At 37.4% G+C, this 72,089-nt stretch overlaps 3 protein-coding genes across 3 annotated transcripts; 1 reads left to right on the plus strand and 2 right to left on the minus strand.

The window, feature by feature from the left end:
• Positions 1–1,025: 1,025 nt before the first annotated feature.
• Positions 1,026–25,365, plus strand: LOC138874110 (uncharacterized). Its single transcript, XM_070152613.1, has 2 exons — positions 1,026–1,368; positions 25,253–25,365. The coding sequence occupies exons 1-2, from the start codon at positions 1,026–1,028 to the stop codon at positions 25,363–25,365; spliced, it is 456 nt and encodes a 151-aa protein (XP_070008714.1).
• A 4,265-nt stretch (positions 25,366–29,630) lies between these two features.
• On the minus strand, positions 29,631–33,670 carry LOC104210782 (putative homeobox-leucine zipper protein ATHB-51). The gene is made up of 3 exons (XM_009759747.1): positions 33,248–33,670; positions 31,895–32,235; positions 29,631–30,141 (listed from the first exon to the last, which is right to left on the minus strand). The coding sequence occupies exons 1-3, from the start codon at positions 33,345–33,347 to the stop codon at positions 29,902–29,904; spliced, it is 681 nt and encodes a 226-aa protein (XP_009758049.1). The 5' UTR covers positions 33,348–33,670; the 3' UTR covers positions 29,631–29,901.
• A 23,464-nt stretch (positions 33,671–57,134) lies between these two features.
• LOC104210783 (F-box protein PP2-A15-like) lies at positions 57,135–61,907 on the minus strand. Its single transcript, XM_009759748.2, has 3 exons — positions 61,279–61,907; positions 59,419–59,537; positions 57,135–57,911 (listed from the first exon to the last, which is right to left on the minus strand). Exons 1-3 carry the CDS (start codon positions 61,585–61,587, stop codon positions 57,443–57,445), a joined length of 897 nt encoding a protein of 298 aa, XP_009758050.1. The 5' UTR covers positions 61,588–61,907; the 3' UTR covers positions 57,135–57,442.
• Positions 61,908–72,089: the final 10,182 nt, after the last annotated feature.

A 72,089-nucleotide genomic window follows, 5' to 3' on the forward strand; every position in this document is an offset into this window, starting at 1 on the left:
AATATTTCATCATTATATCACCCAATATTGCTAGTGTCTAATGTTTATTATCTGCTATGTTCTTTAAAAAGAGAATGACGTGATTCAGAGTACTATATGATGGGCAAGATATTAATTTTCAGTGTGTATTCACGCACTGGTTAATGAATCTTTTTTCGAAAAATAAAATTTATATATTTAGAAATAACATTGACTGTACTTTAAATCACATTGGTTAAATTTTATAATTTAATTATACCTCCATTGAGACCAGAGGCGGACATATGCTATACCGAGCTAGAGAGGTCACCGTCCGTAAAGTTGGACAAAAATTCCATATATACATATATACATATATATATATATATATATATATATATATATATATATATATATATATATATATATATATGTTGGAGTCGATGAAGATGACAGACACAATTGAGGCCATTCGGTTTTGGACGTGAGGGTTTGAGCCTTGAGGTGGTATTTTGGGCCTTGGGCCTAATTGGGACGTGAGGGTTTGAGATTGGGCCTTCTTCAGATTTGAAACCTGATAGTCACCCTTCTTCAGATTGGGCCTTCTTCAGCTATTGTAAGAACATAGTGTACAACACATGTCAACTTTGTATTTTTAATTATTTTCCCCATACTCCCCATACCTTTGTATTTTAATTATTTGCTCCATCCTTGTATTTCTTTTATGTGCAACTTTCCTAGCTAATAGGACATTGCCACTTGGCAATATAGTATGGTGCCCTAAAACATTCCTTCTGTATATAAAGTTGGGCTTGTACACTTAATAAAACACAATAATTTGAATATACAAAAGCAGAAATCTTCAATTCATTCTCTCATTTTTTCATGGTATCAGAGCAGGTTTAATTCTGCTATCTTTTTCTGCTTTCTCAGTCATAAATCAGTTTTTTCTTCTTCTCTTAAGCTTATCTGCTATGAGTATTTCACCGGAGTCAGCTGATACTCTAGCCTCTGCTTCTGCTGCCACCACTAATGTTCTTGCACCTACAGTTACTATTGCTTCATGAATGATTGACTCTACTCATTCGTACTACCTTTATCCTTCTGACTATCCAGGGATGAACCTTGTGTCCTCAGCTTTTGATGGAAAGGGATATGGAGGTTGGAGAAGGGCAGTTATCATTGCCTTGTCTGCAAAGAACAAGCTGAGATTTATCAATGGTACTCTCATTATCCCTAAGGCTGATTCTGCAATCCAGCAGACCTGGGATAGATGTAATGATATGGTACTTTCATGGCTTCTCAACTCCTTGTCCAAAGAGATAGCTGAGAGTGTGCTCTATTCACAGAGTGTAAGGATTTATGAAGTGACCTGGAAGACAGATTTGGACAGGCAAATGGAGCAAAGCTGTTCCAATTGTCACACCTCCTTTTTCCGTACCCGCGAGGGGACAAGGGAGAGTTTTTTCCAATTAAAGGACAATCGAAAGGGGATTTATTTATTTATTTCAGAGTCGCCACTTGGGAGATTTAGGGTGTCCCAAGTCACCAATTTTAATCCCGAATCGAGGAAAAGAATGACTCCATATTACAGTCTGCGTACCAGAAATCCGGATAAGGAATTTTGTTAACCCGGGAGAAGGTGTTAGGCATTCCCGAGTTCCGTGGTTCTAGCACGGTCGCTCAACTGTTATATTCGGCTTGATTATCTGATTTTATACAAGTGTGAACTTGCGTGCAAAATTTAACTTTTAACCGCTTTTATCATTTACTGTTTTTATCAAGAATTGCAACGTTGTGAAAATGTATCTCGAACCGCGTTACAATCAATGCACCCGTGGTCGTCGACACACTTTGACTCCGTTGAGATTTGGATTTGGGTCACATCAAATGTGCACCCGAGTTTAAGGAAATTAAATTATTAAAGGCGCGCCTAAAGCGACTAGCGTATTTATTTTGGGTAAGACCGTGGAATTTTACTAAACGGTCCATCCCGAAGTCCAAATAATTTTTTAAAGCAAATATTTACTGAAGGCCCCGCAATTTGTATTTTATTTGGCGAGGCTCATCTCATTCTTATTATTATTATTATTTTTTTTTAAAATGAAATTGCAACGTCATGGACACGCATCTCGAACCACGTCACAATCAATGTACCCGTAATTAGAAACACATTTCGAATCCGTCGAGATTTGGATTTGGGTCACATAAATGTGCACCCGAGTTTAAGACGGTAAGGTTTATTAAAGCGTGTCCTAAAGAGACTACGTGTTGTATTTTAGGAGGGTTGTGAGATTTGCTAAACAACCCGTCCTGGAAACTAAATGTTTCAATAATATACATTTAACAAGGGCCCCGCATATGCGCATTTTGTTTATTTTCATCGAGGCTCATCTCGTTCTTATTTTAAAAGGATATCCTATAGCAACTGCGTTTCTTGTCGTGTTTGTCTCTATCAATTGAAAATAGTAGATAATCCTAATTAATTACATGCTTGCAAGTTGTTTGTAATGGGATTCGGAAATGCTTAACAAATCGGGACCGAAGCTGCGTGCACAGTCGGCCAAACAAATAATCATGGGCCCAAATCCAGCCCACGCGCGGTTGGCCAGACATGGGCCACTGCTCGTTCGATGCGGGCCTGCCTGGTCTGTCTTCGACCTGGGCTCGACCTTCATGAGGTTGAGGCCCTGAATTTGTGTTCTTTATCTTGAAACATGATTTTAAGAGTCATATATGGCAATTTATTGGAAAGGAAAGAACTTAATTTACAGTGTACAAGTTTCATGCTTGGACTACATTACAGCATATATGGCAAAGTAAACTAAATCTGAGATGCAACCTAATTCATTGAGACCACTTTTATCTAACAGCATACATATATAATTATCATTCGATACCCTATATTGACCTCAACTAGGCTTGTTAGCTAACTTCAGTATCCCAAAATATGAGCTATTAGACATTACATGACGTTCAACACAACAGTACATGTATATAAACAACATCTGCAGATCTTCTCTTTTATACTCATTGCTCAAACTTTCGAGTTACATTGGTAGTGTAATTGTGTACCTGGTATGGAGGACAAAGAAGGAAGGAATGATCAGCTAGGCAGTATGCAGTAAACACAGCAACAACAGATACTCAGCAACAACACAGCAACAACCAACTAAACCAAATGTTTTCCATAGCCACAGACAACCAACAATGATCTCCCAGAATACAAGGACTAGCAAGTAGTCGAGTGCCAAGCCAGTAATCTCAGGAAAGAGTAAAGAAATAGCAGCAGTAACTGAGGGTTCAAATGCAGTAAAACCACCAGTTTAATCAACCACAAACAACTCAGTCAATGCAAGCAACAGAACTTGGCCAAGACAGATTGACCAAAATGCATTCTTATACCACTTTCAGGCAGTGTTTGGTTACAATGTCTTATTCGAGCCTCTCTTATGTTTTCAATCTTTTCTTTTAACTCACCACTCTTTCTTAAGACTTAAAGATTCCAGCCTTAAGACTAAAAATTCCAACCTTTTGTTTTCTCTTTTTCTGAAGACTAAAAGTCCAGCCCTTTTTCAGTTCTCAAATGGCCTATTTATAAGCCAAAGTGACCAAGTGCAGCTAAGCTGCCCCCATGCTGCAACTTGCAGCCTGCCCCTACCCTGTTAAACCCATGCTTGAGCATCTCTTGATGCCAGCCCCCCTTGTTCCCCACGCCTGGTTTATTCTTTAATCAAGGATTATGGGCTTATTTTAGTATTCCTTTTAAACCCATACTCTTGTGTCTTGTTCCCCCATTGGCATTAGTTTAATCCTAATTTAGTACCCCATTTGTCAGCTCACTTAAACTAATTACTTCTGTTCTTTTTAACACCCCAGAATACCCCTGTCAACCTTGATTATTACTGCCCCTGCCTATTGCAGCATCAGGGCATTTTTTGAACTGATGAAAGTTCGAACTCAAGACTGCCTGGGCTGAACCTTTTCAGTCAGTTTTATAGTGCAAACAAACCATTTCAAACAATGCTGGGGCATACAGTCAGTGACAAAGCTCAATTAGTCATGCGACATTATTAGCTCATTCGATTTATTAGTTATAGAAAGCTAATCGACGATATTTATCGAGTCGACTATACTAATTATAACAGGTAATAATCAATCGCTCACATAAACAATATGTTTAGGGACCTAAAGGGCATCAGACAATTTTTGTTCAATTACTGGGGCCTATATGAGTTAACTTATCTGACGATTAAACTAATCGACGATCATGTTTATCACAGAGTACATTCAGAATACACACATAGAAAATCAACCGACCAAAGAAAAAGGTCTTTAAAGAGATGAAAGAAATCCGAATGAAAAATAACAAAAATAACAAACAAACCCAACGAAACATGCTGACCACTTAATTAAAACTAACACAAAAGAAAGGAAAACGTACCGAAAAATGTTTAAATCACACAGACCCAAATCTGATTCATCTTCGAACTTTTGAGGCCGAACAAACTTTAATCAGGGTGTTCTCACATGAGAACACCTTGATTAAGGTCTATTAGACCTCAAACCCATGTCCAAACCGGCCGGATTCCCCAGGTGCGTGTGTTCTAAAGTCTGGATTTCTAGATCTGATTTTTAGGGAGTTGTGGGTAGATTCGGACCAAACCAAGCTTGGTTTGGTCACGAGGAAGGTCAGGGGAGTGTCTGGTATGAAGATGGGGTGGTTTGGCATAGATCCGGGTTCGACTCAAATCTTCAAATGAAGATTCGAGACGAACGAAAGTGATTCGAGGCTCGTGGTTAGTGGATTCGTGTTCAGGACAATGAGGTGGTCCTAGGGTGTTCAGGAGGCGGTCATCGGCGTTCATGCCGCCGGCTTTAATGGCGAGGGATACTGGGGCGGCTGCTAGGGTTCGAGGATGAGAAGGGGTTGTGTTTGGGACGAGGGTGTACAGTGGGGAAGGCGGGGTTTGGTTTGGGGGGCGTGGGGTGTAATGGAGAGCTTATATATGTATTGAGGATTTAGATCCTGGCCGTTGGATCAATGGGGATCTATGGCCAGGATCCATCCACTTAGGAAAGACGGTGTCGTTTGGGCGTGATGGTGGGTGAGACCGGGTAAAGGGCATGGATCGGGCCATGTTGACGGGTTTAGAGGAGGGCCTGGATCCGTTGGATCAATGGGGTTGGACGGCTTAGATCATCTTGCCTGAAACGAAGTCGTTGAGGCGAGTTGAACAGCCTGATCTGGACCGTTCGTTTGAATCAGATCAACGGCTTTGGTAGGGATGCCGATACGGCGTCGTTTGAGTCCGTGTTTGGACAGGCTTGTTTTGGACTGGATCAGAGTGCTGGTTTGGGCCTGTTTTATTTCATTTCTTTTGGGCCCAGACCGGTTTTCCCTCACTCTTTTACTTTTCTTTTTTTCTCTTTTTTTTCTTTTAATAATAATAAATAAAATAGTGAAATTAAAATCAACAACACTGTAACATTTCCACATAGTTATCACAAAAATGTTTAAGTAAGTTAAATCACAACCTAGAACGAACGACGCACATATATTCATATTTTTGAATTTTCTTTTAACGACACATATATTTTATATATATATATATATATTTTTTTTGTATTTTCGTTTGATAATGACTAGATGCAAAATGGACAGACCCACAAACACATGTCACGGACAGATCGAAAAATTGTACAGCGAAACCATTTGTCACTATTTTTATTTTCTTTTGGAGCGATTGTCCGTAAAGCAAAAATCACGTGCTTACAGCTGCCCCTCTTTGCCCGAAGACACGAAGGGTTTTCGCGCAAAGATAAAGCGAGCGATTTTTGCCCGTCCGAATACTCCGTGTGAAGCATTTTTTTTGAAATTTGAAAAAGATTTGACCGAACCTTTGCTTCAGAGGTTTCCTACATATCCTGGGCTGAACAGGAATCAGGTCAATGTAGTTCAGGAAATCTTTGGTAGCTGGGACTACCGTGTGACTGTAGTGTTTGCTGTTGTTGTGCGCTGTTGTATGCTGCTGTAGGATACTGCGGCTCAACCGATCTCCCTATTACATTATTCTAAAAGGAAAATAAGAAGCTAAGCTAAACTGAGGATTCTGAAATCTCATCCATCTTCAACTTGTTCTTGTTGCCTTGCTTTCTCGTCGGCTAACGCTTTCCTCAGATACCTTTATCTTGTGACTTTGGAGATGATGCTGGTCCACTGCCTTTCTGAATGCCAGTTTTCGTCACTTTGTTTGATTTGCTGGGGACATGGCTTTCTTCTTTAAACCTTCCAATGGTTTCTTCAGTGGTACGGCTTTTCATCAGAATTGTTATACTGGGCATGCTACAACGTTCCCAAACTGCTTCTTTTGAGACGCGTTCCTTTTTCCTTTTGAATTGTGCGCTTGCCTCTGCAGTTGTCTGCTTCTGGGTGCTGGGATTTTATTGTTTCCCGTTCGGGGCTCTCTGTTGTACCCTTCCGTTTTCAGGTGGGGTGACTGATTCCCAAAATCTAGAGCTAACGGGTATTCCCGCATTATACTGGTGGGCGACCTAGAACTTAAATGTATTCCCGCATTATACTGGTGGGCGACCTAGAACTTAAAAGTATTCCCGCATTATACTGGTGGGCGACCTAGAACTTAAAAGTATTCCCGCATTATACTGGTGGGCGACCTAGAACTTAAATGTATTCCCGCATTATACTGGTGGGCGACCTAGAACTTAAAGGTATTCCCGCATTATACTGGTGGCCGACCTAGACCTTAACTGTATTCCCGCATTATACTGGTGGGCGACCTAGAACTTAAAAGTATTCCCGCATTATACTGGTGGGCTACCTAGAACTTAAAAGTATTCCCGCATTATACTGGTGGGCGACCTAGAACTTAAATGTATTCCCGCATTATACTGGTGGGCGACCTAGAACTTAAAATGTATTCCCGCATTATACTGGTGGGCGACCTAGAACTTAAATGTATTCCCGCATTATACTGGTGGGCGACCTAGAACTTAAAAGTATTCCCGCATTATACTGGTGGGCGACCTAGAACTTAAATGTATTCCCGCATTATACTGGTGGGCGACCTAGAACTTAAATGTATTCCCGCATTATACTGGTGGGCGACCTAGAACTTAAATGTATTCCCGCATTATACTGGTGGGCGACCTAGAACTTAAAATGTATTCCCGCATTATACTGGTGGGCGACCTAGAACTTAAATGTATTCCCGCATTATACTGGTGGGCGACCTAGAACTTAAATGTATTCCCGCATTATACTGGTGGGCGACCTAGAACTTAAATGTATTCCCGCATTATACTGGTGGGTGACCTAGAACTTAAAATGTATTCCCGCATTATACTGGTGGGCGACCTAGAACTTAAATGTATTCCCGCATTATACTGGTGGGCGACCTAGAACTTAAATGTATTCCCGCATTATACTGGTGGGCGACCTAGAACTTAAAAGTATTCCCGCATTATACTGGTGGGCGACCTAGAACTTAAATGTATTCCCGCATTATACTGGTGGGCGACCTAGAACTTAAATGTATTCCCGCATTATACTGGTGGGCGACCTAGAACTTAAAATGTATTCCCGCATTATACTGGTGGGCGACCTAGAACTTAAATGTATTCCCGCATTATACTGGTGGGCGACCTAGAACTTAAAATGTATTCCCGCATTATACTGGTGGGCGACCTAGAACTTAAATGTATTCCCGCATTATACTGGTGGGCGACCTAGAACTTAAAATGTATTCCCGCATTATACTGGTGGGCGACCTAGAACTTAAATGTATTCCCGCATTATACTGGTGGGCGACCTAGAACTTAAAATGTATTCCCGCATTATACTGGTGGGCGACCTAGAACTTAAATGTATTCCCGCATTATACTGGTGGGCGACCTAGAACTTAAAAGTATTCCCGCATTATACTGGTGGGCGACCTAGAACTTAAAAGTATTCCCGCATTATACTGGTGGGCGACCTAGAACTTAAATGTATTCCCGCATTATACTGGTGGGCGACCTAGAACTTAAAAGTATTGAAATTGCTTCCCCGTTTTTCGAGAAAATTTTCGACAATCGGCAGAAAATTTTCTGCCCCGGTTTTTGGTGACTTCCATGGCGTTGCATCTTGCTGCCATCATCAATTCTTTGCTCTCCTGCAACAGACAAAAGGATTTAGTCAGTTTTAATCGTGGTGGTAGAGGGTGCCTTTCTGGCGAGCCATTTTTCTCTCTTCCCCCTTTCTTGCTCTTTGTCCCCATAATTGGTTGGCGGGCAAGGTTGCCTGTTGGGGGTCTCTAGCCTGCTGGGGATTGGTTTTCAATTTACCCCCTTTTCTGCTTTCTCTTTAAACACATGATGTGGGAGTCTGCTTCTAACCCCCGAAACCAATCCCTTTACTTCTTCCAAAATTTCCGGGCACAATCCCTGCATTGCCTGGGACCGGCCTTTAAGACTGTTTGTATTATCCTGTATTGGATGAATTCCTCTTCGGTTTCTGGTAGTAAGCTTTGAAAAATCCTTTCAAGACACATTTTTAGGAAAAGAAATAAAAGATATGGAAAGGAGCAAATCTTTCTGAACCAATATTTTTGTGGGAGGAGACAATCAAAAGAACTTATCTGGAGGACCCAACTGGTCCCTGTGATCATGGCGTGCACCATAGATTCCCGACCCAGTCTATTTGTACCAATTGATTTGCCCGATGGTTTGACTTGCTGGGGATGATAAAAGAGTGTTCATTTCGTTTCGAATGTGGTAGTTTTGCTGATCTGTCTCGTCGCCTCATAGTGCCCTTCGAGGGGTTTTCACTGATGAGACTCTCTCTTTTCTCTCATCTCCCGGCGCCTTATGGTGCCTGTGAGGGTTTTCACCAATAAGACTCTCTCATTTCATATCCCTCATCTTACATCGCCTCTCGGTGCCTGCGAAGGTTTTCACCGATGAGACTCTCTCATTTTATTTCTTTCGAGGAATCGGGGCGTTGTAGATACGACCCTCTCTTCTGGAGACTCCTTTGGCTATCAATTCATTCCCAGTCTTACGATCCTCTTCTTTGCTGGGGATTGGTGTATTATTCTCGGTCTTATTTACCTGACTCGACATCTTTTGAACATTGATCGGGAGGTCTTTTGGACGTTGAATGTTGGTTCTGGTGTGGAGTTAAAGAAAGGCTATGAAAAATGAAAATAATTCGATGGGTGATGTGCTACAACTTTTGGAATCAAACCTTTGTTGGAATTTTTAAAACATAACTTCTGCCCCAGGTTTCTTGCTTGGGGAATTTATTTTTTATACTTATGTTGCGCTATGTGCGTTACGCACGCTTTACGCACACTATGTACATTATGCATCGTATATCCACTATGATGCATACTATGACCGAGCCGTGAGGCGCCTACGTATCCTCTTTGAGGAATCAGGTCAAACGTAGTTCCCACGGTTTTGTATTCCTTTATGATTTCATCTTCTTTTTTTCTCTTTTTTTTTCATTTATCTTTCTCTTTTCTTTCTCTCTTTTTCCATGTCTTTTCCATTAGTGATTCCAAAAGAGGGGTATGAAAGGATTACTTAGGCTCAAAGGGGGAAGCAAAGGTTAAAAGTGTTTGGATAGAAGAAAGAATTGCCTCCGTCATCTCATTATTCAACAAATGCCAAATACAAACAAACAAACCGAATAATTGCCATAATTAAAGAAATTACGCATAATATCTCTTGACTGCATCTGAATTGATAGCCATGTCGACACGTCTACCCTTCGACATCTGTCAAACACAAAGCACCGTTGGACAATACTCTGGTCACGATATAAGGCCCTTGCCAATTTGGGGCGAATTTGCCTTTTGCCTCGACCTGATGTGGGAGGATCTTCTTTAACACCTGCTGCCCTACCTCAAACTTCCTGGGGCGCACCTTCTTGTTATATGCTCTTGCCATTCTCTTCTGATACAGTTGACCATGGCACACTGCTGCCAATCTTTTCTCATCTATCAGGCTCAACTGTTCCAATCGAGCTTTTACCCATTCATCATCATCAATCCCGGCTTCAGTGACAATTCGGAGGGACGGAATTTCGACCTCCGCTGGTATCACGGCCTCAGTTCCGTATACCAACAAATAAGGAGTTGTGCCTATGGAGGTCCGGACGGTAGTGCGGTACCCCAATAAAGCAAAGGGTAATTTCTCGTGCCATTGTCTGGACCCTTCCACCATTTTTCGCAGTATCTTCTTGATATTCTTATTGGCTGCTTCGACTGCTCCATTCGCCTTGGGACGATATGGGGTGGAATTGCGGTGTGTAATCTTGAATTGTTGGCATACCTCTTTCATCAGGCTGCTATTAAGATTCGCACCGTTATCCGTGATGATCACTTTTGGGATCCCAAATCTGCAGATGATATGGGAGTGAACAAAGTCCGCCACTGCCTTCTTGGTTACCGATTTGAAGGTTTTAGCCTCAACCCATTTGGTGAAGTAATCAATGGTCACTAGAATGAACCTGTGACCGTTGGACGCTGCTGGCTCGATGGGCCCAATGACATCCATGCCCCATGCCACAAACGGCCAAGGTGCTGACATCGTATGTAACTCTGTTGGCGGAGAATGAATCAAATCTCCATGTATCTGGCACTGATGGCATTTCCTCACAAAAGTGATACAGTCGCGTTCCATGGTGAGCCAATAACACCCTGTTCGAAGGATCTTTCTTGCCAATACATATCCGCTCATGTGCGGTCCGCAAACTCCCGCATGTACCTCTTCCATAACCGTCATTGCTTGACTGGCATCTATGCATCTCAACAATCCCAAATCCGGGGTTCTTTTGTACAATACTCCTCCACTGAGGAAGAAACCATTCGACAAACGCCGAAGGGCTCTTTTTTGGTCTCCAGAGGCATGTTCTGGATATATCCCCATTCTGAGGTATTCCTTGATATCATGAAACCAGGGTTCGCCATCTGCTTCTTCTTCTATGGCATTGCAGTAGGCGTGCTGATCACGGACCTGGATGTGTAGAGGATCCACATACATTTTGTCAGGGTGGTGCAGCATTGATGCTAAGGTGGCCAAGGCATCCGCAACCTCATTGTGAACTCTCGGGATGTGTTTGAATTTTACCGATCGAAATTGCTTGCTCAGATCATGCAAGCATTGTCGGTATGGTATGAGCTTTAGATCTCGTGTTTCCCATTCACCCTGGATTTGATGTACCAAGAGGTCCGAGTCTCCCAAGACCAAGACGTCCCGGACATCCATGTCAGCGGCCAAGCGCAGACCCAGAATGCAAGCCTCATATTCGGCCATATTGTTGGTGCAATAGAAGCGTAGTTGAGCCGTGACAGGATAATGCCGTCCTGTTTCAGAAATGAGTACTGCTCCTATTCCAACCCCTTTTGCGTTTGCAGCTCCATCGAAGAAAAGCTTCCAACCCGGTTCCTTAGGTAATTCCAACTCATTTGTATGCATCACCTCTTCGTCAGGAAAATACGTTCTTAAGGGCTCGTATTTTTCATCAACGGGATTCTCTGCCAAATGGTCTGCCAGTGCCTGGGCTTTCATGGCTGTCCTCGTCACATAGACGATATCAAACTCGGTGAGCAGAATTTGCCATTTTGCCAACCTTCCCGTGGGCATAGGTTTCTGAAATATATATTTCAAAGGGTCCAAACGGGATATGAGATACGTAGTATATGAAGACAGGTAGTGCTTCAATTTCTGAGCTACCCAAGTTAGGGCGCAGCATGTTTTCTCGAGTTGAGTGTACTTGACCTCATGCACTGTAAATTTCTTACTGAGATAGTAGATGGCCTGCTCCTTCCTTCCTGTGTCATCATGTTGTCCCAGTACACAACCAAATGAATTTTCCAAGACCGTCAGGTAAAGGATTAGGGGTTTCCCGGGCTTAGGCGGGACCAATACGGGTGGATTAGACAGATACCCTTTGATTTGGTCGAAGGCCTCCTGACACTCTGCTGTCCAACCTACCGCAGCATCCTTTTTCAGCAGCCGAAATATGGGTTCACAAGTTGCTGTGAGTTGAGCGATGAACCTGCTGATGTAATTGAGTCTACCCAGCAAACTCATTACCTCTGTTTTGTTCCTTGGCGGTGGCAAATCTCGAATGGATTCAATTTTGGATGGGTCTAACTCAATCCCCCGTCGACTGACGATGAATCCTAGCAACTTCCCTGATGGAACCCGAATGCGCATTTGGATGGGTTAAGCTTGATATCATACCTCCGGAGTCTTTGGAAAAATCTCCTTAGGTCTGCTACATGGTCCTCCTGACGCCAAGATTTGATGATCACATCATCGACGTACACCTCTATTTCTTTGTGTATCATGTCATGAAACACAGCAGTCATTGCTCGCATGTACGTTGCCCCGGCGTTCTTTAACCCGAACGGCATTACCCGATAGCAGTAGGTTCCCCATGGCGTAATAAACGCTGTCTTCTCAGCATCCTCCTCGTCCATTAGGATCTGATGATAACCCGCATAACAATCCACAAAGGATCCGATCTCGCGCCCAGCGCAATTGTCGATCAGGATATGAATGTTGGGTAGCGGAAAATTGTCCTTGGGACTTGCTTTGTTGAGGTTGCGGTAATCAACGCACACCCTAATTTTTCCATCCTTTTTTGGGACTGGTACCACATTGGCCAACCACTCGGGATATCGAGTGACCCGAATGACCTTCGATTGCAACTGCTTGATCACTTCTTCTTTGATTTTTACACTCATTTCTGTTTTAAATTTCCTTAGTTTTTGCTTGACCGGAGGGTATGCCGGGTCAGTGGGTAGTTTGTGAACCACTAAATTGGTGCTCAATCCAGGCATATCATCATATGACCATGCAAAAACATCTTTGAATTCCCTGAGAGTTTCGATCAATTCTGCTTTGACATTCGGCTCAATGTGGATGCTAATTTTGGTCTCTTGGATGTTATCAGCGTCTCCTAGGTTCACAGCCTCAGTGTCATTTAGGTTAGGCTTGGGTTTCTCTTCAAATTGGCACAGTTCTCGGTTTATTTCTTCGAAGGCTTCCCCTTCGTCACATTCAGATTCATCGTCACAAACGACCTTTTGCATCATTGAGTCAGTTTCAGATTGATTTATTAGACTAGGTCGAAGATCCATTGTGCATGCCATGTCATTAGGACCAGTAAAAAGAGAACTGTTCAGAAAGAAAAAGAACAAAACAAGAAATTAAAATGGGACAAAAGAAAAGAACTTTATTAAATTTGCAGGATAAAAAGGGTTCACACTTTTACAAAACGAAAGTAAAATTGGGATTACACCCTTGAATAATCCGATCAAACAAACAAACAAACAAAACATTAATCAAAGCCTACTACCAAGACTCCCCTCGGACAGGAAGAGGAGTAACCGTCCAATTGTTGGTCTTGGCCTCAGGCCCCACAAATTGTATCTCTGCTCTGCTGGAACCCTCTCCAGCTTCCACCATACTGACATCCGCGAATAGTCTCTCAAAACTCTGATTCAGGTCTTCACTTATGCCGATCAAAGGTCCTCGAATCTTTGGGATCGCTGACCCCTTGGCACTAGCTTTAACAAAAGACCTTGAGAGGCGTGGCACTGGTTTAGGCAGAAACCAGACTCTCTTCTTCATTTTTCGTGCTTGCTTCCTGTCTGCTGCGGTTGGTTTGAACCCCAACCCGAAAGTTTCCAGATTCTTAGGAAGGGAGACAGGTTGGACTATCCCTTGAAGTTCAACTCCCAGGCCTTTTCCCGGCACAAACCCATTACCCAGCATTTCTGATATCATCATGACTGTTGCGGCAGCTACCCTAGGGTGCGGGATGATTTCTCCTTCAGAAATTTTGTTGGCCGACCCTGTATCGAGAATCTGGTAGACCCAGGGACCCTTGTCATCAGTGGTCTCTATGAAAGGCACAATGGTTCCGCCCATGGTGCATGTTGTATCCTCGCCGTGCAACACGACCTCTTGTCTTTCCCACTCGAACTTCACTGTCTGATGTAGGGTGGAAGGCACCGCTTTAGCTGCGTGAATCCAGGGTCGTCCTAACAGCAAGTTGTAAGATACCGTGGCGTCCAATACCTGGAATTCCATGGTAAACAGGACCGGGCCAATGGTTAGTTCAAGTACAACATCCCCCACAGTGGCTGTTCCGTTTCCGTCAAACCCTCGGACACAGATGCTATTCTCCCGGATTCTTCCACGGTCAATCTTTAACTGGTCCAGGGTGGATAATGGACAAATATTGGCGCTTGAGCCGTTATCCACCAATACTCGAGTTACTACCGAGTCTTCACATTTGACAGCTAGGTATAGAGCTTTGTTATGCTCCGTACCTTCCACCGGCAGGTCATCATCTGAGAATGTTACCCTGTTCACCTCGAAAATCTTGCTGGCAATGGTTTCCAGGTGGTTTACAGAAATCTCACTGGGTACATGGGCCTCGTTCAATATCTTTAACAGGGCCCGGCGATGTTCCTCGGAATGGAGGAGTAATGACAATAGTGAGATCTGGGCAGGTGTTTTTCTCAGCTGCTCAACCACAGAATAGTCTTGCACTTTCATCTTCCTCAGGAAGTCTTCAGCCTCTTCTTCTGACACTGGCTTCTTGGTTGCCACTGGGTTGGTTTTCCTTAACTCCACCGGAGCAAAACATCGACCTGATCGAGTCAGCCCTTGCGCTTCACAACTGACTTCTTCCACCTGTTTTCCTTGGTACGTCACCACTGCTTTTTCATATTTCCAGGGCACAGCCCTGCTGTCAAGCATTGGCAGTTGGACCACCGGCTTTATGGTCACCCGTTCTCCACATACCCCTTTCAACATGACTGCCGGTGTGGGCAGGATCCCTGGTATTACCAACTTGCTTGGCTCGGGTTTGCTTGCTATGACGGACGGGCTCTTCCCCCATATTACTACCGGCTTGACGCCTTCTCCCTGCGACTGTACATTTGTTCCTCCACTGGTTAAGACTTCTTTTGGGGCAGCTTGGATCATCATCACTGTTTGTGAGGGTTTTCTTAATTCTCCTCCCTCACACACCAACTCAATCATGTGAGTTTCGTGGTGCGCTGGCAGTGGGTTTTGGTTGATGTTAGGAGCCTCCGGTGTCTGGACCTCGATCTTATTGGTGTCAATAAGATCCTGTATGGCATGCCTTAACTTCCAGCACTTCTCGGTATCGTGCCCGAGCATCCCTGAACAGTATTCACAACTGATTGAACGATCCAAATTCTGAGGCGGGGGATTTGGTTCCCGAGTATGGACAGGACTAACCAAACCCAATTGCCGCAGCTTGTGGAACACAGCGGTGTAGGTTTCTCCCAGTTCGGTGAAGGTTCTTTGCTTCCGCAACCTGTCATTTCTGGCATCTGGATTTCCCCGGAAACCTGCCCCTGAAGGATTTCTATATGCCCTTGGTGGAGGGTAAGTGTTTTGTGGTGGTGCATATATGTTCTGGGGAGCCGGTGCGCGCCATTGTGGGCGAACCGGAGGCTGAGTGTATACCTGGGCTTGGTGTACGGAACAATGTGGTTCTCGAGGTGGATAGAAATTTTGTGGTGGGTTGTATGGGTAGTTTGACCTGTGAGGCCTGGGTTGGTTGTAGTGCGGCCTGCCAGCCCTGGACCAACTGCCTGCCTCGATCGTGGCAACCTCTTCTTTCTTTCTTCTTAGCGCACCTCCCGTGCCGCTTTGAATAGCCTGGGTTGTGGCCTTAAGTGCCGAATAGTTTAAGATCTTGTCCGACCTCAAACCTTCTTCTATCATGACCCCTATTTTGACCACCTCGTTGAAAGATTTTCCAACCGTTGTCACCAAGTGACCAAAGTAGGTTGGATCCAATGTCTGCAAAAAGTAGTCTACCATCTCTCCCTCTCTCATGGGAGGATCGACCCTAGCTGCTTGTTCTCTCCAGCGGAACCCGAACTCGCGAAAACTTTCCCCGGGTTTCTTCCCAGTTCTCAATAACGTGAGACGGTCAGGGACTATCTCCAGGTTGTACTGGAAATGACCTGTAAAAGCCTGCGCCAGATCATCCCACGTGTACCACCTGCTGAAATCTTGCCTGGTATACCATTCCAGTGCAGATCCACTCAGACTTTGGCCGAAATAAGCTATCAAAAGCTCATCCTTGCCTCCTGCCCCTCTCATTTTGCTACAGAATCCCCGCAAATGTGCCATGGGATCACCGTGCCCTTCATATAAATCAAACTTGGGCATCTTGAACCCAGCCGGGAGTTGGACATCTGGGAAAGGGCACAGATCTTTGTATGCCACGCTGACTTGATTGCCCAGCCCGTGTAAGTTCCTGAAGGATTGCTCCAGGCTTTTGAACTTTCTCAACACTTCATCCTGTTCAGGGGCCTTAACCAGCTTCTCAACCTCTGCCGGTACTTCCAACTGTGGATTGTAAGCCTGTGGTTCGGGTGCATGGAATGTAGGCTCAGGGGGATAGTATTGGGTGTCGTGAGCCTGAAACAACGGCTCACTAGTCGTTCGATGTAAAGGGGATGATGTAGGTCCCACAAAAATGGGAATATTAGGTGTTGGGAGAGGTTGATGGGGTGGTGGAGCTTGGGAATCATGAGGGCTTCTTTCCTGATGATAGAGGGGATTTGGGCGGCTTGTGGAAGGGCCAGAGTGAGGGTACTCCGGCATGTGTCCCAGTGTCTCAGGGCTCTTTTGTGTTTTGGCCAAGGCTAGCTGCATTGCATGCATCTCTAGTCCCATCCTTTCAATCTTTTCCATTGCCTCTTTTAGCAACTGGCTCATCGGCCTTTCTTCCTCATTACTATTCTCTGAAGTAGTCATGCTTGTTGCTACCGGTCCTTTGGATCTGGTTTGGTATGAATGTGTTGCCAGAATTCTTTAACAACTAACTGTCTGGTATCAGACAACAACAAACTTTGTTAGTGTTAGAGCTTAACAGATTTGATCATAACACATAGAGGATGCAATGCACCTAGGCAGTTAATCGTTTCTACATGCTTTGCCTCAAACAACATACGTCATCCCGGTTTGCTCATTCATCCCTTTTTAAAGTACTTTGGGAAACCCTGTGTTTTATTTTGTATTTTTATTTTTATTTATTAAAAGCGGTCGAATCTTATGGGGATTGCCTACGTATCACGTCCCCGCGTGAATCAGACCAGGCGTAGTTCTGCCTTAAAGTAAAGAAACACACAATTCTTGTGAAATCATTGAATTCATTCTCAAAATTTTGCTATTACAAATTACATCAAGCAAGGAATAGCAATAGTACAGACTCCACGGTTTTAAACTCGGTTTAACGAAAAAGAAAACAACATATGGAAAAACAACCAAAGCCAAATAAACAGGACTTGACCAAAACTAATTCTCCAATTTAAGGGGCCGCGAGGCATCATCCGGCCTTTTCGCGGCTCTAGGTGTAAGGTCTCTTTGCAAGCTCTTCAACTCGTTCATAATCCGGCGGACGCAGCCCATGATGGAAACAAGGAGGGTCTTCCGAGGTGTTCGCTCATATGCCAAGCATTTCATGTAGATGTAATGCCCTATTTCATCAATCCTTCCCCGGATGTTGTCCCTTTCTGTGAACAAATGCCTTATCTGTTGGTTCTTCAATCCCAGTGTTTGCGCATTGTTGGCAAGCTGATCCTGGAACATCTCCATTTGCCTTTCCATTCTGGTCATTGCATCGTAATATTGCCTTCTGTCGGCTTGGGCATTTCGTGTTTGCTTGAGGATCCTTTCTCGAAGAGAGGCATTCGTTTCCCTTAATGTCCCGATGCTCAGTTCATACTCCCTTATGACTTGTTGCAGGCGCTGCCTCCGAGCCATCGCACCCTTTGCCCACTTGGTTCGCAATTTTGCTGTGCTGGCCCTGGCTTTTTCCAAATCTTCCTGGCATTCCGCAACCTGATCTTTTAACCCTGCTATCAATCTTTTATCTGCCCGGCTTCCTAGCTGGCTATTAGCCTCTTTTTTCATTCTCCGGATCTGAGCTTTGAGGATCTCGCCTTCTCTGATTAACTTGTTCTTTTCTCCCTTGTGGGCAGCAGACTGTAATTGGCACTCAAACTTCATATCCTGAACTTGTTGCTTCAGTTTGCCTGCTTTGACAAGATATTCCTGCTCTTTGGCCAACCAGCCCCACTGTTCTTGTGAAGATTTGGCAAATTCTTGCAGGTGAGGTCTTTTGGTCGGTCTTCCAGATGATGTCTCCCCTTTGTACCAGGCCTGATACCCGGGCGAAACTTCCCCTTTTGCCCGATTCATTACACAAGTATTTGCTTCTAAGTATTGACATTGGCTCCAAATTTGACGAACCCTTGCTTCAGGAAACTGGCCGTCGGGACTGATCTCGATTACCTGGATGCTCAGATCCTCGTCTTTCGGCACTATCTGATACCTCCCAAGTTGCCTTAAAACCCGATGCGGCGCGTATGGTTGAATACTTTTAAGTCCCATTAAGAGAAAATGGGGCCTGGCTGCTGGCATGTATATGACTTCGTCGATCGGTAGCCACCCTAGCGCCCACTGTATTTGACTGGCGTTGAGGGTATGGAAATATGAGGTCCATGCTATAACTCCTTCTGGTAGGTAGGTTTCATCAACTCTGGTATAGAACTCCTCTATGCAGGTCTTTCCAGCGGATCCATGGCTCAGAAACTGGGCTCGGTGACATAGGTGTTCGATCATCCACATTTGCAACAACAAATTGCAACCCTCGAAAAAGCTTCCTCCGGCTTTGCAAGAAGTGAGTGCCCGGAATATATCAGATACTATCATGGGCGCCAACGTACTATCACTCTGTGTGAGCAACGTACTGACGACCCCTGCTATCTTTATGTCAATATTCCCATCTTTTCTTGGGAATACTAGTAGTCCTAAGAAAGTTATCATGAAAGCAATTCGTCTATGTTCTTCCCACTTTTGGCGATTACCTTTGCTGCACAACTGGTTTTCTGGCTTGTCGAATCCTCCTATGTGACCATATCTTTGATATATGAAACTCATGCTGCAAAAACCTTTTGCCAAGTCAGGGTTATGAATTGTTCTGACTATCTTTAAGGAGTCCAGGAACCGGTGTACTGCTACAGCTCTTGGAGCAATCAGATATTTGTGCCTCAAAGGAGTCTCAGTGCTGCCGATATACCCTGCTATTTCTTCTAAAGTTGGGGTAAGTTCAAAATCTGAGAAACGGAAGACATTGTGCGCAGGATCCCAGTGGGGGACTAGTGCCCTTATGATATCTCCTCGTGGCCTGATATCCAACAAACTCGTGAGGCCTTTCAGATACTTCTTGATTTCGTCATGCCCCTCTTTGCCCAAATCATTCCACCAGAGCCGCAATTGGAGGGGAATTTTATTCATGATTGAAAAGGGTTCATTCGGAATCGTGCTCATTCTGCACATTTATTAATAAGATTTTAACAAACGACACTTATCCTGATAAAAACAAAAATATATGCGATTTTTTGTGAATTTTGAATTTTCGTATATATATATAAAAACTTTCTAAAGAAGTCAATAACGGAAAATATTTTGGATTTTTGTTTCGAAAACTGGGAGCCTGAAAGGACTTTTCTAGACCTTTAGCAAGATAAATACTTTTGCCACAAATAAAGATATATATACATTTTGAAGTAAAGCAAAACTTTTGAATTTTTCATATATATATATATATATATACATATATTTGTAACAAATAATAAAAGTAAAGACAACACAAGACTCTTTTTTATTATTATTTTCATAAAAAAAAACCATTTTAAAAATAAGATCTTTTTTTTTGAAAGACAGAACAACGACTTTTCAAAATTTTGGCATAGTTTTGACAGTATTTGTTTTTTTTTTCTTTTTTTTTCAACAATAAACAATCAATTCCTAACCGTTATTTTCCTTTTTTTTTTCACAATATTCCAAATATTCAAACACCGGTCAGCATGCGGGTATGAGACAAATAAATGCACGGAAAATAATAGGATGCGTCAGAATGGCCTTTTCATATCAGGTTGCTAGTCCTAGACGGACCCAACCCCTGTGTTGAGTCCCCTAAGTCATATGCAACATGATGCAAATAAGCGTTCCTACTAGGGATCCGGCATGAAGTCACGTTATTCTATGTTCAAAACCTGGGTCGGTGTTCTAGACAGTGTACCCGAGCGGACAACTCGAGTTGAGGAAGGAGCTCCTTTCCGGGAACCAAAAGGCCAGCCGGCTTAGAAACTTTCCGAGCCTCTTTTATTTAGGGTATGACACTAACAGAATAGGGAGTCTCAACCAGTGAGCACATCCCCAGAGGTAAGAAGAGAAAGGTTTCGGCACAGTTTATATACAGTTCAAATAATATCAAAGCGGTAAAAGCAGCATTTAGCACATTAGGCTCAGGACATGTAATAATCGGATAATAAATAAAGCCAAATAATAACAATTATTCTAAGCTCGAATTCTTAACCCTGAACCAGTGGTTCTGGGTTATAATCCCCAGCATAGTCGCCAGAGCTGTCACACCTCCTTTTTCCGTACCCGCGAGGGGACAAGGGAGTTTTTTTTTCCAATTAAAGGACAATCGAAAGGGGATTTATTTGTTTATTTCAGAGTCGCCACTTGGGAGGTTTAGGGTGTCCCAAGTCACCAATTTTAATCCCGAATCGAGGAAAATAATGACTCTATATTACAGTCTGCATACCAGAAATCCGGATAAGGAATTCTGTTAACCCGGGAGAAGGTGTTAGGCATTCCCGAGTTCCGTGGTTCTAGCACGGTCGCTCAACTGTTATATTCGGCTTGATTATCTGATTTTATACAAGTGTGAACTTGCGTGCAAAATTTAACTTTTAACCGCTTTTATCATTTACTGTTTTTATCAAGAATTGCAACGTTGTGAAAATGTATCTCGAACCGCGTTACAATCAATGCACCCGTGGTCGTCGACACACTTTGACTCCGTTGAGATTTGGATTTGGGTCACATCAAATGTGCACCCGAGTTTAAGGAAATTAAATTATTAAAGGCGCGCCTAAAGCGACTAGCGTATTTATTTTGGGTAAGACCGTGGAATTTTACTAAACGGTCCATCCCGAAGTCCAAATAATTTTTTAAAGCAAATATTTACTGAAGGCCCCGCAATTTGTATTTTATTTGGCGAGGCTCATCTCATTCTTATTATTTTTTTTTTATTTTTTTATTTTTTAAAATGAAATTGCAACGTCATGGACACGCATCTCGAACCACGTCACAATCAATGTACCCGTAATTAGAAACACATTTCGAATCCGTCGAGATTTGGATTTGGGTCACATAAATGTGCACCCGAGTTTAAGACGGTAAGGTTTATTAAAGCGTGTCCTAAAGAGACTACGTGTTGTATTTTAGGAGGGTTGTGAGATTTGCTAAACAACCCGTCCTGGAAACTAAATGTTTCAATAATATACATTTAACAAGGGCCCCGCATATGCGCGTTTTGTTTATTTTCATCGAGGCTCATCTCGTTCTTATTTTAAAAGGATATCCTATAGCAACTGCGTTTCTTGTCGTGTTTGTCTCTATCAATTGAAAATAGTAGATAATCCTAATTAATTACATGCTTGCAAGTTGTTTGTAATGGGATTCGGAAATGCTTAACAAATCGGGACCGAAGCTGCGTGCACAGTCGGCCAAACAAATAATCATGGGCCCAAATCCAGCCCACGCGCGGTTGGCCAGACCTGGGCCACTGCTCGTTCGATGCGGGCCTGCCTGGTCTGTCTTCGACCTGGGCTCGACCTTCATGAGGTTGAGGCCCTGAATTTGTGTTCTTTATCTTGAAACATGATTTTAAGAGTCATATATGGCAATTTATTGGAAAGGAAAGAACTTAATTTACAGTGTACAAGTTTCATGCTTGGACTACATTACAGCATATATGGCAAAGTAAACTAAATCTGAGATGCAACCTAATTCATTGAGACCACTTTTATCTAACAGCATACATATATAATTATCATTCGATACCCTATATTGACCTCAACTAGGCTTGTTAGCTAACTTCAGTATCCCAAAATATGAGCTATTAGACATTACATGACGTTCAACACAACAGTACATGTATATAAACAACATCTGCAGATCTTCTCTTTTATACTCATTGCTCAAACTTTCGAGTTACATTGGTAGTGTAATTGTGTACCTGGTATGGAGGACAAAGAAGGAAGGAATGATCAGCTAGGCAGTATGCAGTAAACACAGCAACAACAGATACTCAGCAACAACACAGCAACAACCAACTAAACCAAATGTTTTCCATAGCCACAGACAACCAACAATGATCTCCCAGAATACAAGGACTAGCAAGTAGTCGAGTGCCAAGCCAGTAATCTCAGGAAAGAGTAAAGAAATAGCAGCAGTAACTGAGGGTTCAAATGCAGTAAAACCACCAGTTTAATCAACCACAAACAACTCAGTCAATGCAAGCAACAGAACTTGGCCAAGACAGATTGACCAAAATGCATTCTTATACCACTTTCAGGCAGTGTTTGGTTACAATGTCTTATTCGAGCCTCTCTTATGTTTTCAATATTTTCTTTTAACTCACCACTCTTTCTTAAGACTTAAAGATTCCAGCCTTAAGACTAAAAATTCCAACCTTTTGTTTTCTCTTTTCTGAAGACTAAAAGTCCAGCCCTTTTTCAGTTCTCAAATGGCCTATTTATAAGCCAAAGTGACCAAGTGCAGCTAAGCTGCCCCCATGCTGCAACTTGCAGCCTGCCCCTACCCTGTTAAACCCATGCTTGAGCATCTCTTGATGCCAGCCCCCCTTGTTCCCCACGCCTGGTTTATTCTTTAATCAAGGATTATGGGCTTATTTTAGTATTCCTTTTAAACCCATACTCTTGTGTTTTGTCCCCCCATTGGCATTAGTTTAATCCTAATTTAGTACCCCATTTGTCAGCTCACTTAAACTAATTACTTCTGTTCTTTTTAACACCCCAGAATACCCCTGTCAACCTTGATTATTACTGCCCCTGCCTATTGCAGCATCAGGGCATTTTTTGAACTGATGAAAGTTCGAACTCAAGACTGCCTGGGCTGAACCTTTTCAGTCAGTTTTATAGTGCAAACAAACCATTTCAAACAATGCTGGGGCATACAGTCAGTGACAAAGCTCAATTAGTCATGCGACATTATTAGCTCATTCGATTTATTAGTTATAGAAAGCTAATCGACGATATTTATCGAGTCGACTATACTAATTATAACAGGTAATAATCAATCGCTCACATAAACAATATGTTTAGGGACCTAAAGGGCATCAGACAATTTTTGTTCAATTACTGGGGCCTATATGAGTTAACTTATCTGACGATTAAACTAATCGACGATCATGTTTATCACAGAGTACATTCAGAATACACACATAGAAAATCAACCGACCAAAGAAAAAGGTCTTTAAAGAGATGAAAGAAATCCGAATGAAAAATAACAAAAATAACAAACAAACCCAACGAAACATGCTGACCACTTAATTAAAACTAACACAAAAGAAAGGAAAACGTACCGAAAAATGTTTAAATCACACAGACCCAAATCTGATTCATCTTCGAACTTTTGAGGCCGAACAAACTTTAATCAGGGTGTTCTCACATGAGAACACCTTGATTAAGGTCTATTAGACCTCAAACCCATGTCCAAACCGGCCGGATTCCCCAGGTGCGTGTGTTCTAAAGTCTGGATTTCTAGATCTGATTTTTAGGGAGTTGTGGGTAGATTCGGACCAAACCAAGCTTGGTTTGGTCACGAGGAAGGTCAGGGGAGTGTCTGGTATGAAGATGGGGTGGTTTGGCATAGATCCGGGTTCGACTCAAATCTTCAAATGAAGATTCGAGACGAACGAAAGTGATTCGAGGCTCGTGGTTAGTGGATTCGTGTTCAGGACAATGAGGTGGTCCTAGGGTGTTCAGGAGGCGGTCATCGGCGTTCATGCCGCCGGCTTTAATGGCGAGGGATACTGGGGCGGCTGCTAGGGTTCGAGGATGAGAAGGGGTTGTGTTTGGGATGAGGGTGTACAGTGGGGAAGGCGGGGTTTGGTTTGGGGGGCGTGGGGTGTAATGGAGAGCTTATATATGTATTGAGGATTTAGATCCTGGCCGTTGGATCAATGGGGATCTATGGCCAGGATCCATCCACTTAGGAAAGACGGTGTCGTTTGGGCGTGATGGTGGGTGAGACCGGGTAAAGGGCATGGATCGGGCCATGTTGACGGGTTTAGAGGAGGGCCTGGATCCGTTGGATCAATGGGGTTGGACGGCTTAGATCATCTTGCCTGAAACGACGTCGTTGAGGCGAGTTGAACAGCCTGATCTGGACCGTTCGTTTGAATCAGATCAACGGCTTTGGTAGGGATGCCGATACGGCGTCGTTTGAGTCCGTGTTTGGGCAGGCTTGTTTTGGACTGGATCAGAGTGCTGGTTTGGGCCTGTTTTATTTCATTTCTTTTGGGCCCAAACCGGTTTTCCCTCACTCTTTTACTTTTCTTTTTTCTCTTTTTTTTCTTTTAATAATAATAAATAAAATAGTGAAATTAAAATCAACAACACTGTAACATTTCCACATAGTTATCACAAAAATATTTAAGTAAGTTAAATCACAACCTAGAACGAACGACGCACATATATTCATATTTTTGAATTTTCTTTTAACGACACATATATTTTATATATATATATTTTTTTTGTATTTTCGTTTGATAATGACTAGATGCAAAATGGACAGACCCACAAACACATGTCACGGACAGATCGAAAAATTGTACAGCGAAACCATTTGTCACTATTTTTATTTTCTTTTGGAGCGATTGTCCGTAAAGCAAAAATCACGTGCTTACAGCTGCCCCTCTTTGCCCGAAGACACGAAGGGTTTTCGCGCAAAGATAAAGCGAGCGATTTTTGCCCGTCCGAATACTCCGTGTGAAGCATTTTTTGAAAAAGATTTGACCGAACCTTTGCTTCAGAGGTTTCCTACATATCCTGGGCTGAACAGGAATCAGGTCAATGTAGTTCGGGAAATTTTGGTAGCTGGGACTACCGTGTGACTGTAGTGTTTGCTGTTGTTGTGCGCTGTTGTATGCTGCTGTAGGATGCTACTGCTCAACCGATCTCCCTATTACATTGCTCTAAAAGGAAAACAAGAAGCTAAGTTAAACTGAGGATGCAGAAAACAAGTTTTGAATCTAAGAAGTATTTAGGAATTTGTTCCTATTGCAAAAAACCTGGACATAGCATACATAAGTGCTATAGAATTCATGGGTTTCCAGCTGATTTCAAGTTCACAAGGGAGAAGAGATTTCAAGGAAGTGCCCAGGCAAACAAAGCTTCTTTTTCAAATGAAGAAAATGAACAGGGAGCAGAAAATGCCTCAGGAGTTTAGAATCTCACCATGGAAAATGTGGCTGAGCTGCTGCAACTTCTTCAGCAAGTGAAAGTGGGACAAAACAGTGCAGGAACCTCTGATGTTGCAGCAAATGTGAGCTATGCTGGTATGACCAATTTATTTGAAGATTTAGCCTGTTTAATTCAAATCAATGATGAGTCTTGGATATTGGATAGTGGAGCAACAGAACATATGTCTTTCAACAAAGATTTTTTTACAGATTTAAAAACCTTGGCTAAACCTCTCATGGTAAAACTCCCAAACTCTTACAAAGTTCAGGTCACTCATTCAGGAACTGTTCCTCTTTTGCCTAATCTGATTCTTCAAAATGTTCTTTACATTCCATCCTTTAAATATAATCTGTTGTCTGTGCACAAGTTGTGCAGACAACTCAAGCAATATGTTTTATTCACACCTTTTTCATGTTTTCTTCTACAGGGCCCTTCAGTGAAGAGCCCACTGGAGATTGGTAAAGAGGAAGGGGGCCTCTACATTCTCAGATCCAAACATACAACACCAGTGTCTAAGAGTTCACCTAAGTTTAGAAGTGTTTTTATTCCAAGAAGGAATTCTGTTTCCAATCATAGTTTGTGTTCATGTTTTAGTTTTTCTTATTCAATTGTAAAATAAAAGCTGTGGCACTACAGATAGGTCATATGCCCTTTAGCAATATGAAAAATGTTTCATCAGTTTATATATCCAAGTGTTCCAAATTCTCCACTCCATGTGTTATTTGTCCTATGGCAAGGCAGTCTAAACATCCTTTTCCCTCTAGTTCTATTTCTACCAAGAAGGTGTTTGAATTAATTCATGTGGATACCTGGGGACTATACAATAGTGCTACATATGATGGCTTTAAGTATTTTCTTACAATTGTTGATGACTTCAGTAGAGGCACATGAACCTACCTACTAACCAACAAATCCAATGCATTCACTATTCTAAAAGGTTTTTTAGCTATGGTAGAAAGATAGTTTAACAGCAAGGTGAAAATTATAAGATCAGATAATGCTTTTGAATTAGGAAGTGGTAAAGTTCAATCAGAATTTTTTGAGTCACTAGGTATTATTCATCAGACCACTTGTGTGTCCACACCACAACAAAATGGAGTTGTGGAGAGAAAGCACACGCATCTTTTAGAGACATCCAGAGCCTTGTTATACCAATCACACCTGCCTATATCATACTGGGGTGACTGCCTTCTTACATCAACCTATTTGATCAACAGATTTCCTTCAAGTGTCTTAAAGCTTAAGACTCCTTATGAAGTTCTTTTTTCAAGCAAGCCAAAGTACTCTAACCTTAGATGTTTTGCTTCTACTGTCTCAAATCAAAGAACTAAGTTTGAACCAAGGGCTATGCCTTGTGTGTTCTTAGGTTATCCTCATGGAAAGAAGGGTTACAAAGTGTTGAACCTCGAGAATTTGAAGCCTTTCATTTCTAGAGATGTTGTATTTCATGAAGAGTTCTTTCCATTTGCTTCTATTAAGTCTAATTCTTCTTCTGAGATTTCTTTACCCACTGCTCCAGCTTCTGCAAGTCATCAGACTGCTGAACCTTTACCTTTTGCTATCAGACCTCACACTAAAGCTTCCAAAGAGGCTACTGAATCATCAAGTGACTTCTATTCTTCCCCCATTTCTTCAAATCATCCTAGTACACCTATTGCCTCTATCTCTCCTTCTAGTTTTTCTCCAGATTCTCCAGTAACATCTAGTCAACCACATACATATGCACCAGTTTTTCCTTCTTTAGATTCTGATTCTATGATGGATGTTCTTATTAGGAAGTCTACCAGACCACACACAACTCCATCTTATCTCAAGGATTTCATCTGTAATGCACTCCAACTCACAGATGTTAGCAACTCTTGCTTTCTCACACCAGTTACGCCTACTTGTATATCTTTCAGTGGACTATCTTCTACCAATCAACATATGCTAAACACATTGTCCAATATACAAGAACCTAAGGACTATTTACAGGCAACACATCACCCAGGGTGGCAAGAAGTAATGAATAAAGAGATTGAGGCACTTGAACTTAATAAGACTTGGGAAGTGGTTGAATTACCACCCGGGAGGAAAGCTTTACCATGAAAATGGGTGTATAAGGTTAAACACCATTCAGATGGGAGTGTGGAAAGACTAAAGGCAAGATTGGTCATTAGAAGAGACATACAAAAAGAGGGAATAGACTTCAATGAAACTTTTTCACCTGTGGTGAAGATGACCACAATTAGATGCATACTAGCCACTGCTGTAAAGAAAGGTTGGGGTCTATACCAGCTAGATGTGAATAACGCTTTCCTACATGGAGATCTAAATGAAGAAGTGTACATGAAATTCCCACCCGGGGTTGTACCTACTTCACCTACTCATGCATGCAAGTTAAAGAAATCAATTTATAGGCTACGACAAGCATCTCGTCAGTGGTATGCTAAACTTACAACTGCTTTGAATTTTAAGGGATTCACTCACTCATTCAACGACTATTCCCTGTTTTTTAAAAGGTCAGCTTCTTCCATTTCTATAATGGCTATCTACGTGGATGATATACTCTTGATAGGAAATGACAACACAGAACTACATGCTTTGAAAGAATTTCTCAATCAAGAATTCAAAATAAAAGATCTCGGGGACTTACATTTTTTTCTAGGCATGGAAGTTGCCCGAGAAACAGATGGACTCCTCCTTTCTCAGCGCAAATTCACTTTAGACCTTCTCCAAGAATTTGACTCTCTCCATTTGTCACATGTTTCTTCTCCACTCGATTCATCTACTCGTTTGTCTACTCACACAGGGGAACCAGTGCAGGATCCCACCTTGTATCGTCATCTTCTTGGCAAACTTAACTATCTCACTCACACCCGACCAGACTTATCCTTCACTGTCCAGCACCTCAGTCAGTACATGCAGGACCCTCGACAACCACACCTAGATGCAGCACTCCGTGTGCTTCGCTATCTGCTCAAAGATCCTAGGCTTGGGCTTTTTATGTCTGCTTCCTCCTCCTTCAAGCTCCTAGCCTTTTGTGACTCTGATTGGGCCACCTGCCCGGACTCGAGGAGGTCGGTCAGTGGGTTTTACATTTCCCTTGGTACTTCTCTGATCTCTTGGAAATCCAAGAAGCAAACTTCCATCTCGCTCAGTTCAGCCGAAGCAGAATACAGATCTATGCGGCGAGTGGTTGCAGAGCTCACATGGTTGGTTCATCTTTTTGAGGATTTGTCAATTCCTATTTCTCTTCCAGTCCCTCTTCACTTCGATATCCAAGAAGCAATTCATATAGCAAAAAATCCTGTTTTTCACGAACGGACGAAGCACGTTGAAATCGATTGTCATTTTGTACGCGACCAATACCTTGCTGGGCTGATTTCGTTAACCTTTGTTCGATCTTCTGCCCAGTTGGCAGATCTCTTCACCAAACCACTCAACAGACCTCTTCATCGTCATCTTTTGGGCAAGTTGGGTGTGTTTTCTACCGCCTCCAACTTGGGGGGGGGGGTGTTGGAGTCGATGAAGATGATAGACACAATTGAGGCCATTCGGTTTTGGACGTGAGGGTTTGAGCCTTGAGGTGGTATTTTGGGCCTTGGGCCTAATTGGGACGTGAGGGTTTGAGATTGGGCCTTCTTCAGATTTGAAATCTGATAGTCACCCTTCTTCAGATTGGGCCTTCTTCAGCTATTGTAAGAACATAGTGTACAACACATGTCACCTTTGTATTTTTAATTATTTTCCCCATACTCCCCATACCTTTGTATTTTAATTATTTGCTCCATCCTTGTATTTCTTTTATGTGCAACTTTCCTAGCTAATAGGACATTGCCACTTGGCAATATAGTATGCTGGCCTAAAATATTCCTTCTGTATATAAAGTTGGGCTTGTACACTTAATACAACACAATAATTTGAATATACAAAAGCAGAAATCTTCAATTCATTCTCTCATTTTTTCAATATATGCCTTTAGAAAATTGTGATATATTAGTAATGAACATCTTATATACAAAATAGATTTTGGTTGAATTCAAAAGTATACCCCCGACCTTCAAATCCTTGATCCGCCTCTGGTACACAGACCTCACTCCTACGCTGTGCAGGTAGAAAGACTATTTCCGATAGACCCTCGGCTTCAAGCAAGCATGCATTATATACAATGATAGCAAAAAACCTAACAGATTTTGGTTGAATCCAAAAGTGCACATCCGACCTTCAAATCTCATGTCCGCCTCTGATTGAGGAGCTTGACACGCATGATAAAGAGTCGTAAAGTATTATAACTAATGACATTAATGTCAATACAACAAATAATAATACATACTACCTTACAATTACACTAATACTCATGACAAGAGTCTGGTCCTAATTAATCAAAACAACCACTTACTATTAAAGTACTAATCTTAATTATAACATCAAGTTATCAACTTAACTCTACTAAAGAACAAATACCAGCTCACTACCTATCTTCTACTAAAACTTAGTTAGTGCCTGGAAAAAGAAACACTAATTAATTATTAGTGCTAATTTAAACCCAATATGGTGGCATAACTGGATTAAACCCTTCAACATTATTAACGTTGAAAACATAACTGCATTCAGCCATATTATTATTCTGATGGTTACTTGTAGTAATTCCTCTTGTCTTGTTTGAACTTGGCATTGATGTGCTTTCCACTGTCTCTTCACCTGATATTTCAGTGTATACTGTGGAATTCACTTGTTTTTTTGTGGCTTGTTCCTTCAATATTGCTCTTAATGCCAACACCTATAAGAAAAACAAGAGTTTACTATCAAATCAATAATAACAACAACAATAATAACATACCTAGTGTGATCAGACAAATGGAGTCTAGACAGGGTGGGGTATATGCAGACCTTACCGGCCCCTACCTCATGTGAGATAGAAAAACTGTTTCCGATAGACCTTCGGCTCAAATGTTACACTATCAGGTCATCTAAAAAGATAATTATGACTATCCGGATTAATAAGTCATAAAAATAAGACAAATTATCTGCTATAACATATTACAAATCTTTATATTATTAGTGTGTATAAATTAGTGGGGGAAAAAGACATATGGAAAAAATTCTAGTTGCATGAAAGAGGATAATTAAATTCAAAAGAAAACTCAAAAAGAAAAGGAAAGGAAAGGAAAAAAAAGGGACAATGTTGTATGAAACGTCAATTTCAATTTTATTACAAGTTATAAGGTGACTCAATTTTTTTTTTAAATTTATTTATTTGCATTCAATTAAGCCGACCTTGCTTTATAATGATGGGGACAACTGAAGTTAAAGTTGTCTCCATAGTTATGGCTCCAAATAATGCGAGCCTAACTAACAATGACGCCATATTACTCTAAAATAGTTGTTTTTTCTCAAAATAGCAACTATTATTCTAAGTTTCATAAAAATAGGTTATTTTCTTAAAAAGACAAGGATTCGTTGAGGACTATCTTATCATTAGACATAGGTATCCTAAAACCCCAATCATTTTTTTTTTTTTACTATTTCTTTCTAGCTTTAAATTTGGGAACAATCTTACTGTCAAAACACTAAGTAGCTGCTCAATCAATCGCTTAAATTATATATAATTGACAAATATATAATATATGTATGATCTATGTATAATATATATATATATATATATATATATATATATATATATATATATATATATATATATATAAACATGTATGATAAGTGTATAGACATATCAGCTAAGAAAAATAAACAGTAGATTTAATCGGTAAATTATGTAAAGTTTGAATATTTTAAGCCACCGTTGTTTTCCATTACCATCTTCTGTTTTCCCATTAGCAGAGGAAAGTTAATTTAGGTGACTACATAAACTAGATATTGATTTGAAAAAACATTAACATCACGAAGAAACACCAAAGTATAGGTTTAGGGTGAATCACATAGGAAAATAATTTTCAAAGAATGAGATATAAGAAGTATTGAAGACATAATTAAGTACTTAATTAATATATGTTCTCTTTCCCAACTTAATCTTTCAGATGAGATAATCGTCCGTTCATCATAGTAAAAAAGTAGAAATTCTGAGTTCTAATCTCACTGTCACCCCATTATCAAAAAGAATTGGGGTATATCACTTTTATCCCGCGATAGAAACTATTTATATTTGGTAGCCAAAATAATGTATAAAATTTGTACAGTATAATTTTTATATATAACATATAGAATATATATAGATATATATATATATATATACACACACAAAAGAAAAAAAATATATATAAAAAATATATATTTTCGGCTATTATTTTGAAAGCGGTTATACAGTGTCATTTTCTCAAAAGAATCTTTATGTACTTGGTTCAAAGAAAAAGAGTCACGCTCCCCCCACAAGAGAACACGTACTTAATTTGTTCTTCATACTTTTAGATAAAACGGTCGCACAATTCATCAGATAGCATAAAAATATACAAAAGTTTTAAGTTTTGCATGAAGTGCATGGATGCAAGAAAGTGAAGAGAGAATTTCTCAAAACTGACCTCATTTTGAAGCTTCTGTTTTTCCCTAGAAACTAAATCATAGTCTTGTTTAAGAGAATCATAGAGTCGTTCGAGCTGCTTAGACTTCCATCTAGCTCTCCTATTTTGAAACCAAACAGCAATTTGACGAGGTTGCAACCCAAGTTCTTTAGCTAGTTTCATTTTCCTATCAGGATCAAGTTTTATCTCTTCTTGAAAACTGTTTTCAAGTGACTCTAACTGATCACTTGTCAATCTTTTCTTCTTATCCAACTGATTCATGGCAAAGTTGTTGTTCAGTTTGTCCATTGTTGGGAGCACTCCACCTTGTTGTGTTTGCATTGCATGCTTCATTTCCATACCTTTAAAAAAACAAAAAAAAAAAAAAATACCAAAGATTATATTAGCATGTAAAGATATGCAACAACAACATACCGAGTGTATTTCTACAAGTGGGTTTCGGGGAGCAGAGACGGACCTACGTTGTAAAGAGAGAGGGGGTCACCGCCGCCACCCGGAAAGTTTCGACAAAATTTTTCATGTATACAAGTATATATGTCTTTTCAAAAATAATACTAATATATTAGTTGTCATACCCTATATACAAGCAAATTTTAGTTGAATGCAAAAGTGCACCCGTAACCTTCAAATCATGGGTTTGCTGGAGAGTTTAGTATGTATCCAGACCTTACCTCTGCCTTGTGACGGTAGAGAAACGGTTTCCGATAGACCCTCGCTCAAGAAAGCATATAAATAAATGGTTGTGAGAAATGGGCAGTGTTCAGGCTGACAAAGTTTGTAACTAACACTTGGTTTTTACTTTCTTTAGGAAAATGAGAAAAATCAGCAATTATTAAAGGCATCAATGGAAAACGAAAACTTCATAATTCTGCCATTTTGAACTTAGTGTAAACTCAATTTTTTTTTAATTTTTTTTAGCTCACTCATCTATTCTTGGAATATAGTACTTCTTAATTATAGAGGAACTAGGCCAAAAACAAAATCCCTTAAAAGACCACAATAAAATGGCAATTATCTATACTAAGATAACATGCTTCAAGATCAAATCATGAAAAGAAAACCTATATATTAAGAAATGGGACTGAAAAATGATTAGAATAAATGTGAAAATAATGTGAAACGCGCGCAATAAACATATATAAATGAAGACTAACATGATAGCTTCTGAGAATAACAACAACAACAAACTCCATAAAATCCCACGGGTGGAGTCTGAGGAGGGTTATGTGTATGCAGACCTTATCTCTACCCGGTGAAGATAGATAGACTATTTCCGGTAGACCCTAGGCATAAGAAAAACGAAAAAAAGACGAGAAAAATAAATTACAAGACATTTTTTTCTTATATCTTTACCTGGATATTGATCATAATTGTAGCTGTAGAGGAGATTGAAAGAATTATCAGGAGGAGCAGGTCGAGAAACAAAGGGTCTAAGATTTCCATTCCAGTCCATATTTTTTTTTTCCTTCTAAACAAGGCAAAGATCCAAGAAAACACCCAAATTTTAACCCCTTAATATATTGACACTAATCTTTCTCTTTATCTAGTATTGGACCAGTACTACTCGATCAAGACTATGGACCACCTTAAAAAAAAGGGTTAATTAGGGTTTTGTCCTTTTGAAAAAGTATGAAAACTTTCTTGGTTTGTTTTGTAGAAACAAAAGTGAAAAATGAGAAGAAGATGTTGTAGGGAGAGTTTACTACATTTGTGGATAGAAGTAGTCAGTGCTTAGCATTGTGTCAATATGTGAAAGAGATGGATTGGGAGAGTAAGAATTAGTTGTTGTGTTTTATGCTTCACTTTTTGGGAGCAACTCATAAATAGGACTTCCTCTTTAGGTTTGGATGTTTTTGGGAGGTGGGGGTGGGGGTGGGGGTGGGGGTGGGGGTGGGGGTGGGGTAGATGGTACTAGTGTGCACTAATTAATTGTGGTTTTTATTAGAGTTAAATTTCAACAAGGACACTCCAATGATATATTTAAAGAACCATATGTAAAATATGTGTTCATAATTAACTATAGGTGTAATTTGAGATCACTTAATCCTTATGTAGTACTAATAAAGTTCACTTCACTTCATTTAGTGAAGTGGTAAAAGAAGTTTTTTATTTATTTACTCTATTCTATCTCTTTTACTTGTCATGTTTGATTTTTGCATGCGAGTTAAACAAGTTAATTAAAATGTATATTAATCTATCTTAATTTTTATCAGAGAAAAGGTAAAGATGCAAAAAATTAATTAGTTTTTTTTTAAATTTATAAATAACAAGTATTTCGGATCAATTTTTTTTGGAACCATGACAACTAGAAAGAATATAAAGAGTATTGTTATACATTGAGGGTAATAGAAGGAAAAATGAGGAGAAAATTATAAGGTGGAAAAATAGAACTGCCAACAAGGTAAGAATTTAGGTAGTCAACCAACCAGATTGCTCAGATTTTCAAGTGGTAAAAGAAGCGGGATTTAAATTGTACATTAACAACGTAAATAAACTTATACTATTAATGTAATATAATCTGTTATACCATATTGTTTGCCTAGATTAATGTATAATCTATTAATTTTAGGCAATTATGTCAAGGGCGGAGCTAGATGCTTCGACCGAACGCATTAACTTTATTGTAAATATTATATTTGTCTTAAAAGATTCATTGAATATGTATAAATTCTTACTTTAGAACTCAGTAACATAAAAATACTAGAATTCCGAACTCAATAACTTCAAATCCTGGTTCCGCCTCTAAAATTATAATGTGTAATTACTCTTAATGATTCAATTGTATAAAATTCTTTTATATTGTCTCTGTATAGAAGTTAAGATAATCAAAGAAATTTTGTTTTCACTTCTCTAATTATTCACCTTAAGTAAAATTTAAACATGGATGATTAATTATATGTTAATTAGGAGTGTAAGAAAATTATGATTTTTATCAAAGGTCACAATCTAAGAGAAGAGTATGGTCCCCTAAAGGCCAAAAAATCAGACAAGCTGCCTTGAGCTACTCTCACGCCTCTCTTCTCATTTTCTGACAAATTAACTACTTTCTTCCCCCTAGTACTACTACTACTTCTTAGTATGCAGTACTTAGTTTCTTCTACAGCCTTTAATTTGAGTCTCTCTCTATTTATTACTATCTAAGATCAAGATGTAACTCTAGAAAAAATCATAAGAAACGACAATATGTCGGTAAATTCATGTCGTCGAAAAATTATACTGTGCTAATCAAATAGAAATGATCCTTTTTCTGATTATATACTCCCTTCATTTTAATTTATGTTACAGGATTTGACTGAGTATGTTGTTTAACAAAAATAAAAAGAATTGAAATTTGTGATCTAGCTAAAACAAGTCATAAATATTTGTGAGATTATATATCATCTCATTAAGAGTAAAATGACAATCTTTTTTATGCAGACTAAAAAAGAAAGCATGCTAAAAATTTTGTAATGGAGGGAGTATTATAAAATGTTGAATTCCCTTTAACATGAGAGTATATTTTAGTGTAGTGCAAAGGAATTTTGAAAAAATACTTTTGATCACACGTTCAAATTAATCCTATAGTGACATGCATTTAGTATTACGATTTTTTAAATCCTTCTAATGAATTTCTGACTTGACCGCAGAGGCGGATCCAGAATTTCAAGATGATGGATGCACTAGTTAATCTAGAATTTACATTTAACTAGCTTAACTTTAGTCTGTTACCATGAACCCACTACAAATTTTGAAATAGTAGGTTTAAAATTATACTTTTTTTGAAATTATATTGATTTTCACATACATATCTATACTCCGTGACGAAAATAAGACCGTCCGAATTGAAGTAGGATTTGAACCAACAATTTCACTTGTAGAGCTACACCTAATAATTATTGCACCATATGAGTCTTTAAGAATAAGTGCACGCATATATATTTTAGTAATTTAAAGAAATATAACATTGCGATACACATGATTTAAGGAGAGGAACATGAGTTCACGTGAACCTATACCCCTTAACCTAGATATGTCCTTGCGGCCTCTGCAATATAATGTGCCATGCCTTAGCAAAGAAGATGACAAATTAACTATGTTGCGCGAACTATCCAAAATGGCTGCCACACTCGTGCCGAATCTTCCAAATATTCACTACTTTTGGAGGATTCGACACGTACCCACTGACATTTTTAGAGAGGGTGAGCAGCATAGCAAATATATAAAGAACGAGGTAGTAGTGGGCTAATGACGAGTAATGAATCAAGCTGCTGCTGCTGCAACTGCTGCTTAATGACCTATGGGTAGTTCTCTTATAATAAATGGACTTACAGTACAAATTGGGTTTATAGAATCAGAGCAGCATTAGTAAAAGAACCCCTGAATTAGGTCCATTTGAAACTTCTTTTTCACTTTACATACACACACAAAAGCACACAGAGAGAAACAGTCTTTTTTCTTTGGTTAAAATCAGTGGACCTGCATATTAACTCATTCAGTATTCAATGTAATATATGCCAGAGAAGAGGAAGAAGAAATTAAATTAAAGGGGTTAGCATCCCTAAAAACGTGAGGATCAGGCTTTGACAGGCATACAACCTTGACATGTACGGCATAAACCTTCTTAATTACAGAGTTTTTAACTACTATATACTAACATCATAAATAAGTTTTTACGGTATCAGATCACCTAAAAGATAAATAAAAGTTTAACTGTTTGTTTGGATTGTAGTTACATGTCGTTTCATAATGTATCATATTGTATTATATTGCATTGTTGTGATGACCCAAAAGGTCACCACTTGTTTTACAAGTTGATTCTGTGATCCGAGGACTTAAAAACCTCTTTTTGTCTCACCTCGATTTGCATGCACAGTTCGGACGTGTATCCGGAAAGCCATTATGTAAAAATCTGTGAAAAAGAATAAATTTTGCTTTTAAAAATGAATTTAAGTTGACTTTGGTAAATATTCTTGGTAAACGGACCCGTGATCCGACGGTCTCGTAGGGTCCGTAGAAAAATTTGGGATTTGGACATTTGCCCGGAATCGAATTCCGAGATCTCAAGTCCGAGAAATGAATTTTTAAAGAAAATTATTTTCTAAAATATATAAGAGTTTTTTTTTAAAATGAAAAATGTTTGAAATTGATGGTATCAGGACCGTATTTTGCTTCCGGAACCCGGTACAAGTTTGAAATAATAATTAAGTTAAATCTGAAAAATTTGGTAAAGATCGAAATTGATTTGTGTCACGACCCGGATTTCCCACCCTCGGGAATCGTGATGGCGTCTACTAATGTGAGGTAGGCAAGCCAATTATTGAACAGATTACCTTTATCCATTTTTTATACCCTTTTAACATTTATAAAGCAATAATGTGAAAAACATCGGATATTTAGAATAAGCAAAAGAAATGTAGTAAAATATCTGAAATATAAATCTAATACAACTCTTTAAGCCTTAATCACCCAGAACTGGTGTCACAGTACCACAGACGATCTAAGAGTGCTAAACACAAAGTCTGAAAATAAAGATATACGGTTTCTGAATCAAAGAAGTGAAACAGGAAATAAAGGATAGATATGAGGTGGTCAAAGCCCGCGGACGCCTGCAGGACTACCTCAGGTCGCCTGTTGGACTGAAGGCAGCAACCTCACTGCGGTCCGAATTCTACGACACTGGGATCCGCACAAAAGAGTGCAGAGTGTGGTATCAGCACAACCGACCCCATATGCTGATAAGTGTCTAGCCTAACCTCGGCGAAATAGTGACGAGGCTAGGACCAGACTACTAAATAAACCTGTGCAGTTAAGTCATTTACAACAGAAATAGAAGAAGATAATTGCAATTAAAATTGGGCAAGGGAAACATGATTTGGGGGAATAACAGATAACAACAGAATATCAAGAGAATATAAAGGAACCAAAAGTCCAATTACTAACACGGATAGGGAAAAGAAATGCAGAGTTCACTTTCATTTCACATCTCGTTGCAGGCGTGCAACCCGATCCCATTTCATGTATCTCATTGCAGTGTGCAACCCGATCCCATTTCATATATCTCGTTGCAGGCGTGCAACCAGCTCCTATTTACATATCTCGTTGCAGGCGTACAACCCGCTCCCATTTCACATATCTCGTTGCAGGCGTGCAACCTGCTCTCATTTCACATATCTCGTAGCAGGCGTGCAACCTGCTCCCATTTCACATATCTTGTGCAGGTGTGCAACCCGCTCCCATTTCTTTTATCAATACCAATCACAAAAGGATCCCGACAAGGGAACAATAATATCAAAACAAACATCCCGACAAGGAAATAATAATGACAATAACATCCCATCAATGGAACAATAATGATAATAGCATGTGAAGCGCAATAAACCTCGATGGAGTCATAACAATACAGTACAAGACCCACGGGCATGCTTGACACCAACGTATAGATACTCATCACCATGCCTATACGTCGTACTCCACAATTAATACGTAGCAAATAAGACACAACTCTTAATCCCTCAAGCTAAGGTTAGACCAAACACTTACCTTGGTTCCACGAACACAATTCACGTCTCAACTATCGCTTTACCTCTTGATTCCACCACCAATTCGCTCATATCTAGCCACAAGTTACTTAATTACATCAATAAACGCTAAATGAATCGACTCCGATGCATGAAAATAAGTTTTTCAAAAACTTACCCAAAAAGTAAAAAATTACCCCGGGCCCACATGGTCAAAACCTGAGGTTCGAACCAAAACCCGATTACCCATTCCCCCACGAACCTAGATATATAATTTATTTTAAAATCGGACCTTAAATCGAGGTCCAAATCCCCAATTTTTGAAAAACCTAGGTTCTACCCAAAACACTCAATTTTCCCATGAAAATCATTGATTTTGAGTTGAAATCATGTTAAAAGATGTTAATGATTGAAGGAAACGAGTTAAAATTGACTTACAATCGATTTGAAAAAGAGTTGTTCTTGAAAAATCGCCCTAGGGAGTTTTGGTTTTGAAAGAGTATGAAAATGGTTGATTTTCAGCTAAGTATAAAAATTGCAGGTCGTAGGTATGGGAAATGCGAACCCCGACCTCTGCTAGCTTGGGAATTGCGAACAGCCTCTCGCATTTGCGAGATGAGAATTGCGAAGGTTGGGTCGCATTTGCGACTACTGGCTGGGAGGGGAGGCATAGCATTTGCGATAGATTTCCTCACAATTGCGAGGTAGCTGGCCTGGGCCATTATTCGCATTTGCGAGCCAGGCTTCGCAAATGCGAAGCATGCAGGCCTGCAATGCACAACTGAAAGTCTGCAATTTCCTAAGATCAAAAATCCACCCCGTGGCCTATCCAAAACTCACCCGAGCCCTCGGGGCTCCGAACCAAACATGCACATCAATCTAATAACATCATACGGACTTGCTCGTGTATTCAATCACTAAAATGACATCAACAACTATGAATTTAGCATCAAAATCATGAAATTTTCTCAAGAACTTCAAAATTTCAATTTTCTCAAAAACAATCTGATTCACGTCGTTTCAAGTCCGTTTTTTTATCAAATTTCACATACTTATCTTAATCGCATATAAGATATGTACCGGACACCGGAACCAAAATACGGGCACCATCAAGTTCTAATCACAATTCATTTGCAAATCTCTTAAATAATTTTAGAAACCAATCTTCTTTAAAAATTCATTCCTCGGGCTTGGGACCTCGGAATTCGATTCCGGGCATACGCCCAAGTCCTATATTTTCCTACGGACCCTCTGGGACCATCAAATCACGGGTCCGGGTCCTTTTATAAATGTTGACCGAAGTCAAATTAATTCATTTTACAATCAAAATTCATCATTTTCACAAATTTTCACATAATGTCTATCCGGCTACGCGCCCGGACTGTGCATGCAAATTGAAGTGATGTTAAAAGTGGTTTCTAAGACCTCGGAATGCATAATTTATTTCTAAAACAAGTGATTATCTTTTGGGTTATCACAGTTTGGTATAAAACGGACTTAAATTTGAGAAATTGGAAATTTCCCATGAAAATCATTGATTTTGAGTTGAAATCATGTTAAAAGATGTTAATGATTGAAGGAAACGAGTTAAAATTGACTTACAATCGATTTGAAAAAAGAGTTGTTCTTGAAAAATCGCCCTAGGAAGTTTTGGTTTTGAAAGAGTATGAAAAATGGTTGATTTTCAGCTAAGTATAAAAATTGCAGGTCGTAGGTATGGGAAATGCGAACAGGGTTCGCAATTGCGAACCCCGACCTCTGCTAGCTTGGGAATTGCGAACAGCCTCTCTCATTTGTGAGATGAGAATTGCGAAGGTTGGGTCGCATTTGCGACTACTGGCTGGGAGGGGAGGCATCACATTTGCGATAGATTTCCTCACAATTGCGAGGTAGCTGGACTGGGCCATTATTCGCATTTGCGAGCCAGGCTTCGCAAATGTGAAGCCTGCAGGCCTGCAATGCACAACTGAAAGTCTGCAATTTCCTAAGTTCAAAAATCTACCCCGTGTCCTATCCAAAACTCACCCAGCCCTCGGGGCTCCAAACCAAACATGCACACCAACCTAAAAACATCATACGGACTTGCTCGTGCATTCAATCACTACAATGACATCAACAACTATGAATTTAGCATCAAAATCATGAAGTTTTCTCAAGAACTTCAAATTTTCAATTTTCTCAAAAACAATCCGATTCACGTCGTTTCAAGTCCGTTTTTTTTATCAAATTTCACATACTTATCTTAATCACATATAAGACCTGTACCGGACGCCGGAACCAAAATACGGGCCCGATACCATCAAGTTCTAATCACAATTCATTTGCAAATCTCTTAAATAATTTTAGAAACCAATCTTCTTTAAAAATTCATTCCTCGGGCTTGAGACCTCGGAATTCGATTCCGGGCATATGCCCAAGTCCCATATTTTCCTACGGACCCTCTGGGACCGTCAAATCACGGGTCTGTGTCCTTTTATAAATGTTGACCGAAGTCAAATTAATTCATTTTACAATCAAAATTCATCATTTTCACAAATTTTCACATAATGTCTATCCGGCTACGCGCCCGGACTGTGCATGCAAATTGAGGTGATGTTAAAAGTGGTTTCTAAGACCTCGGAACGCATAATTTATTTCTAAAACAAGTGATTATCTTTTGGGTTATCACAGTTTGGTATAAAACGGACTTAAAGTTGAGAAATTGGAAATTTTGGTGTTCTTGAATGATTTCATGAATTTGGGGTTTAATTCATAGTTATTGATGTTATTTTGATGATTTGATTGCACGAGCAAGTCCGTATGATGTTTTTAGGTTAGTGTGCATGTTTGGTTTGGAACCCCGAGGGCTCGGGTGAGTTTTGGATAGACCACAGAGTGAAATTGGACTTAGGAGAATTGCTGGTGTGTTGTCAATTGCGATGCAAGCAGGGTTCGCAAATGTGAGGTTTTTGTCGCAAATGCGAAGAACCCTAGTCCAGACTTATCTCGCATTTGCGAGGACACTTCGCAAATGTGAAGTCTTCAGTTAATGCCAGAAGTTGCAAATGCGACCTATGTATCACAAATGCGATGTCGCACATGCGACATATCCTTCGCATTTGCGAAGTCAACAGGTTCCTTAAGGGTTTGCAATTGCGAACCCTGGTCGCAATTGCGACATCTGCAACCTGCTAAATCATAACTTAGTCGAAAATTTCTCATTTTTCAAACCCTCTCAAACGTAAAACACCTTTGGGCGATTTTTCAAAGACAAGTACTCTTCCAAATCGATTGTAAGTCATTTCTAACTCGTTTTCATTAATCTTTAACATCTTTTCACATGATTTCAACTCAAAATCAAGAGTTTTCATGGAGAAATTGGGTGTTTTCGGTAGAACTTGGTTTTTTTAAATTTTAAGGATTCGGACCTCGATTTGAGGTCCGATTTCAAAATAAATTATATACTTGAGTTCATGGGTGAATGGGTAATCGGGTTTTGGTTCGAACCTCGGGTTTTGATCATGTGAGCCCTGGGACGATTTTTGACTTTTTAGGAAAAATGTTAGAAAACCTATTTTCATGCATTAGAATTGATTCATTTAGCCTTTATTTATATGGTTAAGTAACTTGCGGCTATCTACAAGTGAATTGGTGGTGGAATCAAGAGATAAAGCGGTAGTTGAGACTTGAATTGTATTCGGGGCATCGAGGTAAGTGTTTTGTCTAACCTTAGCTTGGGGGATTAGGAGTCGTGTCTTATTTGCTACATGTTAATTGTTAAGTATGACGTATAGGCATGGTGACAAGTATCTATAAGTTGGTGTCAAGCATGCCCGTGAGTCTTATACTATGACTAATGTGACTCTGTTTCGTATTGTTCATGCTTTATATGATGACTTCTATTGTTGAACAAGGCTTGTGGAAGTATTATTGGTAATTGATCATTGTAGAGCGTTGGCTCAAGTTGAGAAATGAGTTGTGAAGAAATTGTAGTAAAGAGAAAAGGTTTATTTTATCGTCTCTCTTGCCAGGATGTTATTGCTTTTGATATTATCTCCCTTGCCGGGACGTTATTTTCATGATATTGTTTCCCTTACCGGGATATTTTTGTTATGCCATTGTTCTCTTTCCGGGATTTTATTGAAATGTTATTGATTTCCCTTTCCCAAATTGCTTTGTGATTGTTTCTTGGGTGAGGAAAAGTGTAAAGCACGAAGGGTGATGCCGTGTATGTTTTCTTTGAGAGTGTTAATGCATGAAGGGTGATGCCATGCTGCACGATGTACAATTCCGTGCCATGATATGAGTGATAATGCACGAAGGATCATTCCGTGCCATGATTATGTGAGGTAAAAGCACGAAGGGTGATGCCGTTCTGATTTTATTGATTTTATGGTGAGGACGAGAGTAAAAGCACGAAGGGTGATGCCGTGCACTTGTCTTCTATTTTTGATTCTTGTTGATAATTGGACTTTGGTATTCCTTATATTTATTTGCTGTCCTTCTATTATTACTTGATGTTCCCCTCAACATGTTCCCCCTCCTATCCTTAACTGTACATTTCTGCCTTTATTTTCCGCTGTATATGATTTAACTGCACAAGTTTATGTGGTAGTCATGTCCTAGCCTCATCACTACTTCGCGGAGTTTAGGCTAGGCACTTACCAGCACATGGGGTTGGTTGTGCTGATACTACACTCTGCACTGTGTGCAGATCCCGATGCTGCAGCTTTTAGACAGCAGTGAGTGTGTTGTCTTCAGTCCATTCAGGCGACCCGAGGTAGTCCTGCAGGCGTCCACAGGCCCTGGCGTCTCCTTCTATCTTTCTATACTATTTCTTCTATGTATTTCTGAAACAGCTTGTATTTACTTTTCAGACCCTTATTTGTAGTATTCTTAGACCGTCTGTGAAATTGTGATATCAGATCTGGGTAGCTTTCTAGTTTATGGAATTGTGTTGGTATTAAAATTTAACGGATACATTTCGTTTCTTCCGCTTATTTAATTTCGTTGTTTTTATGATGTTTGTTCACCATTGTTAAAGGATTAAAATATATGAAAACGGTTAAGTAATTGGCATAATTGGCTCGCCTAGCTTTCACTAGAAGGCGTCATCACGACTTCCGATGGTGAAAAATCCGGGTCGTGACAATTGTATTGTATTGTATTGTTTCATGAACACAACATTTGGATAGATTGTATCATTTGCCGTCGTTTCATGAAGTCACACACCAAAAATATGAAGAATAAACTTAAAATATTATTAAAATAATAAGATACTGAGTAGAATTATTATATTAGAAAGGTAGGTTAAAGTATAAAATATGAATATTTAATACTAATAAGGAAGGGCGAGGTGAGAGAAAAAAGCAAGGTAACGCCACCGCCATACCAAATCCGTCGTTTTATAAAGTGGCATTTTTCATCGTTACCTAGCAATAAATTTAGCGATACGAAATAATAAAATTTAAGTAACAATCTAAACAAATATTGTATCTAAAGTAACAGTACGATACAATACATATAGGTAAATCTCTTGATAAATATTAGTTTATAGTTTGATAACTACGGTAACTAACATGATATCATATATTCAAATTCACTAGTAGTTTTAAGAAAACTTAATATTTTCAATGTATATACACTTAAATCCAAAATATAGTGAGTTTAACTAAAAATAACCAATCACATTATTTTTACCTGCTGTAACAGGTTATTTTTTTATTTTTCCGTCACCAATCCATGTTTGTTACCGAAAGTTATTTTTTGAATGACCTAATAATACAATATTTCTTTATTACTATCGGTGTGTATATTAGTTAAACTCAAAGATAATTACAGTAGTGATTATCCATGAAAACGAGATTAATAATATATAAATAAGACAAATTACTTTGTACAATAGGTTTAAAGGACTTACACTGGCAGTACATATAAATCAAAATTTATTTTTTAATTTTGTCTGATGCAATGGCAGCAACTTAATTAACGAAGAAGATGACAAGTCTACACAATGAGAAAAAATGGTACAGAAAAAAAAATAAAGGTGAATGCAAGAAGACAAAAAGTGGAAGGAGAACTCGTGAACACTCCTAGGTAATTTTCACTAATTTTATGAATACATATAATATGTGTCCTCAATATATTTATCACTAAATTGAAGTTAATCAATATGCATTCATATATTAATTTTTATTTAATCATAATAAAATCAATATGATATTTATAAACATCCAACACGAGTGGGAGATGACAACAATATACGAGAAGAAGGGAGTTTATGGACTTTTTTCACTTTTAACCCGCGCCATAAATTATTTATATTTGGTAGCCGAAAAAATATATATAAAATACAGAATGTATATGTATGTATATATATATATATATTCAGCTATTATTTTGAGAGCGCGATTATACAATGTCATTTTTCCTTTTTTTTTTATAAGACCGTTATGAGTTTTTGAAATAGTGAGAGTTTTTTATTCAACATTTTTTCCTTTTTATTAATTTTAAAAAAAGAATTTAATGTCTAGATCTATGTTCGCACAATGATTTCCAAAGTACAAAACATGTAGCATATGTAATTGTAGAGTTTATATATAATAGTAACGGCCGAGAGAGGTCTCTAATTTTTAATAGATTGTAATTTCCATTCAGTAAAATTCTTGCAAGGCTCTGTGTTAAATGCATGTCAACTACCAAGTTATAGACCCTTTCCTTTGTATAGGATCTTTGTGTCAAATTATCAATTTTCTACTCCATTTGTCTCAATTTATCAGTCATATTATTTTCGTCTATCCAAAAAAGTACAATATTTCTTTATTTAGAAATAGTTTGACTTTAAACTATTCATTTATTTTTAATGAGATGATTTATAGTCACACAAATATATCTAACTCGTTTTAGATCACAAATTTCAAAAGTTTTTCTTTTTTCTTAAATTCTGTGTCCAAAAATACCACCATGTAGTTTGGGACGGAGGAAGTATCTGTTATGCCAATGTTATCATAGGCACTAAAAGGCCAACCCGATACACTAAGCTCCTGGGTTGCACACGGTCGGAAGGGCCCGACCACAAGAGTCTATTCTATGCAGTCTTCCTCTACATTTCTGCAAAAGGATATTTCCACGACTCGAACCAGTGGCGGACGCTGAATTTTTCATAAACGGGGACAAATATTATTGTGAAGCCATGGTACAACCATAGTAAAGTCGACACTGTACATCATTTTTAAGCATTTGGAAAAAGGAATATCAATGTTGATGTCATTATTTAAGAAAAGAGAATTGTACATCAGCAAATTTAAATTTTAACAAAACAAGTACTTTTTTTATAAATTTTACTTTCAAATATATACTCTTAAATTTTTTTCTTTAAATTTGTTAAACTCTAACATACTTCAAAAAAATCTAATAATTTCTTAAAGAAATAACAAAAGGAAATTCTATACATATAAATTATAAACTAATAAAGTAACCAAAAAGAAAAGAGAACTATATCGTAAACAAAACTAACAAAGTGTAATAAAAGGAAGAAAGTTGTATGATAATCAAATGATTAAATATAGCATACGTGGTTATTTTTTGTATTTGCTCAAATAGAAAGAAATCAAACATTCACATGGACTCGATCTCGGAACTTTTTGAACTAGAACCCGCTCGACCATTGCTCCACGGCCTTCGTGTTCGTCAAATGGGTTCATTTGCAATAATATAACAGAAATTTGTCTTTTTCCAATAGAATGTGCATATATATATATATATATATATATATATATATATATAAGCAGTATTTTTTTCGCGAAGCGGATTCAGTTGAACCCGCTTGTTTCAACGTGGGTCCGCCCTTGACTCGAACCCGTAATCTCCTGATCACATGACAACAACTTTACCAGTTACGTCACTCGAACCAATTATTTTATCATAGGCATACTATGATATAATCAACCCAATTTTTACTTAGGATAGAAACGTAATTATAATTAAAAGATGATCAAAATTTTATTTGGACCTGATGTGGAGACATCAGTTGACTTGCCTAGCAGTACATTTTAGATTTGAAAAAGGTGGCCGTGGTGCTTAAATGTCATTTATTTCCTCAATTATAAATGCATTTTCGTAGTTTTTTGTGCAATAAATTATGGCACATTACCTATTCCAGCCAGTCATTATAACACGTTGGAAAAAGCTTGAACGCTTATATACTGAATCAAGAAGCTGATCTGAGGCAAATTAATTAAGTAAAATATAAGAACAAATTTTGACGAAAATAGTGGCATTTAAACTTCGTTCACATGTCTGCATGCAGATCGGTTTAAAAACATTTAAATATTCATTATTCAAGGTAATGTAATTATCAAAAGTGTGTTAAATCTAAAAAGTTTCATATTCCTATATTTTTAATAATATACAATTAAATGTCAAACTTCTTACTTACTAATAACACATATTCAACTTATAATCTTCTAATATACTTTTTTATTCTAAATTAGTATTTTAACCATCTTTTTCTTAAAACTAAATTTGCCACATCATTAAATTTTATCAAAAAATATAAAATCCGACAAAGATAACCATTGAAGTAATCAGGTAAAGTAAAATAATTTTTGAAAGACAAACAAAAGATAGATGACTTTGATGGCCAATTATCACAATTTCACTGATCATCCAAGCAATCAACTCCAGAAAAAGGCATCATTCTTACTCCTTTTGATGTAAAAAAAAAAGAAAGTAAAATACATTTTAGAAAAGATTTATGGTTCAATAGAAATAAAGATATTGACAAATTAGTAAAGGGAGAAACAAAAAGTTTAGAGAGAAAATTAATCTATTCATTTTTGTTTTTGAAATTTTCATTCCTATTATAATGTTCTTTTACCATAAAGGTTCCCTCTTTACACAGTATCTCAAAATTGTTGTTGAAAAGAATAATTTACAAAAGTAGGCTGACCCTTTCTAATCTGTCACAAAATTACAGGATTTAGTGAAGTACTTCAAATGATTAAGGAAGTATTTAAGGAAAGCAAATGAGTATTAACTCATGCATATATACTGAAGAAAAAACTTACATACACATATAGAATTTAGAGACGGATTCTGAATTTAAATTTAATTGGTTCAACTTTTAAAATTTGCAGCATTAAACCCATTATACTATTAAAATTATGGGTTCAGATATATTACTTGTTGAGATTTTAGTAAGTCTTTACTAAATGGATATTTCTATAATCCGTGATGAAGTTACGGGTTCAGTTGAACCCATAGTCATAAGGCTATATCAGCTCATGCTATAGGCTATAGTTTATATATATTAATTCAACAAATACATGACACTATCTTTATATAAACTATTATCAATAAACATAGTTAATTAATACATATTCTTATATTATTATAACAATTAATCGTGATAAACTAATATAATCTGGTACTGTAAACACCGATAGCAACAAAGCCAAGAATTCCAAAAGAATTCAACAATTTAAATTTTTATATATAAAAAGAGTCGTATATACACAATATAATTTTTCTATTCATTAAACCTTAAATACCTGTTAATTGTGGGTTAAGAAAAAAATGATTGGCATTTTCCTTGAGATAAAAAAGGGCTTTCAGCTCTAGTATGTAGTCAGTAGATAATAGTGTTTCTTCCATTTATTTCAGTGAAATATACTTTGTGGGCTAAGAAACTATAGGTTATACGATTCTATTTTTAGAGTCTAACACTCGAAATAGTACTTACAGGTACAAAACTAGTGCTATAAAATCAGCTATAAATGGGCAGTAGTAATTAGGTAGTGGTTGGATCCTTTATATAAATGACCAGCGGAAAGAAGTACAAATCAATTTGGTTCAGAATTTTAGAGTTATTGAATTCTAAACTAATAATTTATATATATTAAATGAATTTTCTAAGATAAATAAAGAGTTGGACGAAAATTACTAGGTTTAATCGAACCCGTAACTTGGTCTCTGGCTTCGGCCTGGTCACTTTGGTTCACATACTACATATGTGACGTTTATAATGCACAAATTATTTATGCGATGATTAATAATGAAAATATTCTTGTACGTGATTAATAATGAAAAGATTAATACGCAATGGTTACATAAACTATCCAACAATTAAAGAAATTTTTATTTTTAAATAGTTTAATCCTTCTATTGATAATGCAGGTACTCTTGTTCCACACTTAATCCCTCGATAAAATAATACATAGATTCCCGAATGAAGGTATTATTTAAAGTCGATGATGAAAGAATTAATACATATTATTTTATGCGAGATTTATGTTGAGAATTTGAGATTAACTATTCCAAGCCATTAAAGAATTAATTTCTATCAGAGAGTAATTTTAAATGTGATATTATTTTATAACACTGTTAATTATCCTAGCTAGTAGGCGATAATATATTACTTAAAATAATATAATTAGGAAATCGTTGCATATGTCATGATAGTCTTACTTTAAAAGGAAACCGATTGGAATTATAGAAAGTACGAGTATGATTTTATATAGTGATAATAATTTTTCCAAAATAAAGAGGTATAAGTATGATTAATAAAGTCCAAAGGTAAGGATATATAACTAACATAAATATTAAAGTTCTCTCTGCAATTTTAACAATTATGTTTGGTCCCCTATGTTTTACGTTGATTTTTCAAATTTGGCCAAACAACCGACACAAGGCAGTCCAAGGCTAAGATACAACAAATTTAATACGTAGTTCAAACAAATTATGAGTGAAGTAATATATTTTTATTTTAGAACCATTACATATAGTTGGAATATTTTGGATGATGTTGTATTAAAATACTAATAGGTATAAATAATATATTTTAATTAATTTATTGACTCTCTTAAAGATTAATTATCAGATTATTGATACATATAATATAGTATGCCGAACTATCATACTCATCAATATAATATATATACTCATAAAAGCATTTATTCATGTCTTCATTAATTGTAGGCACTTACCAAAAATAGCTTAATTGACTTTTATAAAAGAGAAAAAGGTCAAAATTGTACCTATACTTTGAATAATTTGGACTGATAATTGCCCAGTTGGCAGTTTAAGTGGTGGATCCCATTGCCACGTTGGAAATCCGCTGGGTTAGGGATGATTTTATCTACTTTGTTAACGGTAGAGATAATTTTAGACGGAAAGTAAAAACAAGTATAAACGTAACAAATTATCCAAAGTATAGGTACAATTTTGGCCTTTTTCCCTTTATAAAAGTAGGTCCCAAGTCAAGGGTTTCAAACTATTACTCACCTTGTCATTCAATCCAAAACGAAGTCAATAGAAAACGTAATACAATCGGACCTCAATATAACAACATTCCTATATAACAACCATTTATTAAAAAAGTCAAGTTTTATTCGGAACCGGTTTTTATACTATATTATAATATATGTTTTCTATAACAATACTTTACTATAACAACCAAAAAATATTAGAACAATTGAAGCTGTAATAGAGAGGTTTGACTGTACCCCATACTCGAAACATGTCGCAAAATATTATTTCAGACATGGTTGCTTAAAGCTATAAATTGTGAATTCTAATGTTAGTTTAATCTTTTCCGTAGTTTTCTGAAGTTAAAATTAGATTTTCATTTTCACTAACTTTAGAACCGTCAATATGGGCTTGGCCCGTTGGACCAGCCCAGCCCGTGATTTAGCAGGGCTGAGCTAGAATTTTTGGAGCCCGTTTAAAAACGAGGCTCTTAAGCCCGGCCCGAGTAAGCCCGCGGTCCGTGAGGCTTGACTGAGGCCGGCCCGTGGGCCTAATAAAATATTTATTTAAAATATATAAAAAATAAAAAGTATACTGCCTTTAGAGATGGAAAGTCAGAATTGGATCTTTACTAAGAGGAACCAAAACTTGATCTTGAGAAGTTTCAAGAGATGATGTTGTAATGTATTGGAAGGACCATTCTAGAAAATATCCCGATTTTTTAATGACGGTGCGTGATGTACTTAGCATTCTTATTACCATTTGTACCATCAGAATCAACATTTAGCATTTGTGGCGTGTTCTTACAAAGTACAAAAGTTACATTTATTATGAAAATGTCCAAACACTTGTTACTACTTGAAATTGGCTGCACAGGTTTTCCCGAACTCAAACTGGTAATATTTTTTATGTGAATAAATATTATTAATTTTTAAAATTTAATTATTTTTAATATTTAACTAATTAATATTGCATATGAATTGTATATGAAAGTGAAGATGTTAAGACAACCTTGTCATAAGCGGATTCAAATGTGTTTGATGAAGATGATGCGTTGGATATCTCATAAGTATCATGAACGTTCTCTTGAATAGTTTGTTTTAAGTTTTGACTTTTAGTGAATGAAATATAGTCTTGTCTTTTACTTTTTTAGTATTTATTGTGATATATTGTAACAATTTAAAAGGTTATTAAGTTTTGCGAATTTTTTAACTTTTAAATAATTATCTTTTTTTAGGTCAGAACTTAAAGAAAAAATATAAAATTATATTTTTAAAAATGATGTGCTGACCCGCGGGGTTCGCGGCCCACATAAGACTGGGGTGGGCTGACCATTATAAGACCAATCAAAATGGTGGGCTAGCCCAGCCCGTCAATTGCTAAAGTCCACATGGGCCGGGTTGGGCGGCCCATATTGACAGCTCTAACTACATATCTACAACTCCTTTTCAACTATAGTTTATTTCACTAGCATTTAGCCAATTCAGATTTAACCATCTTCTAATTTAATTGAATTTTTTAACATGATTAAGAATTTTGTAAGTAACACGGGAATTTGTTTCTCTTTTGGCTGCATAATTAATTTTCATCTACTTTTCATTGCATATTTATGGAAATTGACGGGAGTAATTTTTTTTTATTTGCACAAGGTGAACAATAGAATCAAAATTTTAACTATGATTTGTACTTTTCCCTCTTTTAGCTTATTGTTTTCTATTTTCTAATGCCCTAGCAAACCAATTAATATAAAATATTTGGGACCATATAATAATTCAAATTCATCCAGCTAAGGAACCAAATGACAGAGGATAAAAATCTAACACGTTTCCCTAACTTAGGTTTCAAAGCCTAAAACAAGAAATGGTCCATGCAAATTAATTTAACAACCACCAAAATTAAGCATTTAACAAAGTACATTTTCTGCTATTTATTAAAAAGGTTCAAAAGCTTCTGATTATCAACTTTAATTTTAACTGTCTGTTTTATAAGTGAGATATTATGATGCGCCTCAAACCTGCAGCTTTGATCAGAACAGCCACAAATTATAGTTATATATCATGAGTTCATAAATCCATCTCCGACATATAACGTGTTTTCAAACAGTATAGCAATATGTTGAATATGTGGTTGATATATGCGATAGTAGTAGTTATTAATACTACCCATAGATTTATCTAGAGTTTAAGTTTTATGTAATGATCGTATAAAATATTTACAATCAGGTAATTAATAAGGGAGTTACAAGCAGTGGTGGAGCCGCAAGTACTCCCTTCGTCAGAAAATTATATTGTATAGTTAGGTTAAAAAAATTATATGAATATACACTATATGTTGCTACCCTTTAACTTTTTCATGGGTTGACTTTTTTATATTTTGACCTTCCTTAATGAAAACTCTCGCTCCATTACTGATAACAAATAAATCTCTATGTTTAGCATTAAATGTAACTTGATGATAAGGCCGACGCGGATCTAGGGTTTGAACTTCATGTGTTCAAATTAGTAATTCTACCACATTCCATCTAACTTAGTGGGTGTAAAATTTATTATTTGTATATATTTAATATTTTTTTTGGACGAAAATACAGTATATGAGTGAAAGCTATGGGTGAACCTATAGCCTCTACACTAGATACGTCCCTGAATAACGGTAACTATCCTTCTATCACTATTAAAGTACACTAATGATGTAAAAAAAAATTATTATATTATCAGTTTGTTTAACTTGAATTCATTTATCATAATCACCTTACAAGCGATCTGATTGTGTAAATATTTTTATTTTTTTTAAATATCGAGTGAATGTAATAGCTATCAAGAAACTTTAGTTGCACAATATAGTGCAAGTTGTCCTGACCTTAGCTTCTCGCATTTAGGTAATTCTTAAAGTTTTAACATGTGCAAAGATGCCTTACAATCCAAGGACAGACGGCGCCTAATGATGAACACTTCACGTATAAATTTAATACAATATTTGTTTTTTTTTTCCTTCTATTTCTCTTAAATTCTATGGTTCTTTAAGAATATTTATCAAGTCGTAAATGATGAGAATGCATATCTCTTCAGCACATACAATACTTCCACATTTAATAATATAGGCCTGCTACATATGTGGTAGTATAGCTTGGTCCTTCGTCCAACCACAGATGCATTCTCTTAATAATAGATGGTGTCGAACCAGCTTATTTGTACCTCGACTATTTAATTGATTACCTACTTCTCACACCAACATATCTGCCAAAAAACTCAGCACACCAAGGTGATGGCGTTCGAATCAGCTTGCTTATACCTCGACCTCGACTATTCAATTGGATACCTACTTCTCACACCGATATACATACCAGATAACTCTGCACATCAAGGTGATGGTGTTCGAATTGGCTTACTTATACCTCGACTATCTGATTGGATACCTGTTTCTCACACAACTTACCGTACAAGATAACTCTTCACGCCAAGATCTCGAGCAACGTTCATTTTATATAATTTTCACCTACTTCATTAATCACTAGGCTTGCAACAACATACCCAGTATAGTCTCACATATGGGTCTGAGGGGGTAGTATGTACGCAAACTTTATCCCAACCTTGTATAGGTAGAGAAGCTATTTTCGAATAGACTGTCGGCTCAAGAAATCGTTGACCACTAGGCTTTATGGAAAAAAATTGACCTAAACCACAACTTGGATGAAGGAGCAGATACTTTTAAGTTGAACAGCAAAGTTCCAGCAGCCACACTAAAAAGACAGCTACTTAACAATCAGTACTGTTTTAGGTCACACTATACATTTTCTGAAATTTATATCACATGTGGAAAGGGTTGTTAGAGATTGAATGTAAAGATAAAAAAGGAGACTCTTTTTTTGTCCGGATGAAAGTATCAATACCTTGTTATGTAGATGCAGTGGACCTATGTCAATCTCAAAGTTCCACATTTGAGTGATAGATCAATGATAGACAACTCTATTTTTAGCAAGGAGAAGGATCTAGTCATAGTTGTCATATGGAAAGTATTTATCTGCACCTGCACCTGCACCTAAGTGTTTATGACAAACTAAAATTTGATCTTAACAGTCAAAAATTCAAGTGAGAATACATAGCACAATATCATAGTTAAACGATAAATGTGTGTACGAAAGACACATATCTTCTATTTATTAGTTTGACATAAATACCGGTGAATCAGATGGCCGCGGATGGAATCTGAGATGGAGGACCTGTCGTACCTCTCTAGATCTGGAAAAAGCGAAAGATCCCCTAACATATTTCGAACGAATGCTGATCGCTGAACCCACTCTGGCCTTGCGAGGCGGGCCCTTGTGGTTGCGAGCTTCCGCTGGTGGAAATGACACCAGGTAGCCACTTTTAAGTATATTGTTTAAAATATATCCACAGTTTATAATGAATTTAAGGATAAGACAATTTCGCTCAAATTTCAGGACTCGGTGTCCTAGAGTTTAAACCTCAAAATTCAAACTTTAGAATATCGTGCCCTAAAGTTCGAAACTTGTGTCCAGAAATTCGACTCTTATATCCTGAAAGGATAACGATAGCAGGCTGCAAGTAGATCGGTACCAATATTGCACACACCAGAGTATGTCAGCAGAATGTGACCAACTAGTTTTGGGCAGAGTAAGGAAACTTAAGGTTAAATGATTTATGATTCGGCAGACAAATAAACTATTAAGTCATCGTAAATTTTATAGTTTCACTTTGCTATCAAGTATGCAAGTTTACTGGTACGAGTAAATAAATATATTTGTTGGAAGAGAATAAACTATGTTAACAGCTTGTTTGGATGGTTGTTACACATTGTTTCATAATGTATCGTATTGTATTGTACTGTGTCGTTTGATGAATACAATGTTTGGATAGATTGTATCGTTTGATGTTGTTTCATGATATCACGCATCAGCAATATGAAAAATTAACTGGCAATATTATAAAGAAAAACTATGATACGGGATAAATTTATTATATAAAAAGGTAGGGTAAATGATAAAATACAATTATTTAATAATAATGAAGAGTGAGATGAGAGAAAAAGACAAGATAACGACGCAACCACACCAAATAAGTCGTTACATAAAGTGACACATTTCGTCGTTACGTAACGACAAACTTAACGGTACGATACAATAAAATTTAATTAACAACCAATACAAACATCGTATTTAAAGTAACAATACGATACAATACAATATGTAACAACCATCCAAACAAGCTGTAAGGGAAACATGGAAAGACAAAAGGGCGAAACCTAATTCCAATTTTCACATACTTCCATTTGGGAAGTGGGAACCCAACGGAATGTATGTTGAGATCACTTCATAGAACCCACTCCTCTATAAAATTTATAGCTTTTCGTGTTCTATGATTTATCTCCGAATAATGAGAAGGTAGTTCGAGTCCTTTCTATTTTTATCTTTTCAGTAAACTGATAGAGAGATGCGGAACAACATGTCAAATTACTATATAAAGAAAAAGACCGTAAACTATAGGACTTCTTGTTCGAATAAGAATTTTTATATTGACATGAAATCCTGGACCATGTCAGCCCTTACAACACTAAGTTTTAAATTTACCCTACAGGGACGATAAATTTTTTTTTTTTTTTGGTGGGACGATAAAATAATTAAAATTACTCTTGCGCATCCAGAATTAGGCATTTCATATTAGCCCAAATTATCCTTTTAAACTTTTCATGCCATTAGACTATAAATCTATTTGAGTTAAATTAGGTAGTTTAAATCTAGCCATATTCTCTCCCAAAAATTGCCCTAGTAAGAAGCTTTGTGAATTGCCTAACTTTTGTGTTAGAACACAAGCCTACCTTTGCTTTGGCAGAAGTCAGAACTGAAACCTTATAGTGTAGCCTTTTTTACTGTGAAAGAGGGAGGTCATTCAACAAGAATGACATGAATACTATCTTTTAACACTCTGTAATTAGGTATTATTTACTTAATCCTAAAGAAAATAGGAATTTTTACCTCCTATGGCAAAGGTTAACACCGTATTTATTTTAAATAAATACCATTTAAAAAAATTATATTCTATAGATACCTTTTACGGTTTATAGCAAAATATTTAATTTTGGTTACCTCATAGCCCTAAGCCACTAAATACGTAGTTGCAACAAAAATGGCTAATGTAGTTAAGCCTCTAATGAATTGGTCAAAATGGCATCACTATTTATACGTTCGAGCCTCATTCATTCACCTGGTTCAATCACCAATTCCACTCTTCTCGAACAGCAACGTACGTCAACAGCCGTTATCCACGGCATCACATTCCGCTTTCCGACAAGCTCATTTTCGTGCTGGCACCGCCATTAAATCGCGTGAAAATTCACTTCCTTTGGATCCATCGGAGAGCGACAGTGATTCCGATGGCATAACGAGGAAGATTCGCCGGAAATTAGGGTTTGTTCTTGAACAAAGACGACGGAGTTTGGGGCTGAGCAACTTAATTTTTTGTTAATATATTTAAATGTATTTTCATGTATTTCATTGTATTCATTGTCTTTTTTTTCATTGTAATTCAATGTATCTCGTTGTATTCCATGTATTTCATTATATTCACTGTTTTTTTCCATTGTATTTCAATGTATCCCGTTGTATTCTATGTATTTCATTGTATTCACTGTCTCACTATATGCCATGAATGTATTCATATATTTTTTTAATTAATATAATTTATGTATTCAGATGTATTATATAATTTTTCTGAAGATTGCTATGTTTTTGGGGTATTTTTCGGTAGAGAATCTTTTTTATAACTGAAAATACAAAATTTGTATTATAATTGAGTTTGTTGAGTTATATTAGGAGTCTATTATGTTAATTGATTCACTTTCCCTTTTAAAAACAATGTAATCCCCTATTTCACGCCGTGAATACAGTCGAATACAGTAGAATACAATAATTTGTCCAGCTGTAATCTCATGTTTCACTCCATGAATACAGTCGAATACAACAACTAATTAGCTGGACTTCCCTAATTCACGCCTATTTTTGCTATTGTATTCATGAATACAATAGCTTAAAGACATCAAATACATCTTATAACCACATAAAAGGTATTTATAATCCGTAATATAGCAAATGGTATCTATAGATGGCTAATTACTACTAAAAGATAATGCTTTATGAAAATTTCTCGAGAAAATATCGAAGGCAAGACTATTGGTCTAAGTTGGGGCTGACCCCTAATGTTCAGCACCAGAAAGTGATGAAGCAAAAGGAAAAAGAAGGCCTTCTTATGTCAAAATCAGGCGCAACTTTGTTGCAATAGACATGCAGTCAAATACTAGTGACCATGACCCTGGCCCAGAATATAAAGAAGGTTGTTTAGTTATGAAAATACCATTAACATATTTGCCTTCAGAAGTACAATAAATGTACAAGCGCATCAAGAAAGCAATTAAAGGAATAGAAACTCAGCAGGGTGCGCTTTACAAGGAGGGCGGATTCTAGCAAAGCAGACTTCAAGCACTGAAGGCAAACAGGAAAACACAAGTGGCAGTAAAGACATTTGAAAAGAATTTGTAAGAGTATTTATATGTACATAAAGAAAGTTAAAGAAGTCGAACCTTTTCTCATGACAGACGAGCAAAGTATATTTTCTTAATCTTCCACAGATGAGACTCTATGAAACAAAACTGGACCAAATACAACATAGTACATTTACACGTACAGAGGAAAATACCTAAGAATTTTTACGATGACTATCCTCCACGATACCAATGTTTTTAGGTAGTATAAGCCGTATAATGGAACCCCAACCAAAACTTTCTGGGAGCAGTGGTAAAACTAGCAAGAGATGACTTACTGAAACTTCAAGACCTCTTTTCGTCGACGCCCTTTCAGATTACTTGGGGCAATTGATACAGAATCTACACAAAGCCCACCTTTGGAATGTGTGCAATCGATCTGTTTCATTGAAAATCTAACTTCAGTTGCAGGATCTGATTTACTGACTATAAATTCACCCACCTTGTATTCTATCCAGTTGCCACGTTTTATATTTCCATTTGCATCATCTTGCTCGATATCATGTATGAAGTACTCACTCACTGCATGCTGTCCATCAGATGTAGTCAGTTCATATCGCATTGGCCCTAAATCCCATCCATGAGTGTGCTCCAAGTTGCAAACACGTCGACCAAGTCTCTTGTAAAATTTCCCAAGGTGGACCCTGAATGTTAGCATGTATACATCCGGCGGAAATGGAAACTTCACTGAACCGCTTACTTCAAACCACCATACCTGCTGGCAATATGCCACAACATGGAACCTGTGGCAGCAGAAATATTAGAATGTCAATGTTTTAGGCATCCTTAACAATTTGGGTTTTTCCGAACGAAAAATGAGGATACAAAATAAAAAAGTGAATCACAAAAGAATGAGGAGGAAAAAACACAGGTGTTTTCTAGTCAGTATAATCCAATGACTGAGAAGAAGAAAAAATGGCCGTGCACAACTGCAAACGGACCTTGTCCACCTCCCATAAGCCATGGATGGTTAACCAACAGAATAAAGCCCGAGGCTCATGAATGATCAGATATTGCAATGAAAAGGTTTAATCTAACCATCGCCTTTGTGAACTAGGGAATTAGTGACTGGTGATAACATTGTCTAAAACAGCATGTTAGTCGTCTTTTAAAGGTCTCATATAATATTAATCTTTAGTTGCTGATAGGCAGGATTCTAAGTTTTAACATCCGTAATTTCTCAAACTTTCTTTACAGATATGGAAAATTACTGCAGAACTGTTAAATTAATTCGCAAGATATGTCAAGGAAATATGTGTTCTTAATTCTGGAACAAATGATTTGGTCTTATAAACTCTATAAAGTAAGTTTAATGGTCCAAGTGGCTGAGTCAGAGAAAATGAAAATTTGCCCGCTTCCAACACTCAACCCATTAAAAATACCAATCATAATTAGCCAATAGTAACTTCTGTATTGATCCCAAAAGAATAACATTTATACTTCTGACCAAAATCCTAATTACAATTCACAAATTGGCTATGACTAATAAGTTGTCCGTGTATCTTCTTCCTCGTTCCACAAATTTATCCAAATCTTACTGCCCTAATATTATACACTGCAAAAACAATCCAAGTACATGCTCTAATAATAAAGGGTTCAAGTCTTCAAGACCTCTCAAAGAGGGAGGAAGAAAAGCACAGTTTCCTTGTCTTCTATTCTACCCTCAGGCACACAAAAATAAGAAAAGCAAAAGAACATGAAAACGAAAAGGAACACTTCCACATATCCAGGAGATTTCTGCTTTGACAGTTTTGCGAATGGCCAAAAAAGTAGCCTATAGAGGTTCAAATCCTACTTTACTGACAGTGGAAGCTATTCTCTTGATCAGCACCTAACTTTGTTTTTTTGGACAGTGTCAGCACCGTATCACTGAAAATAAGTCAAACAGATACTCAACTTAAATATTCTCCTTCCTTGAAACTCAGCACAAGGTAGATTTCATTGGACAGAAAAAGATGCAAAGAATGCATTGATAACCCTCAATGGTAAAGAAACTAGAGGCTATTAATCTCAAACATTGTCTTCACCATTTACCAGCCATAAGATCAGAGAAGTTCCATTTGAAAGTGGAACCAACTTGCTCCAAACAGTCTGTGGTTCGCAGGAGGAAAAGAAGATAAACTGAAAGCTAATGCCAAATAAACAACTACTCTAAACTAGCGATCCTTTTTATTATGGGTATTCTAATCGAGTGATCTAAATAATCAGTTAAGACATTTATTGCATATAGTTTGAACATACTAATCTAACCTTGACTCTTCTGTGGGAAACCAGTTCCAATGTCTCCTGTCTTCAACACCAGTTATCAGCATTGCTTTCGTTGAGATAGACATGCAAATCCTTCCACTAATTCTATCCAACCATACTTCCTGCAATTTCTCCCACATCAAAAGAAAAGTACATGTTAGCAAAACAAAGTGTCAATTATACTTTATCCAAACAATTTTCATCCAAAAAGAAAAACCAAACCACAAATGAAATTCAATGACACAAGAAGCTCTACAAATTACTCAAACTTCCTCTTCCTGCCAATCAGGTGCCCAGGAAGTAGAATCTTCAGAATACTTCTTCTTTCCCAATTATTTGACACTACTACTATTTGGAAAGTGTAGCCGTTTATTCTAACACTACGATTTCTTCAAAAACTTTTTAAATATTCTCAACTATAACAATTTGTAATTCATAAAACTTTTTTTCGATAAGGTAAATAATTTTATTATGTGGGAAAAACTCTTATAGAGAACCTACACAATTTTATGGTTCTATACCAATATCATCCAATCTTCTCTACAAATAGTAACTTCATGGTGCCGCACACGTGTCGACACGACACTAACACTAGTATAGGTGTGGGATACATACCGAATCCGGTTAATCAATATTGGGTACTTTGACCACAAACTACGGAGAATTTGACATAAGATTTGGCATTTTGATTTCTCAAGACAAAAGCTAGTGCAGATTTGCAGTCATGGGAAAAGTGAGTGCACTCTACAAGCTACATGTAAATCTTCCACATAATGTCTCATAATTAGGTATATTTTTATAGCTCTATTTTAGATGTTTGAATTATTTTCAGTCGAATCCCCACCCGTATCCATACCCCCGAATCTTAAAATTTAGATCACGAAGGATCCGACCTCTAGATCCGCACCCGTACACGATACTGCACCCAGGTCAGAGCAACTTAGCCAAAAACTAACAAAGAATGGGAGCCTATTCCTCAGATGTATTCGCTATGATAAAAGCGTCCCATGTAGTTTCTAAATATACACCTTATTGTAAAAAAGAACAGAATATAGTACTTGTGTTCACACAGATAATTGGATAAGTCGATCCTCATACTCCAAACACCATTCTTTTTTGGAATGGAGAGACTTCTAATATAATAAAATAAAACACTTTAAAAAAACCCAACTCAATATGAAGCTCTACTTGGTAACACAACATAATAATCAATGTCAAACAGCTGAATTCAGATTCCCACTTCAATTCTACTATCAGTTGATTTGAAATTTTCACACTTCTTTATTAGAACATAAAGAAACATTATCTCAAACACCACCAAACTAAATTTCCCAAAATCAATTCTGACCTAGAAACCCAATTAACAATTGGATTTAAGTAATATACACTCAACGTGTAGATCCGTGTATATTAACATGTTATATCATGTTGCTTAGTAACTCTTTATTCTAGGTTACCAATCAATTATATTAAACAAAATTTTATTGCAATTATCTTTTAAGCAACCCTATTTTGTAAATATTTTTTAAACCGTTAGTGCTTAAAACTTAAATTCTTAACCATTTACAATCAAAACAACAAAAATAGCACTAAGAACCTCAAACAGAATGTACATCTTAGATCTTAGAACCTTATTGCCATCATCAAATGGAACTTTTAAACCGTCAAAGTAATTTAACCAGTTATAACTTGTTACTTACCATTAATTCTAGGTTACCAATCAATGATATTAAACAAAGTTAACTGCAGTTACTTTTTAAGTGACCTGTGTAAATACCATCAATGCATAAAAACTTAAATTCTTAATCATTTACAATCAGAGAATGAAAATAACAGTAACACCCCAAAAGTTCTATATATTACCTTATTGCCATCATCAAATGGAACAGGACGAGATAGGAGAGCAAATATATCTTTCTTGGAAAGACCCTCGTTTATTTTTTCCCTCAGAGGCAAAAGGTCGAGCAGCTGGTGGTAATTGGACGGAAGTTTAGAATTCCAAACGGTGTCAGAAGATGCGGCGCCACGAAATGCGCGGTTAAGCCTAGCTAAATTACAAATTTCCGGTGGGGTAAGGTACATAAAAACGCATGCCACGCAATTTTCCGGTATGTCACCGAGTCCTGGTCCCGTCGATTCGTTCTCCGTTAAGCTCGACAATGATGCGCCCATACGAAATTACCAACTAGTCCTTCGATTTTGCCGGTTTGTTGTTGTAGCAGAAGAGGGGTAATTTGGTCATTTCATATTTGTCGCCGGTGGCGGTGAATTGATAGTTGGAGGGAGCAGATATTTATAAAGGAAAGGGGGGAAGAAATTTCTAAGGACACGTTTTTGTTATTTCAGCTTTGCCACATTTGCTTTTCCTCTTTTTCCTTAGTTTTTTATTTGTTTATTTACTTATTTATATTTTTTGATTTGACAATTTGTAAAGTAGACTTTTGTAATAATGTACTATTACTAAATTTTCAAAGGAAAGAAAAACTTTTTATGTTCTTCTATGTTAATTGAATATATCTTAATTGACTTATTACTTTTTATTTGTTTTTCTGTTTTACTTTTTTTGGAGTGGACAAATGTAAAGAGAAGGAACATAAACCTTACAACTTGATACCTAACTCAACCCTTAATTCATATTTGTTGTACATTATTTGTCAGATTGTAATATCGTTTTCCATTTCAAATTTATAGACATATATAGTTAAAATTACAAATTTAAAAAAATTTCGTTTCTTTCTTAATCTCTATATTGATTCATGAATAACAGTAACTCTGCCAATCAAAACTCAAATAAGAAGAATCTACTTATTACTTTTTATATAGAATTTGAAATATGATCTCCAAAATATATATGTATTTTAACTATTAGGTCACACCCTTGAACGAAGAATTGTCCTAAGATTATGGTACTGCAAGAAGTAGGTGTCTAGAAGTTTAGTGATCATAAATGTTGGCGGTTAAATCGCAGTGGAGATGAAAATACTATGTAATTTCTTCTCATTTGTCCAAGTCTTGATAGATAGAGTTATCTGATACATATTGCTGGTGGCAAGGGCGTATGTACCTTGTTGCATGCGGTATCACTTGTCACGGGACACTGCTTCGTCGAAAGTTTTTACTAGATATGTATATAAAAAATAAAATATTAAGGATAAGTATAAAAAATGACATCGCTTATCATTATAGTGATTTGTTCATTAGTCCACTTCTTCAAATTGTGATGTCCTGCATACGCCACTAGCTGATGAAAGATAATAGGTCTGTGAAATTAATCGAGATACGTGTAAGCTAACCCGAACATCACAACTATAAAAAAAATCTTGGACGGTCACCAAGATTTCTTTTATTCCATGGTATAAAAGGACAAGTTGGATGTCAACAAATTAAAAGGTGGATATATCCTTCTGTCTTCCAGCTAAATATATGAGTTTAATTTGCCAAACTATGGGCGGATTACGTACTATTCAGTCTTAGTGGACGTGAGGCCACATTCCATCTAGACAAAGAAATTTCTAAGGAGACACTGTAAAAGATAAATATTTTAAAAAAAAAAACTACACTATTTTTGGTCAACAAACGAACAAATCATTTAGATATATATTCACGAGATAAGTTACAATGAAATGAATGGAAACTAATATATAATCATAAGATGTTATTTCCAATCACCAGTTCAGTATCTATACCACAAGCTTTTTTCAAAGAGATTCATTAAATTTAGGTAGAATGGCTTTCTGGCCACTTATATTTGACGGGGTTTTAAAAGTCAATACATAAACTTTCAATTTTTTCATTGGAATACTAGAGCTCATTGGAATAAAAGAGGGGACCTCGATCTGTTGGGTTAGGGTTTTTATGCCCTTGACGTTCAAGACATCCATTGGTCATTTGCTGACTGGATGAACACATATGTGTATGTGCAATACACACGTGCATGGTCTCTTATCAGATGTGTTTATTAGTTACGGGAAAAATGAGTTCGAGTGTTCAAATGAAAAAGTAGCAAATTTATATATCAGCTTTTAAAAACCCGACAAATTTAAGTGACCAAAAAGCCATTATGTCATTTTGTAATTCATTGATAATAGACACGCTTCTTCTTTCTTTCTTTTTTTTTTTCACGTCAGAACAAATTTGTGATTTGATAGATAATGTTGCACGATGTGATTTGTTGTTTCTTGATATAAAAAGTATATGCAAGGTGGACCTATGTTAGTAGAAGAGAGGTTACTGACTCCACTAAATTTGGAATTATATATATACATATATATATATATATATATATATAAGTATGTTATAAATAGAATTTTATTATGATGAATGTTTATATTTAAAGAAATTCTAGGGATTATTACTTGGTGGCTAAGTCACTATTTTCCTATAAATAGAGGGTTCTATTCCATTGTAATTCATCTAAAAGCAATAAGAATTCTCTCTCTCTTTCTTTGCAATATTCTTCTTCACTGTTTTATTTCACGTTATCAGCACGAGACTCTACCGTCTCAAGAAGCTCTTTGAGAATACTAAGCAAATATGGATATTCCACAAAGCAAACTTGGATCAAAGTTCAATTGTAAAAATATTTGTTTAGTTGATTCATGTACGACACATACAATATTCAAAGAGACGAAATATTTCTCTCATTTAAGTATGTGTAAAACATATGTGTTTAACCAAAAATCTGAGTCTTTGGTCAAAGCTAGAAAGAAATTCGGGTTACTGATAATCAGGAGACGAAAATAAAATATTTTTGAGAATGACGATAAAGCAGTAAATAGTTTTGTATTTTAGTAAGATCTCAATAGTATTTCGTGTCCTTACAGATGTTGAGTCTTTCCCCTTTTATAGTTGATTCTAGGAGAAGATATAATGCTTGTCACACCTCCTTTTTCCGCCCCCGCGAGGGGTTGAATTTTTTGGGAGTAATTCTTTCATAGGGCAAAAATCATGTGCTTACAATGCTGTATTTAGACTCTTTTACGTCATCAGATTCGTGTCTTCAACTTCTTCTGATCTTTGATCTTTAAACGACTCGAATAGGTCCGAGACTCGTACCTATTGTCACACCTCCTTTTTCTGTCCCCGCGAGGGGTGAAGGAGTTTTTCCAATTAAAGGACAATCGAAACGGGATTTGTTTGTTTATTTCAGAGTCGCCACTTGGGAGATTTAGGGTGTCTCAAGTCACCAATTTAATCCCGAATCGAGGACAAGAATGACTCTGTTTACAGTCCGCGAACCAGAAATCCGGATAAGAAATTCTGTTAACCCGGGAGAAGGTGTTAGGCATTCCCGAGTTCCGCGGTTCTAGCACGGTCGCTCAACTATTATATTTGGCTTATTTATCTGATTTTTTAAAAAAAAAACAATTAAGAACTTATATGCAAATTTAACTTTGACCCGCTTTTATCATTATTGTTATTATTATTATTTTATACAAGAATTGCAACATCGTGAAAACGCATCTCGAATCACGTCACAACCAGTGTACACGTGATTTGTTGACGCATTTTGACTCCGCCAAGATTGGGATTTGGGTTACATAAATGCACACTCATGTTTAAGAAAATACCCTTATTAAATACGCGCCTAAAGACTACGCGTTGTTATACTTTTTGGTAGGACCGTGAAATTTACTAAACGATCCATCCCAGAATCTAAGTATTTTTTTAAAAAAAATAAATAAGATTGGAGGACCTGGCAAATTTTTTTGTATTGTTTATATTTTTTTTTTAGCGAAATCCTCTCTTATTTTATGAATATCCTAAAATGACAACATTTTTTTTGTCTATAAATATAAAATCAAACTTTACATACTTAAAAATAACATATTAAATACTAGTTTAAAACAAATATTAGTGGAAAGAAATATTACTAAAATTGTAATTATAAATACAATGTGGAATTGTCAAATAATATTTTAAAAGAAACTAATTATCCCATAACCGGATTAAAATCATATTGTTAGATGACTTGAGCTATTGAAATTAATTATTTACATCTACTGAAAATTAGAAACAATCTTGATTACTAATGCGTATTTCTAAAATTTAATTAATTTAACCTTAACTAACCTTGTTTTAATTCAAATCATGTCCTAATACTTGATTCGCAAAATTAATTTAAATTCATGTTTTAACTAAGTTTAGCTACATGATTTCGATTAACTTAATGTTGGCGATACTAAAACCCTTATAAATAGTGAACTTAGTCAATTTTGCCAAAACTGATTTAATAAAGTAATTTTTTCGTTATTTTTCTTCTTATTCTAATTATTATACAGTTTAATCAGTAATGAACATGCTTAAATATATACTACCTAATAATCAGGTTAAAGCAAAGCATTATTTAATACATCGCTATAATATGCCTAATTATGCAAAACGACGGCGATTTACAGAATAATAATACATGAAATAACCTAAATACAATTAATAAAAAAAGAAAAAGCTAAATTAAAAATTTAAAATTCCATTCTTCATTTCAGCTTACAAAATGCCAAAATTACAGTTGTGTACCTGGTATTGCCAATATAAGAAGAAGAAAGTCAGCAACGTAGTACGTAACACAACAACAACAATAATAACCAGCAATCCAGTCAACAGAAAATCCCAGTGACAGATTTGAAAATCAAAATAAAATCCAGAAACACCGACAACAAACAACGGACAGAAGCCAAGGGAATCTTTTCAGATTCGAAAGACTAATTAATATTTAACCCTTAATTTCTCAACCCGTATATCAGAATATTTATCAGGTGTATACTACTCTCTCTTTTAATTTCCAGCTTTTTTTTATTTTTGTATTTTTTTTCTTTTTTGAAAGTCTTAATATTTTTCGGAATTTTTCTTTCTCTCTCTTTAATCTTCAGCCCTCTTTTTTCTCTCTGTCTCTTTTTTCTAAAATCTGATCAAGTCCCCCCATTTATCCCCATCTTTCAGCATTTTTTAACCATAAAACTCACTATCTTCCCACTCATCCTCTTTTAATCCCACTACCTAATGTTTTGTCCTCCACTACATTAAACAAATACCTCATTATATCTTGTCCCTCATGCTTATATTAAACAATTGCATTATTCCCCACCATTATATCTTGTCCCCTCATTATTGATTATTTTAATATTATCTTAATCTTAATGGACAAAACACTCAAAATAAATATTTATTCAGAATTTTAATTCCAAAAATACCCCTATGACCTTACTGAAATTACCATTTTGACCCTGAAAATATTATAATTTACCAATCTACCCCGTCAGCTATAACAAGTTCAACTAATCAATTCTAACCAAAATATAGCAGCTATAACCAATTCCTAATTAGATTTTATGAACAAACTCAAACTATATGATGAACAACAAGAAACAACTGGAATTATTTTGATTGAACAATCTTTTTAAACAACAAATCTATTTTCAGATTCAACAATAATAACAAACAAATATATTCAAAGCATGAGCTCAAATTCAAATCAAACTTAAACAAAAATAAATAAACAGATTCAAATCACTAAACTCAAATAATCAATTGATCTTCAAATTAAATAAAGATACATGATTCAAACTAAATCAAAAAATTAAAAACCAAAACATAAACTCACATTAAATCACTGAATTAAAAACGAATTTCAAACAAAAATGAACATGAATTAAATCTATATTAAACAACAAACATGGATGATTCAAGCGATTAAACTGACATATTTCTATATTAAAACTAAATTCTTTTAAACGAATAAAAACAACCTAAGAAGAAATAATTAATTGAATTTCAACTTGAATCTAACAACATTAAAAATTTCTAAAAAATACATGAAACAAACTGAAGAAATAATTAATTAAATTTCAATTTGAATCTAATAACATTAAAATTAAACTAACGATTTCTTTTAATAAAAACACATGAACAAACTGAAAAACTAATTAATTTAACGATAAACACGAACAAAACAAGAATCAAACATTCACCGATTTTAGATCCGAGAAAATCAAAACAAAATACGGACAAAATAAAACTCAAACCCACTAACCGAATCGGAACAACGACGAACTCGAAGGAAAACAAAACTCGAACCAAGACTGCCAACGATCTAGCGGATCTTGACTTCAAAGACAAACTCACCTTCCTTTTTAAACTTGACGAACTCAAAACGACAAGCAACGAACAACAATGGACTCCAACTGAAGATCGATGGGCAGCAGCGGCAGAAAGTAGAAGAAGCAACGAACTTTGAGCAGCGGCAGCCATGACGACTCCTCCTGAGCTCGACGTGAGGTGAAGAAGAAGCAGCAGCGGTGAAGGCAGTAGCAGTTGCTACTGCTGAGCATGAAGGAGAGCAGTCATGGGCAGCAACGACGGAGATGAAGAAGCAACGCAGCAGTGCGACGAGGCTCTCGTGGTTGTTTGGACGAGCTCGAAGACGCATCCATGGCAGCGAGGAGCGACGAAGCTCTCTTCCATGGGTGGACGTAGCAGGAACAGCAGTGGCGAAGCTCGTCCATGGGCGGGACAGAAAGAACAGGAAAAGAGACGATACTAGGGTCTTTGAGAGGGTGAAGCCATGGCTGCTTGAGCTCAAGCTTGACGCAGCTGAAACGAGGAAGAAGACACAGCTGTCAAGGTCGTTTGGGACGAAGGCGAAGAAGAAGCAGCAGCCATGAACGGCTGCTGCGTGCACTGTGTGTGTGAGTGTTTTGTCGTGTGTGTGTGTGTGGGTGTTTGCTGTGTGTGTGAGTGTGTTTGTTGTGTGATGGGTCTGACGAGGAAGATGAACTCGAGGGGGTGGGTTTAGGAGAAGAAAAGAAAGAGAGGGGGCGGGTTTTCAACAGTAAAAAAAAATTTTAGGTTTTTTTTTTTGAAAGATAGGGAAATAGGGGTGTTGGGTTATGGACTGGGTCGACCCGATTTGAAATGGACCGGGTCGTAGGGAAAGGTTGGGTATATTTGGGCCTGTGGTTCAAAATTGAAGAAGAGGCCTAATTCCGATTTTCTTTTATATTCTTGCTCTCTTTTCTTTTACTTCCTAATTAATAAAACTAAAAATTCTAAATTAAGTTAATAAACTAAATTAACTTATCGAAAAATAATAATTAGCTCCAAATATAAATTATCGCACATAAGGATATCAATTAACAATAAAATCACACAATTAAACGTTAAATGCCAAAATGCGACGTACATTATTTTTAGGATTTTTCATTCTTGTAGAACAAACTTAAATAAATATTAAATGCAAAAATGTGACATATTTTATAAAACAATTTTAAATAATTTAACAAATAAACATTCACAGAAAAATACAAATAAGTATACAAAAAAAAAATACTACAAAATACAAAAATTGCACACAAAGGAAAATTATTTTATTTTGAATTTTTTGGGAGTGATTCTCATATAGGGCAAAAATCATGTGCTCACAGTTGCCCCTATTTGTCTGAAAACACGAAGGATTTTCGTGCAAAGATAAAGTGAGCGGATACGAGCGATTTTTGCTCGTTCGAGTACTTCGTGTGAAGCATTTTTTTTTGAAAGATTTGACCGAACCTTTGCTTCAGAGGTTTCCTATATATCCTGGGCTGAACAGGAATCAGGTCAATGAAATCGGGAAGTTTTGGTAGCTGGGACTACCATGGGACTGCAATGTTACTACTGTTGCATGCTGTTATTACTGCTTGCCGACCTCCTTATTATACCATGCTAAAAGAAAACAAGAAGCTAGACTTAAACTAGGAATAAAAAAAATCTTATTTATCTACGACTTGTTCTTGTTGCTTTGCTTTCTTGTTGGCTTGTGTTTCCTCTGGTGCATTTCTTTTGAAAACTGCTGGGGAAGACACTGTCCTTTTGCTTTTCTAAACACAAGTTTTATTATTCCGTTCTGTTTGCTATGGACACTGCCTCCTACATTAAAGCTTGCTATGCTGGGTATTTTTTGTTGTAACCCTCTTCATTACTGACTTCTGTTTGATCTTGAATCGTATTCCTCTGTCTGCAGGCGGGCTCCTGACATCATCATCAACTTCGAAAAATAACATCTCCATTCTCCAGGCGGGCTCCTGACTTCAACAATTTTCTAAAAATAATTTAGCCTCCATTCTCCAGGCGGGCTCCTGACTTCAACAATAACTTAAATGTAATACCTCCATTCTCCAGGCGGGCTCCAGACTTCTCCGACTTAAAGATATAACAACCTACGTTCTACAGGCGGGCTCCTGACTTCTCCAACTTAAAATTTAACAACCTCTGTTCTCCAGGCGGGCTCCTGACTTCAACAAAAACTTAAATGTAACACCTCCATTCTCCAGGCAGGCTCCTGACTTTAGCAACTTTCTTAAAATAATTTCAGCCTCCATTCTCCAGGCGGGCTCCTGACTTCAGCAACTTTCTTAAAATAATTCAGCCTCCATTCTTCAGGCGGGCTCCTGACTTCAACAACTTAAAATTTAACAACCTCCGTTCTCCAGGCGGGCTCCTGACTTCAACAACAACTTAAATGTAACACCTCCATTCTCCAGGCGGGCTCCTGACTTCAGCAACTTTCTTAAAATAATTTCAGCCTCCATTCTCCAGGCGGGCTCCTGACTTCAGCAACTTTCTTAAAATAATTCAGCCTTCATTCTTCAGGCGGGCTCCTAACTTCAACAACTTAAAAATATAACGACCTCCGTTCTACAGGCGGGCTCCTGACTTCAATAACTTCTTAAATTTTAACACCTCCATTCTCCAGGCGGGCTCCTGACTTCTTCAACGACTTAAAATAATTTAGCCTCCATTCTCCAGGAGGGCTCCTGACTTCAACAACTTCTTAAATTCTAACACCTCCATTCTGCAGGCGGGCTCCTAACTTCAACAACTTTCTCAAATTCTAACACCTCCATTCTCCAGGCGGGCTCCTGACTTCAACAACTTTCTCAAAATTGGTGTTTTATTCCTCTGAAAATTGCTGGGGATAACACCGATTTTTTATTTCATCAATGTGTCATTTTCCTTCTTCAAAGACTATTTCCTTTAAAGCTGGTGCTTTCACTTCCCTGAAACCTGCCGGAAATAACACTACTGGGGAATTATCTTTCTCCTTTTAACAATGGTGGGGGATGATACTGATTATCTTGCTTCTTCCAAGATTGCTTTTGTCTTAAAACTTGTATCTCCCTTCTCGTATACTGCTGGGGATTTTTCTTCCTTCAACACTTGTGTTATCTTCTCTTTTTCCCAAATGACTATCTGATTTTAAGAGAATTTTCGTAATGAGAGAAAAATTTTTGCCCCAGTTTGATAATCTTCTTTGTGACCCTGTCTTCCTGCGGTTAATAATATTTCCTTTCCCTGTTTCAAATCAAAGAAAAATTTATTAGTTTAAAACGGGGCGAGTGGTCGTGCCACTTCTGCTGAGGATGGTTTTTCCCTTTTCTTTTCCTTGCATTGCTATAAAACTTGCTGGGGAGAATATTGATTGTTGGGGCTGGTATTCCTGCTGGGGATGGTTTTCGTTTCTCTTCCTTCCCCGCTCCGTGTTGTCCGACCATTGTGGAGCTTGGTATAGAATCTATCGGAGTTGTTCCTGTATCTCGCAAATCTGCTGGAGATCCTCTTGGAATTTGATCCATAACTTCCCTTGGAATTTTGGGTCTCTTAGGATCTAGACCCATTCATTATTTGGTCTTGCGACAAACTTCTTTTCGCTTTGTCGCCTTATCTTTGGCTTGTCCTTTTCGCATTTTGCCTTGCACCATTTTGGCAACTGGTAGTAAGCTCTGAAAATCCTTTTCAAAAATAAACTGTTGGGGAAATAAAATCTTTTAAACCAAGAAATAAAAGAGTGATAATTTTAAAGATAGAAAAAGAAGTCTTTCTGAACAAACATTGGGGAAAAAGAAAAGAAAAGAACTTATCTGAATGATATAACCAATCCCAACGATCATGTCGTGCATTCCGGATTGATCAACCAAGTCTATTTGTATCAATCAATCTTTCGGATGGCCTCATCTCGTTGGGGATAAATAAATACTCAACCTTTGCCAAATGTGGACCTTTTCCGCCAATCTCGCCTTGTCGCCTCATAGTGCCCTTCGAGGGGTTTTCACTAATAAGACTCTCATTTCTCTCAACTCCCGTCGCCTCATGGTGCCTGTGAAGGTTTTCACCGATAAGACTCTCTCATTTCATTTTATTTTTCAGTTAGGGATTGGAGCATTGTCGATATGACGCTCTTTGTTGGGGATTCTTTCGGCTATCAATTCATTTCCAGTTTATGATCCTCTTCTCTGCTGGGGATCAGAGTGTTGTTCCCGACTTCCACGTGCATGAACTTGGCACTTCTCGAATACTGATCGGGAGGTCTTTTTTGGACATCAATATGGTTTTTTTGTGTATGGCTAAAAATAAAAGGAGTATCCAAAGTTTAAAATAATTTGGAGGGTGAAACAGTACAACTCTTGGAATCAAACTTTCTTTTCACAACTTCTGCCCCAGTTCTTCTTGCTTGGGGATTTTTATTTTTTGGTTACACTATAACCGAGCCGTGAGCCGCCTACGTATCCTTCTTTGAGGAATCAGGTCAAACGTAGTTCCCACTTTCTTTGTTTTTCTTGTGACTTTTCTTTTGTCTTTATTATTGTTTTTCTCTCTTTTTATCTTTTATTTTAATTACTGACTCCAAAAGAGGGATATGAAAG

The sequence above is a fragment of the Nicotiana sylvestris genome, chromosome 7, assembly GCF_000393655.2.
Source record: "Nicotiana sylvestris chromosome 7, ASM39365v2, whole genome shotgun sequence".
In the NCBI taxonomy this organism is placed as follows: Eukaryota; Viridiplantae; Streptophyta; class Magnoliopsida; order Solanales; family Solanaceae; genus Nicotiana; species Nicotiana sylvestris.

Excerpts from the sequence above, each read along its gene's own strand:
- LOC104210782 (XM_009759747.1), bottom strand. The coding sequence starts at position 33,347 with ATGGACTGGAATGGAAATCTTAGACCCTTTGTTTCTCGACCTGCTCCT. Across the intron at positions 32,236-33,247 it reads CAATTATGATCAATATCCAG|GTATGGAAATGAAGCATGCA; the intron begins GTAAAGATATAA and ends GTTTTTTTAAAG. Across the intron at positions 30,142-31,894 it reads AACAGAAGCTTCAAAATGAG|GTGTTGGCATTAAGAGCAAT; the intron begins GTCAGTTTTGAG and ends TTTTTCTTATAG.
- LOC104210783 (XM_009759748.2), bottom strand. The coding sequence starts at position 61,587 with ATGGGCGCATCATTGTCGAGCTTAACGGAGAACGAATCGACGGGACCA. Across the intron at positions 59,538-61,278 it reads CATTTGATGATGGCAATAAG|GAAGTATGGTTGGATAGAAT; the intron begins GTAATATATAGA and ends GAGAAATTGCAG. Across the intron at positions 57,912-59,418 it reads TTTCCCACAGAAGAGTCAAG|GTTCCATGTTGTGGCATATT; the intron begins GTTAGATTAGTA and ends CTGCTGCCACAG.
- LOC138874110 (XM_070152613.1), top strand. The coding sequence starts at position 1,026 with ATGATTGACTCTACTCATTCGTACTACCTTTATCCTTCTGACTATCCA. Across the intron at positions 1,369-25,252 it reads CAGGCAAATGGAGCAAAGCT|CTGATTTCAAGTTCACAAGG; the intron begins GTTCCAATTGTC and ends ATGGGTTTCCAG.